We start from the raw sequence: 54,889 nt of genomic DNA, 5'->3' as shown, positions 1-54,889 counted from the left end.
GTGCGTCTGTGCGCGCCCTCTCCATCCTCTCCGCTCTCCAGCTGGAAACAGTCGCGGACCGCGCGTCGCCACCAGCGCACCGGCTCTCTGCCCCCCGCATACGGACTCTCTGCCCCCCTCACACCGGCGCTTTACCCCCCCCCTTACACCGGCTCTCTACCCCCCTTACACCGTCTCTCTACCCCCCTCACACCGTCTCTCTACCTCCCTCACACCGGCTCTTCACCCCCCTCACACCGGCTCTCTGCCCCCCTCACACCGGCGCTTTACCCCCCCCTTACACCGGCTCTCTACCCCCCTTACACCGGCTCTCTACCCCCCTCACACCGTCTCTCTACCTCCCTCACACCGGCTCTTCACCCCCCTCACACAGGCTCTCTGCCCCCCTCACACCGGCTCTCTGCCCCCCCCTCACACCCGCTCACCTCTCCGTTCCCTCCTCTGCGCTCGTTCCCCGCATCGCACGGAGCTTCACACACTGGCGTCGCGACAGAAACAAACTTGAGGGATGCTTACAGCCACTTTGGCGAGTAGCCGGAGCTCACACACACTGATTGACTCCGATGGAGGCGATGCAGCCCAGTGTAGGTAAGTGACTCCTCAGCAGCTCATGAAGTTCAGATCAGGTTCTTCTCCATGCTGCTGTTAGATCACAGAACCTCCCTGATGAGGAACCACCAGCATTTACTGTCCTGCTGATAGGAAACTGATCTGATGTTATTTTACATCTTATGCATGTTCAGTATTGAGTCTTATGTGTGTGCAGCAGCATCACTGTTGTTTCCCTCAGCAGGTCAGATGTTTATGACCTTGTTCACTTTCTTATGACTGAGATTTGACTTTATTCCATTATGCATGTTTACAGAGCAGCTTCATCTTATTTGTGGTGATGCCCTGATTTATTTTGACATCCTGACTTATTAATGACATTTCTATACTTGTTTTTATTGTTTTGTTTTTTGTACCTCAAGACACAAAAACACTCAAGCTTCTGATTCACAAACACACACACATTAAATCCACAACCAAGCTTCTGTTTTGCTGCTGCTTGAGCTGAGACTACTTCATTGCTGACACATTTCCGTCCTCCTCGTCCTCCTCCTCCTCCTCTTCCTCCTCCTGCCACAGAGGAGATGATGAAGCATCACAATAATCAAAGCTCTCCAGCTCCTGGCTTCATACTAAGTTAAAGGTCCGTGCAGCTTTGCCTCCTGACTCCTTCACGGCTCACTTATTGGCACTGCAGCCGCTCACTCATTCAATTACTTAAGACTGGGATTAATTTACACCCATGTCCACCCCCTAATAAATAAATATTACCTGTCAGTAAGAGAGAAAAAAAGAAGCTCCTCCTGACGGATCATTGAGACGCATGGGGAGGGCGATCATTCCCCGGGGGTGAGCCGGGGGCTGTGGGGTGTGTGGAGTGATTTCCCTGAGCAGCGGAGGTAATCTAGTGGACTTGACTGTATCAACTGGCAAAGCAGCTCTCGCCACAGGTAGTGAGCGCTGTGCTTTGAGCTGCCACAGCTGCTCCGAGCGACAAACTGACATAAGGGCCATCGTAAAAAAAGAAAAAAAAGAAAAGCATAATGACACGAATAAATCTACTGCGACTCGTCTGAGCTGTAGGAAATAGACATTTGTGCTGTGTGTGTGTGTGTGTGTGTGTTGTGTGTCATCGAGCGTATACTTTCCTTCATTGCGGTCAACTGAGTCAACACACAAACACACACACACGTGAGCAAACGGTGTGCAGAGTGAGTGGAGATCAGGTCCAGTGTCCATCCAGGCAGAACTGAATCCATATTTCCTCTCCAGCTTTGTAAATAAGCAACAGTATTGACATGCAGTGTTGCTGACAGAGCTCTCACTTGTGTGTGTGTGTGTGTGTGTGTGTGTGTGTGTGTGTGTGTGTGTGTAGGTGGGAGGCCCTGATGCGTGTGTGCGTGTGACGTAGACAGACCGAGGAATCATGGACTCCTGGATCTTCCCGTCGTCGCCCTCCAACCTGTCGGATCACTTCATGTACGACAGCTTCGTGCAGGGCAACGAGACGGAGCTCCGGGGGAACCACACCGACCACAGCTTCACCCGGACCGGCACCGTGGTCATCACATGCATGTACTTTCTGGTTTGCACCGTGGGGCTCTGCGGAAACGCCCTGGTCATCTACGTCATCCTGCGCTACGCCAAGATGAAGACCGTCACAAACATCTACATCCTCAACCTGGCGGTGGCTGACGTGCTCTTCATGCTCGGCCTGCCGTTCATCGCCATCCAGTTGGCGCTGGTCCACTGGCCGTTCGGCCCCGTGCTCTGCCGGGTCGTGATGACCGTCGACTCCTTAAACCAGTTCACCTCCATTTTCTGTCTGATGGTCATGAGCATCGACCGCTACCTGGCTGTGGTTCACCCGATCAAGTCCACAAAGTGGAGAAAGCCGCGCATGGCCAAAACCATCAACCTGACCGTGTGGGGCGTGTCGCTGATGGTCAACCTGCCCATCGTCATCTACAGCGGCGTGATCACCAAGCACGACGGCTGCTTCTGCACCATCGTGTGGCCGGAGCCTCAGGAGGCCTATTACACCGCCTTCATGTTCTACACCTTCATCCTGGGCTTCTTCCTGCCGCTCATGGTCATCTGCCTCTGCTACTTATTCATCATAATCAAGGTGAAGTCCTCGGGGATCCGCGTGGGCTCGTCCAAGAGGAAACGTTCAGAGAGGAAGGTGACTCGAATGGTGTCCATCGTGGTGGCCGTGTTCGTCTTCTGCTGGCTGCCGTTCTACGTCTTCAACGTCACGTCGGTGACTGGCACCATCAGCACCACACCAATCCTGAGGAGCACTTTTGCTTTCGTGGTGGTTCTGGGCTACGCCAACAGCTGCGCCAATCCCATCCTCTACGCCTTCCTGTCAGAGAACTTCAAGAAGAGCTTCCAGAACGTTCTATGCCTCAAGCGTGTGGGCGGGCTGGATGAGATCGACCGCAGCGACAGCCGGCAGGATAAGTCTCGCATGATAAACGACCCCACAGAGACCCAGAGTTCTCTACTGAACGGGGACCTGCAGACCAGCATCTGAGAGGGAGACACACACACACACACACACACACACACACACACACACACACACACACATACAGTAGATACATATAAATTGCAAGCTCCTTATCAAGCTCTATTACGCCACATCAGAGGGACATATGCTTGTTAAATATTTTACAATTTGCTGTGGAGGGATCTTTCATTTTTCGGGAGGACAAAGGCGCCATAGAAATTAAAAATGCAAAACATCTTTCTGCCTTTATTTCCCTCTCAGAGACGATAAACTTCTCCATTATAACACAATCACAACTTGTGTTTGCTCTTTGCTGTGTTTGGTCCTGTTTGCTCTGAGTGTATTGACTCTGGGATCGGGTGGAACAGATACTGACACCCACTGCACATGGTCCCCCGGGAGACACGGACTCTCCCTGGAGACCCTGGATTATGGACACGTGTCACAGCGTGTCACAGCGTCCACTTTCCACTGATGTGAAGCGTGTGGACATTTCACACATTTCCCTGCTTCTGCTCCTGTTTTTTGGGGGGTTTTGTGATGTTGTTATCTGCAAACCAGACGCTTTATCTGTAAAAACTCAGTGTGCATAGTTATGCTGCGGTGGTTTGGTTGCAGAGCTGCTCGCCGTGTTACAACTAAATGTGTTTGTTAGTCGCACAAGTCGATGAATATCAGTCCATTATTGTTTGATGATAGCGCTCTAGTGTGCGGTTGTACTTGTGACAAAAATAAGTGAATATAAATGTGAATATTACTTAATATTACGTTGTATTTAGTCCTGTATCCTAGTGAAATGCATTGTTTATGTTTCCTTAATGTTACTGGCTCGGTTGTTCAGCCGGGTCGGCCTCTAACCAAAGTGCTGCTAGTGTGTCTAGATGTGACTTAAACAGCGTCAGTGATGCTTCACTTCATTTAGTTTGGTCCTGTTGTATGTTAAGTGACTTATCTATAGTTACCATACATCAAACAACACTCGTCATTCTTTGTATGTGTTGCATAAATTGTTAAAGCTGTAATTGATCGCCTGAACGCGTACCCATGCATATTTGAGGAGCGCCTCTGAGGGAAGCAGCTCAGCTCATATTTGATGGGATCGTTCTCATTACCAGCCGACACCTTCCACTGCCAACGGAGGTACACAGATCTGTGAGTCAGGGGTCAAAGGTCGGCAGGTGATTTAACACCATTTCCCTGCAGGTGTTTGGGATTAGAGGAAGGAGAGAGGTGACCTAATCTCCCTGTAAATAATGGAACACAGTTTGGACTGAAGCTGAATGTAACGTATTCTCATTTTTCCATCGTCATGGTTTCAGCGTGTGCGTGACGACGTCGACAAGCGCGGGGTTCTGCTCCCGGCTTTCCGACATACATGAATTTGAGAAGGGCTAGAACACTGAGCTCAAATGGGTTCATGCTGTTCCTTTCTTGTAAACGTGATCACTCTGCAGTTTCACTCCCATCGTCACCCTGTGTGGCTCCTGACCTGGGGGCGCTGTTTGACCTTTAACCCCAAGTAGGTCATTCCAATACAAACCGTAAACCAGTGGGATGAATGGACGGAAGGACGAATGTGCAGTGAATCTTGCTGGAATCCGTGTGTGTGTGTGTGTGTGTGTGTGTGTGTGTGTGTGTGTGTGGAGTGTGGCAACATACACAAAGATATTAAATGATATCAACAAATCACATATCCACACAACCTACTGTATCTGAGGCTCCAGTCATGTTGTTTTGAACATATAACTCATTTCCTGTGTGTATGTTAATTGTTAATATTGCATGAAATGTCACTCAAATGCACAAATATTGATCCCAGAGCTGTAACATGACATCATACCACACAGAGTCCCTGCGTCTGAAGCGTGGCTGTATATATAACCTGGGCCCAAATGCCACATTTTACAAAACTACCAAAAGACGACGCACCTCAGTGTGACCTGCTGTATATTTCCATGGCAACAGTGACCGAGAGTGTTGGTCCCATGGAAACATTCATTAGTGTCACGAATAATATAACAGAGAGGTGCAGGCATTGCTGTAATATAGGAAAACAAAGTCAAGGAAGCATCCAAATCTCTCTGACCTGCTCAGTTTGCACGACGCAGTCACAGATACTACAGAGATCAGGGTGATGTCGTCGTTCAATTCTCTCATATTACAGCTTTCTCTATATCTTCTTATGTATATTCTGTTGTTAATTGCTGGATTTCTTGAGACTATATTGCTTTTTCTTCTTCTCTGTGCTTGTCGCTTTATTTTTTTAAATTCAATTTCCGTGATGTTTTCTTCTTTTTTTGTGCTTCTGCAAATCTCACTATTGTTATTGTTTTCACTCCTTCTTTGACTGTAAATCAGATCTGTGTTGTGTTGAATAACACAAAACAGGTTTAATGGAGCAAACCAATTAAATGTTTATGTAACAATGTGTTGAACCAATAAACTATAAATAATATATATTATATTTTTGGTGCTGAATTGAAATATTTCAGTAAAAGGGCCATTAAATGATTTGTTTCTCTTTATATCCAACTTCTCCAGGGATTTCTAAAGATCACAATGTGTTCTAAGAAAGGTCTTTTATTACAAACTTGTAGAAAGATGGAGCAGTCCAGTTATAAGAACATGTTGTATTGTCCAGCCATCTTTGCAACATACCTGCTAATTCTATTAATGTTTGCAGAATGTTACAAGTATAACATTGTCTTCATTTTTCATCCAAACCGAATATCATCATCTGTGATCAAACCTGCAGCTTCTGTGCAATTTCAGGCACTGATGAGCTCCAGTTTAATATTCAACTCATCCGTGTTTCTGGGTTCTACCACACGGTGGCGCCACAGTCAAACACTTCACTCCAGCCACTGTGTGACACAGTGAGACATGGAGGAGGGATGGAGGTGACGGTGCATGTTTGTCAGGGTGCTGCAGGGTGCTGCTGCACTCAGTCTCTCACACACACACACACACACACACGCCGCCTGTTCCTCTCTCCGTTATCAGAACCCTGCAGAGGGAAACCCAGGCTTCATACCAGAATCAACCAGTCGTGCCAAAGTGAACGGTGAAACAGAAGACAAACATTCCATCTTTTTTTTTTTTTCTGAGTTTAATCACTGAAACAGACAATGAAGCTCTTGTCTTCCTTTACGTTTCAGCTGCGTCCCTGAATGTCCTTGGGTGACCTTTATCTGCTCCCATACGTCAAAGTCTCGTCAAAGGTGCCACGTTCCACAAGTCTGTGATTTGACTGATCCACGCCCGAGCTGAGGGTTCCAGAGCGTCTGCAGCTGACCGAAGCAGAGGCGTGTTTGTTTCATTGACACAGCAGCTTAAACAGCCGGGGGGTGGGGGGGTGGTGTTACTCTCATAAAGGTTCGGGCCTCATCTTATACATGAGTGACTTTTTATTCATCTTCTTTTTTTTTTTTGTTTACATACATGATCGGTGATATTCAAACAAAACAGACCACAACACCCTGATGTGTGTGTGTGTGTGTGTGTGTGTGTGTGTGTGTATGTGCGTTATCTAGAGTCAGACTTGACAGCATACTGATTGAATCGAGCGCTGGGTTTACTGCACTGCAGAGGAAAGACTCGCCACGGACCACGCTGGTCTCCGCCAGCCGCGTGGTTGCCATGGTGAAGATTAACACTGTTGGATTGAGAGCCAGACTGTGTTCTCACAGCGCCCGTATACGTGCAATTTGTTTTGTCCTGTTAATACCTCACATGATGCCCCCCCCCTGACAGGCAGCAGCCCCGAGGCCTTTGTCACATATTAGCAGATCATACGAGCCCCGTGGCATGCAGGGTAGGTTACTATGTTTCTTTTTTGCACGGAGCATTCAAGATGATGGATGAGGCAGAACCGCAGCGTTTCTCACATATACAGGAACCCGACGTGACGCAAGTGTGTGACGCTTCTCTTTCACAAACCCAAAGCTCACATCCAACATACACTTTAAAACAGCAAACGGTGAGCCAATTTAATCACCATCATTATGCCAACACTTCCACAAGAATGAAAGAATAGTACGAGCAAAAACATGTTCAGTACCAGGACAGCGAGGGACAGACGACTGGACTGAGACAAAAATAAAGACACCCAAAAGAACAGTAAACAAAACTCAAAAATTCAATGAGTTACTAAAAAAATAGATATTCCCTGCCCTTAACCAGACTTAAAAATAAAACAATCAACACAGTAAATAATGGAACATGAGCACACTCAGGTCCAAGTCTGTTTAGTTTCCATGGCAGCGCTTCCCCAGCAACTGGCAAAGGCAGCGTCTCCAAGCTCTCCATGATCCGCTCGCTCTTAAAAAATAGAAGTATACTAGATTCATACAGTATTTTTCATAACTAAATTCACAAATGATAAGAATCATACTCATACTTTTTTTTAAAAATGTTCTTGCAGAGTTCATAATATGATGATTTTATTTCATTTTTTTTTTTTGCGTTCAGTTCTATATGCATATGACAACAAACGGTCTTTCCATCATGACTGAGTTAAATGCTTGGTCAGTTGAAACGTGAGCACCATGGGGGGGGTTGAAAATGGAGGGGAGGGGCTTGGTGGGGGGGTGGGGGAGGGGCTTGGTGGGGGGGCCGGGGGTCAGAATACTGTAGTAAAATTCCAGATGTGCCCAATCACTGTGACCCTTCAGTCACGCTCAGACTCTGCCCCTGCGACCAGGAGGGGGAGGGGGGGGAGAGAGCGAGGGGACGAGGCCTCTTCCCTCCGCCCGAGCCTGGAACTGACAGTGCCCGACTCTTCTTCCTCCTCCGCCTCCTCCTCCTCCTCATTCAGTTTTGTCAAGTAGATGCCATGAAGTAGCTCAGTGCTTGTTTTTTTTTTTTTTCTCTTTTGAAAGGTTGCATGATTTCACACGTCTTTGTTTCGCTCCCAAGTCGGAGGAGCAGACAGGTAGAGAGTTTCAGGTAGGTTTGTGTGTGTGTGTGTGTGTGTGTGTGTGTGTGTGTGTCTGCATGTGTGTGTCTGTGTGTGTCTGCATGTGTGTGTGTGTGTGTGTGTGTGTATTCCATCCTGTCCCTAGTCCCTTGACTCTCGTAATGAGTGGTGGTTCATTATGGTCAGTGGTCACAGATTACTCATACTCCAGGAACTGTTTGTGGTAGAATAAGAGATACCTGAGGGGAGAGAAGAAACAACAGCACATTATTAGACTGAGAATGTGTGTGTGTGTGTGTCACATCCTGCTGATGTCTCCATCCTCGCTCCTACCCTTCACTATCCAGCACGTCCTTGATGCTGGCCTTGGTGATGATGGCGTCATCACATTTGAACCACTGGTCTTTGTGCTGGCGGATGAAGCTGGTGTAGTGGCCGCTCTCTAACGTGCCTTGGTGGTTCACCACCGCAAACAAAGAATACCTGCAAACACAAAGCATCGGGCGGGTGAACAGGCTGGAAAAGACGACGAGGAAACTCAACCAGAGCTACTACTGACAAACGTGGAGAACAAGGAGCAGCTGCATTGTGTGTGACACTCAGGAGGCCCGGACTGAGAACCATAAAGACCCTGATCCTCCACATGCTTCTGCCACTCCATTTTTCTAATTATATATTAAAGAACCAACACATCAGTCACTTCAGCACTGCATTCCTAGTAAATGCCCTGGAAAATGAAAAATATGCAGCTGCCATAGATGAGGAGATCAAGCAGCTTTTAATGGCCTTTGAATTGGTTTCATATGGAGACGTGGTGAGGCTGCTGCAGGTCATTAGCATGTGCCGCTGCGCTAAAGTAGAAACAATTATTTAAAAATGAATCATGGAGGACATCTAGACTCTGCAGACGACGGGCCTTTTGCTAAATCAGTGATTTTGGAGGGAGAAACTTACTTATTGTCGTTGTTTAATACGTCCACCGTCTGTTGATACTGTCCGTTCATTCTGCTCTCTTTACTGTGGGAGAAGAAGAAGAGGGAGACAGGTTTAAGTATTTACCTGGTATCAACATGTGACAGCATGGCCAACATCCACTAGGTGGCAGGATTATTTTGTATTTGGCATCCGAGCTTCCCTGCCTGTGTAAGTCTCACCCCCTCTCTCTCTCTCTCTCTCTCTCTCCCTCATCCCCTCTCGCTCTCTCTCAGCCTGGGTGGGGCTACACTGTTGCTGCAGCTCTAATGACACTAAAGGGGTCCGTACTGGAGCTGATGTGTGTTATAAAGCCGTTTCAGAATAAATACATACAAATACGGAGATATACAATTACAATTACTAGATGTAGAATTAAGGGAAAAGTGTGTTCCTAAATTGCTGCAGTAAGTCCAGGCTGGTACTTCCTGTCTGCGTGGAAGGGGGACCGACTCACCTGGAGGCCATGAAAGGCGTCATGTCCAACTCTAACGGGAAGGAAACGTAGGTGGTGATCTTCCTCCGCAGCTTAGCCGAGTGCTCAAACCGCTGGAGACGGGCAGAGTGAGGAAATACGAAGAGGAGAGGAGAGGAGAGCAGAGCAGAGGAGAGGGGGGAAGGGGGCAAAGCAAAGCCAGAGTGAGAGAGGAGGCACAGTGGGGGAGGGGGAGCCAGAGGAAAGACGTTTAGACATTACAGGGCATCATCACCTGATCTCCTCGTCCACAACAAAACACAACATGGTAAGCAAAGGCTGGCGCTGGTGAGTGAACCCTGGCAGGTACATTTACATACATGTAACATGATTACAGGAAAGTGGCCATCCAAGACAATCCTCTTACAGCTCCTTCTTAAGAATGTCATGAATACATAACAAGCTTCCAATATTGTGCGATAAATAAAACATGTGCAGTGGAGGGACGCTGCTCTTTACAGGCACTGAGCAGCTGTGAGGAAGAACGATCCGCTTATTACCGTAATCGGACTGTAATGGAATGCTGCCTACACGACGTAACGCCGTTCAAATAGTCATAAATTGAACTATGACCTAGATAATGTCATTGTAAATGGATGTATTCATGTCAGAGTGAAGCTCCTCCACACGTACATCCTCCTCTTCCTCCTCCATTTAACCCTCAATCGCATTACAGACAAATGATAACAAAATAAAAAATACAAATCACTACAACAACTGCAGTAAGAAATGATTTTTATAAACTCTAGCAGGCAGATTTGGTTGAGGCTCTGCAGGGCTGGCTGGTGTTTGAGCCGCCGGTCCATAATGCAGCAGGAGGCCACGGGCGGAGCGGCGCCGCCAGCTAACTCACTTTGAGATGGAAACACGCTACGATGGGTAGCTTCTTCATTGTCAGCTGTTTGGTGGACTCCTGGTAACTATGGCAACCGCCGCACTTGATTTTGGCACTGCTTCCTAGATGCTCGGGCCGTGTAAACCTGCAGGGCAAGGGATGAGATGGAGAGGGAGAGAGAGAGAGGGGGGGAGAGGGGTGAGCGAGGACATGCGGGGCCACACGCGTGTCGGCTGTCACATCTGTTCGTCCTGTTGAGTCCAGAATCATGTTATTGTTTCAAATGACACGGTTCAGAATGGACTCTTAGCTTCCATTTACTCTGTATTCAATTGATTGAGCAAAGTGTCTCACATCGGTAAACGTTTCTCACCTCTTAAATAACTGAATCTAAGGGATTCTTCGTTGTGTGTTGTGTTTTTTGTAACAAACAAGCCGATGAGACATTATTACATCATCATTTACACTCAGTCAGCTGTTGGCATCAGAAACACAGGAGTTCTTGTGCAGTAGGAGAGAGTCCCAGCCCTTGGAGCGTTGCTTCTGCATCCCCCCCCCCCCCCCCTCCTCAATGTCCAGTCTGAACTCTGGCACCATCTTATCTGAACGTATACGAGCGTCTGTGCATCTGCTTGTTGTGTTTTGGTGCAGTCTGCCCAACCCCAGAGCCCTACTGGTAATGCCATTGCCTCCATCGCCATGGCAACAGCAACAACCAGTTATGCTGTACCTTTAAGAGACTTGCTGCAGCAACTAGGGGTGTGTGAGGAGCTGCGGTAAAAAAAAAAAAGTCAGAAGGAAAGAGAAAGAGGGGGGAGGACGAGATGAATGAGAGGCAGAGTGAGGCCACAGGGGACAAGGAATTAGATGGAGAGGGGAGGGAATGGAATGAGATAAGGAGGAGAGGAAAAGAAATTGCAAACATGTAGCAGCATCAGAGGTCACACCTGCTCTGCCAACCTGGGGACGCTAGCAGATGAGATCCAGGGATAATAGGGCTGCTGTGCGTGAGGAGACGCCGTGTGAGCGCCCGAGTAAGGGCTCGGGAAGGAAGCACGGCTATAACACAACAAGTGGAGGCATTGAACGTCCACAGCGTTACAGAGGAGGAGAGGAAAAGACGAAACTTAAAGGAAATGACAGGCATCATATTCTCCCCAGGTCTCGTGGTTAATTAATGATTCCATCTGACATCGGAGGATCCTCTCTCTCTGTTCATCAGCACATAGCAGCAGGTCTGCCTTTTCACCTGTGTAGGTCCTTTCTCTTCACTTAGCACAGGCCAGATACCCCATGACCTGTTCATGAGGGAGCAGGAGGTGAGAGGTGCTGTACCTGCGTAGGCAGTCTGTGAGCGTGGTGGACCCTGTCAGGTGACTTTCTCCGTTCACTGCGCTGCCGTCCCCGCCGGGGCTGAGGGGCCAGAAAGGCGTAGACGAGCCGGGCAGGTCCAGGCTGATATCCCAGAATGGATCTATCGTCGTGGAAACGCCACTGGAGGAAAAAAGGAGAGCAAGAGAATAGATGTACACAGTGTGAGGATTAGAGTTTGTCCATCACATACATGTCCTGATTAAAGGTGATGACAGAGACTATAAACAGCCTCCATAGATTCTGATCATGTTTATGTTTAAGCCTGCTGAGACGGAGTGTGTGCAAGTGCATAATGCCCTCCCTGATCACCATCCACAATCTGCTATTTAGTTCAGAGAAAATGTGCTTTACACAAGGACTTTGTAGAGCTGCAGTCCAATGATAGCAAGAAAGTGCATAAACTAAAAAAGCTTTGTGTGTAGAATGCACACAGGACATAAAGGGGCGGGGCTCTGACACATTATCACTGTTGATTAGATGAGTCATGGTGCTGTAGTTCCTAATCACACCAGCAGGTGGCCACTACAGCAAGTGGTCAGTAGAAGAAGCACTCCTGCATTATGTATGACACCTACATAAGAAGAATCTTGGGGAATCCATCCGCCGCTCCTTCAGGCCTTAGAGACGTGGTGCAAACTGAGGTCACAAGGTCCCACAACACCAAAGCTAAACTACTAATCCGGCCTGACATGAACACGAGACGCTCTTCACACAGGTACACTCGGGCCTGGTGGAGGGGGGGGGGCTGTACAGGCTGGCAGGCAGGAAGCACTTAGGTTTGTGTGGCTGTCTAGACAAACCCCTCACAGACTCACAGACGCTCCGCAGGGACTGGGCCTTTAAATAAGAGCAGTGGAGAGAAAAGGACACAACCGGTGATTCACCAACTCTGGGAGGAGGAGCAGTGTGTGTGTGTGTGTGTGTGTGTGTGTGTGTGTGTGTGTGTGTGTGTGTGTGTGTGTGTGTGTGTGCGTGTGTGCGTGTGTGTGTGTGTGTGTGTGGGCGTGGGGTCCACTTCGATTACCCGACAGCAGTCCCGTGAGAGGACACTTGGAGTTGAGAGCTGGTGATAATAAGGACGGATGGACGGATGGATAAGTGCGTGGAGGAACAGACGGAAGTGGGCATAGCAAGAGTTGCAATGGTGTTTCAAACTAAATGGACAGTAAATGTCTCCCGTGGGACTTTATCTCAGTAAATTTAGGCTTACGCCTAAAAACACAGAAAGACAAACAGACAAGCACTTACTGGCAAACTTGACAGGTAACATCTGATTGCAGTCCCCCTGTGAAGATTTGGTCAATGATGCAGTTACAGTGGTTTGGATTGTTTGCCTTCTTCCCGTTGTCGTCTCCTGGGCGCCACAGAGACAAAGCAGGTATAAATACACACACACACACACACACACACACACACACACACACACACACACACACACACACAAGGCCAACAACCTCTTTAGCACCTCTGAAGGACTCTGTCACCCTCTTTCTCACTTCCGCATTCCCCTGCAGCAGAGCCACAGTCTGCCACTTCTCAACTCCCGGGAATTCCCTGTAGCCAATGGCTGAGCGCCTCACTGTGGGGTCTGCGAGTGAGTCACAGCCCGTCGTGGCGCAGCAGCCGAGACAATTCACATTCCTAACAGTGCTTGCTCACAGTCCCCCTTGGTAGACCACATTGTCAGTCTCCTTTGGTACTCTTCCAGTGAAGTGATCTAACCCACGATGTACCGCGACTAAGGTACAACATCAAAGGCCTGATGGGAGACATGAGGTGGCACCGTGCCCAAACACATTCCTCTCAATCTGTCAAATGAGGCTCCTCTTTGTTGACTTTCCCTGATTTGGACAGAGTTGAGCAAACAGCAATCTAGAGATCTGCATTACGTCGGGATTTCCCGTGGGACCTGCAGGACCTGCTTCCAATAGAGCGCAGCGTGGGGCAGATTCTTTAGTGCTGAATGTGTGTGTGAGGCAGTGGGAGAAGAGTGACGAAAGGGAGCATCTGATCATCTAACCTGCTGCTTCAAATGCCAGTTATTTTATGTGATTTCCTCTCATCTCTCTGTTTATCATATTTCATAAAGTACATACTATATATTCAACCTTGGACTCCATTATGAACTCGATACCGTGCTTGGCGGTAATCATCATTACATCATCTCCGGAACATTGAATCTTCTCACACAAAGTCCAGGTTATGTGCTGCTCACCGTGAAATGCACAACTCTCATCTCACACACACACACGTTTGCTTGACAAGGAAGATGGCTCCACTGGGAAACTTGTGTGTGATATACAGATAGCTTACGGATTGTGTCGCCTTTGCAGTGCCTGTGTAGTACGTCCAACGCTGCGATGAGGAACTCGTGGGCGTCCTGCTGCTCGTAGCCTGCAAGGTGGCGCGCGTGTGTCCACACCAGGTGCAGCAGCCGGAAGGGAATGTGGGGCGAGCGGTGGCCGGAGTAGAACTGGAGGAGAGGGAGGGAGGAAAGGGAGAGCCGGTGTGGTGATGAGATGAGTCTGTGTAGGTGTGTGTGTGTGTGTGTGTGTGTGTGTGTGTGTGTGTGTGTGTGTGTGTGTGTGTGTGTGTGTGTGTGTGTGTGTGTGTGTGTGTGTGTGTGTGTGTGTGTGTGTGTGTGTGTGTGTGTGTGTGTGTGATATCTAAACATCTCTCGGGCAGACGTGAAGCTAACATGTTCCTCAATGCTGATTCATTATTCATTGCAGATCTTCTCAGACGAAGAGGAAACTATCACTCATGTTTATTATATGATTCTCCTAACTGCTGTTTTTCCAGGCGCCTCATCAGATCTGAATGAAACCCACCACACATCACAGTGACAGCCCCTCCATAGGGGGAAGGGAGGTGCGACACAAAAGGGGAAGGGAGACAAACCGGAGCGTTTTCGACCCATCTGTATGGTCTTTGGGTTTCCATGGAAACTGGAGTGAGTGACAATCCAGGTCAGGGTCAGGAGACGCGTGTACACCGAGAGCCAGCGGCGTACAGCCACTACTGCGAGGTAACCGACCGGAGTCTGTAAATGCCAGAGAGGGCGCTCCCGTCTGCGGCGCGGGCGCGTACGTGTCGGACACGGAGCGCTTTAATCCGCAGCGTTCCCTCTGAAGTGGGATTGAGCTATAAGAGGCTCCAACGTCTGCTTAGACACTCACAGGCTCGGCCCCAGTTGATCAAAGTAGGGCTGCACCTTTCCCCTTCACAACACCTTGTGAGTGTGAGTGTGTGCGTGTGTGTGTGTGTGTGGTAGACAGACGCAGCGTTTGATAACAACATGGAGGGAAAAGGGGAAAGTAAATATGCTGAAGGATGGGAGTCAGGAGGTCATGAGGGTAGGGAGCCGGGGGTGAGTCGGGGACAGGGGCACTGAAATATTGGGGCGTGTTTTTAAAATAGATCCTATCCGGGCTCTATTGTTAGACGACTGTTGCCATTTTGTCTCAGGCCGTTAAATACTCAAACAATGGCGGCGCTCCTGGAAGATGGATGCGAGCGATTACTTCCCTCGCACTTTACGTGGCTGAAGGACTCGGCCGAGCGAGACGAGACAGGGCTGTTCGTCTGTTGTGGGGGTGATCGCCGATGATTCAACACATTATGGCACCGCTTACCATCTGTGGACCCATATATACTGGGAAATGAGAGGGTGGAAGAGCGGGCGAGAGCGAGAGAGAGAGCAGGAGAGCGAGAGAGAGAGAGACAGATAGAGAGGGAGGCAGTGCGGGCGCCAACAGGCACGTAAGCAGCGATTACGCAACATTCAGAGCCACTAAGTTTGTTCCATGTAAAAAGCTGTACTGAGGAACACACACACACACACACACACACACACACACACACACACACACACACACACACACACACACACACACACACACACACACACACACACACACACACACACACACACACACACACACACACACACACACACACACACACACACACACACACACACACACACACACACACACACACACACACACACACACACACACACACACACACACACACACAGAGAGAGAGAGAGGGGGAGAGAGAGCGAGAGAGAGAGAACTATGCTGCATCAAAGAGCAGCCAGGATTAAAAGGCTATAAATGGCTGCAATATAATTTGCTCTGAATGATCACGTTCAATAAAAGGTGTAATTACTGCACGCCACTTCTTCGTTTGAATGGAGCTCCGCCGGCTCCTTTCAGACAGGGTTGTCTCGTCTTCGACTCGGTCTTCTGCGGAGGATTAACACTTTCAAAGGAACATGGGCGTCGCTGTGGCAAGAAAACCTAAAATACACCTGGTTTCCTCCAAACAAAGTCTCGTGTGATTCTTTTGTTTCCCTTCTCGGTGGGATTAGTGGAGACGGGGGCGGGGGGGTTTACGAGCTCACACACGCGAGCGAGCGCACACACGTACCTCCTGAAACAGCTGCGACATCTCACAAACCAGACAGGAGTTTGATTGCATCTCACACTTGTGTCTGTCGGAGAGGAAGAAGTCGCGCAGCAGCGGCGTGTGTGTGAGGGCCTGAACGATGCAGTTCATGAAACACGTGTTGCCCAGGTTTATTAACCCTCGTAAACCTGCGGGAACAAAGGAGAGGAGAACGGTGACGACATGGTAATGATTCATAAACACAACAGGGCCGCTGGATTCACACACTTCCAAGCAGCAGCGAGATAAATCAGAGGGCATCAACTGATTGTTCTTAAACAAAGCGCAGTAATGACTCGGAGGCTAAAAGAGTCGACCCCAAGTCCCCTCTGTGTCCCCTTAGCACACACACGTAGCACACACACACTTCATACAAGTGAGAACAGTGAGTAGGGAACAAAAGCCTTATTTCGATATATCAAACATTAACGGGTCCAGGCTCTTCCAGTGCAGCGGTGCCCAATCCTGTTGGCTTCAGGTACCACCCCAGGTGTACACACACACACACACACGCACTGTCTGAGGATGAAAAGTTGTGCTCATTAAAAAGTCCAGCGTCTCCTCCCCACCTATGGTGCAGTTTGTAGTGATTTTCCGTCGCTTTGGATTGTGCCGTAATAATTCTAGCTCTCTCTTTGTCGGCTCCCATGTTGTGTATTTCTCGCCGATGCCTGTGTGCACAAGGAAAAATAACACAAATTGTGACTCCGCCGAGATATCAAGCAGCCTTGTTAAGACAACTGCGTTAAGTTCTCTGACAGCATACAAAACATTATACCTTGCAACTTCCAGGCTTTCCTTTGTTCCTCTTTGGCAATCTGCTCCATGTCTTTGTCGTATATGTAATCTTGACACACAAAGCAATATATTCCGCCGTATAATAGGTCTATCGCTGAAAGCAGGAGGGGGGGGAAGAGAGGGGGGGGAGAGAGGGAGAATGTGTCACAAACAAAACACCAACACACCTTTGGTTAGTTCTGTTCAGGGTGTTCAGCTCCACATCTGGAGCGTTGCGGCCTCGCGCTGAGCCGCCATGAGAGCTGTGAGGCGAGCGGCGTTCGTGGAATATGTACGTTCCTCTCCTACACTCCACCTGTGTTTTCAACTAACCCATCAACCTTTTTTTTTCTCTCCTCCATTCTCATACTCCACGGCAACAATATCTCGGCTGTTGCCGTGACAACCTATTTTTAGCTTAACTGTACAGTTGTCTCTTTTAGACGCTACCCATTCTCAGAAGGTGAGGTAACGCCATAAGGGAAATCTGAATGAGTTCCTGCGTGTTATGTGTGTATCTGTGTGTGTGTGTGTCTAAGAAACAGCGGCCATCTCATTAACACTGGAGAACCCTGACAGCGCGTGTGTGCTTGTGTACGTCCATATTGTAAAGTATCAGATACGTGAAAGAGCTTGTTTCCACTCCAGGAGAGCGAGTTTTGGAGACTGATGGAACCCTTAACACCCAATAAATACCTTTTCGAAGTGATTCCATGAAAGCCACTCCCACGTTTACCCTGCATCCACCGTCGGTTACTGTCGTCAGGGCGACATAAAGCTCTGGCTCATTAGCACTATTGTCTTACTTTGCATGCCGAGCGTATAACTCTGCTTTCTGTTAGCTGTGGATTAGTACGGTCTACTCCTCCCTCAAGGCTGAGACAAAGGGGAGCGCGCCGTGTTGAATCCATGACATGTGATTGGTTAAGGTGCTCGTGTAAGGCTGAGGTTTGACTCCCTGTGTGCTCGGAGGAGGAGGAGCAGGAGGGGGAGGAAGCTGCCTGGAGGAATCCGGTAATCCCTTACTGGTAATGACTGATACTGCAGTGGGCCACAGGGGCGCATGTCAATGTGAAGAGATAGAATGTCCAACCTGCCTTTAACGTAGAGATGGGCAATATAGAATCACTTCTCCATTGTAATAGTATTTTTGAGGGTGAGGGTTTTATTGTTTACATGAGTGAACATCTAGCCTGGCTGCTGATCATCGTTTCATTTTACACAGCATAAATTAAAGAAGAAACTCTTCAAAACAGACCCGCTTATTCATTTACTTATTTTCTTTTACTACTAGACAATGGTGGTGCTTTTTAGGCTGACATGCCCATGTTGCATGTTTCCAAATGTCTGTGTGTGGTGAGTGAGGAAGTGAGTGACTTACCTAGGTTGTGTCTCTTGTTTTTCGCGTGCTCGTGGATGTGTTTCTTTGTAAAACAGCCAAAAAAGACACAGTAGAGACAAGAGTGGAGCCGGTTCAGGTGGGCGCCACACATGTGACAGATACACGACTTGGCCTGGAGAGATGGAGAGAAAGGGGGTTGGGGAGGGTGAGGAAGGAGAGGACGATCAGACAGATCCCTAAGCAGTAAGAGCTGTAGAGTCACAGAAGAAGACGGAACGGAGCCTCCTGCCTGCTGGACCAGATCTCTCTCAGTCAGTCACGGTCCTGGCAGTCAAGAGGACACGTACCTGATTTGATAGAGACTAGAGATTACTGGGCTTTGGGACAAACGGCACATCAGCCTTATTTGAATCAATCATTTTAACACAACACATGCGAGCCGTCGTGATTTGAAGCATGTCAGCCACATTCTTGGAGGCGGGACGTGTGTCTGAAAACGCATGTGCACAGCGGCTGAGTGTGTGTAATTGGTTTAGCTACAGCACCCAGAAGTGACCAGAGAATGGGTGCATTGTAATGCATCCTGCATCTGGCAAGATGAGCCGCACACAGTCTGAGCAGCAAAGCAAGACATGGTTGGAGATGGAGAATGTGTTTTTGTATTTATGTATTTGTATGTACAAATGATAAGATGGTATGTGTTCTATTTGTTTAGGTAGGGAGAGGAGGGACACTGTTGAGTCTGCCATGAGAGAGAACAAAGAGAGGAACACAACGTACAGGAGGCAGACAAGTGGAGAAATCTGAAGGGGGAACAAGAGTCATGAACACCGGAGCGCTGCTGAGAGAAATATTATACAGCTGCAGTCTGAGTGAATGTGTGTGCGTGTGTGTGTGTGTGTGTGTGTATATAAGTAGCTGCATCTGACAAAAATAACTAATAAAAATAAGAAGAAAGAACTGAGATCTTTCAGAAGCGGCTGCTGAACCTTGAACCTTCATTACCATGGAGACGTAGCACTGTGACGGACACACACACGTCTTTCTGTGAGCATCTGAACTGACCCCAGAGAGCTCAGCGAGGGTGGCACGACACATCTCTGGGCTGAGAGCCGCCGCTATCTGGAGCACAGGCAGAATGCAGGTGGAGGTAATTACAGGAAAGATTGTGGATATAATTATGGAAAGTACAGTATTCCCCGGCTATAAAAAAATATAAATGCCCCATCTCCTCTACAACAATGCAGTTATGTGGCCACTGCTGAGCAGCTCAGCTGGAGTAAGCCTGAAGCAGGTCAGCAGCTTGAAGCCCGTTTGTGAGGCTCCCATTTCTCTGGACCAAGTTCAGGAGACTGAAGCAGAAAAGCCATCAAAGCTCCGGTTAAATGGCATCCAGAGGATCATACGTGACGGAAGAGACGCCAATCGAGTATGTTTGGAACATTTCGGCATGCTGGGAGCTTCTGACAATGTTTCTTCAGGGTTGCTGCAAAGCTTCATCTAGCTGTAATCGTAGCTGTAGATGTATTTAGAAAAGGCCATTTCCATGCCAGCATAGATAGGCATGTTGGTAATGCACAAACTAGTCCTCCTCCTCCGCTCTCAAATGGAGAAATGGAGTAACTGTGGCGATGCAAAAAGAGGAGAGAACAGTCTAATAAAAGACTATTGGAGCACAGGCTTGTTGTGATGAGTCAGCCGTGAACAGGGAGAAGAAAAGAGTGAAGAAAAGGTGAAGAAAGAGAAAAACATTGATTGGCTGGATTGATTCTTTTTAATTGTACTTGGTGAAACTCGCCTAACAACACATAAATGAAGGTATCTGACACGGAGCCAGCGGTGGTGTGCAGTGCTGTGGGCCTGCTGCTGTCTTTTGACTGAGAATACAATAGTACAACCTGACACCTTTTGAACAACATCTTAGCTCATTATCCCAGAGAAAGAAAAGGTTCAGCCAGTTAGTTTCACTTCCGTCTCTTTGGGTGACACATGGTGCAGAGTGGTTAGATGGGAAAGAGGCTCGGGATTCAGTCACACATTTGTGCGGTGCGCCAACGCTGTGTTTTCTAAACTTTCAGTGGGCCACCCAAATAGATTCAAACAGCTTTGCCCACACCAAAGAGATCTATTTCCAGTTCTCTGTTCTGAAAAGGAAGTCTCCTCTGCCCCCGGCGAGGCTGGGCAGCCAAAGAGTAAAATGAAAACCACACAGCTACTAGGGTTGTGTGATTTTGGGTGCAGAATAAAAAGCATCTAATTGTTTTCCTTCCTGTTTCCTGGCAGCAGAGCCAAGTGTTCACAGGAAATTAAAAGGATTCTAAAGGCTCGCACTGCCTGCTTTCCTCACACAGGTGGAGAGGAGGTGTGAGCGTGAAAGACTTGGTCCGTCTCTCTCCGTTACACTGGGAACCTGTCCACCGCGTGTCCTGGCTCTTACCCAGGGAACACCGGGACAGGATCCAGACCCCTGTGACCCCCGTGACCCTTTCAGGACAGGCGCGCGTCCAGGATGATGGATGCATGGTTAACATTAGCTCGCTTACCTTTGTATCGCCTCATGAAATGGATACTTTGGGGGGTTTGGGGCAGCAGATAACACTACTTGCCGTGGCCATTTCTCATCAACATTGAAAGAGAGACTAAACAAATAACAAACAAATGAGGAAGGTCATTAGTTGCGGCCTAAGAACAAATGTATAGTATGATCTTTTTGTCATCCCACTTGTCATCCCACTTTTACTGCTTTTGCTGTAACTAGATCATCAGTTGCTTTATCAGTTCCCCTTGAGAGGGGCATCTATACTTCCTGTAGTGCGTCCCATTTTCAATAAAGTGGACCATTCTGTACCCTCGTCCCTGTGGGTTCTGCCTATTGCATGAAGGAGACATTTTGCATAAGGAATAAAACCAGAAAAGCCTGAACATGAAGCGTGTGATTCTGATTCCTCCAAACAGCTTTGACGAGACTGGCGACCTATCCGGGGTGCCGGCTGCCTCTGGCCCAGTGGCTGCTGGGATAGTCCTCCAAAATGTTGCAACAGTTTAGTTTAGAGCAACCGAACCTCCTATTTTTAAGGACGGGGAGTTGTGTTTTTGGACCAGTGGACAGTGCTGGAAACGATGCAATATTCACTCTTCCATTAGTTTGAGTGGGTATAAGACCAAACACATGCTACACCACACTACACTACAAACTCTACAGACGGGTCTGTGTTTTGGCTGAGCCTAACTGGGCATGGATTGCGATGATGATGCGTTAGTGGGGTTTGTAGTCGCTGAATTGGGTTTTTATTCAAACTATCCATGAGACAGCCAAGCCTGAACGAGTGTGAGAGAATAGGCGGCAGCACAAAGAATGAAGATGGACCATATACAGCAAGAGTCAAGATCATGACTGACATTTACAATTTAACCGAAGGAAAAATAAGGAATTCTGACAGTAGCAGAAGTATGAAGTCCCACATGCGGGACCAACACAGAGCGGCACATTGTACTCCTGTGTTCCGACTGAGCAACAATACAGATCCTTTTTCCATTGTTATGCCTCTCTTAGCCTGTTCTACCTAAGCGGAGATGCTGCTCCTGCATTGCACCAGAGCTCCAAATCAAAAACAATACGCCCTGCCAATACACACCACACCCTGCCTGCCCTCCCCTGCCCCCACAGGCAGAAAATCTATCTGTACTGCTACAGACTCCCACCCCGCCCTCCGCATCCCTAGATTCCCTTTGCTCCGTCTCTCTTACCACGGTCCACATGCTGTCTATTCCTCAGTGTCAGCAGTCCTGTGACTCTCCGCCCAGGGCTTTTAATGTTCTATTAGATCAGCTATTGATCAGCTGCTGGCTCAGATGACTGGAACAAGTGTTAGACAGGTAGCGAGCTCACATTTTCACTGCGTCTCCCATCTGGGCTGCACTTTCAGACAAGTTGGTGTGTGTACCGTGCCTATGGAAATGACCCACTAATGGACACAGCTGTTGATTGAACCAAGAAAAAACCCAAGAAGGCATTAGCTGGATTATAGATCTCCAATATAACTATACACTGAGTCTCAGATAGCATTACATGCTTGGTGGGTCCACTGAGTCTGTGAGTGGTCATTGGATAACAACGACCTTCGCTCCAGTGTTCATGAATGCTGGCTTTAACACAGTCCTAAGTCTCGGTGCAACCCACATCTTGAGCTCAGCTTTTCCGTCTCCTCCTGCATTCTCTCGCTCTGCCTTCATTATTCCACCCTCAGCATTTAGGCTAACACATTCATGTATTCAAATGGAGCCGGTAATATGATGAGCTGTAACTGAGGAGGAGAGGGAATGATGTCGGTGATGTGGACAAAGGTCTGGCTCCACTGAGCTGCAGCAAAGAACATAACGCTGAGGGGAGGGGAGAGAGTCCATACGATGTAGACCAGCGGTGAGTCACCACGCTGCCGTACTCTCAACAAGCCTGCATGTTTCTCTGCACACGCACACACAATCAACAAAGTTAACTGTTGCTGACATGCATATCACACGCTGTAAATGAATGCACAAAATTACACACAATCATGCCGCTGGCACAGATATACACTGACATGTTTAACCTGTGCTAACGCTAGACAGTCTCTCCCCATTCTATATTTAACATGAACAGGCCCAGAAAGGCTGGAGAAGGAGAATGATGGTGATGTTTCTAAACAATGCTGCCGACCGACCGACCCCGTGGGGCTGCAGCCTGTCAGAGCCTTAGCAGGATGATGTTTTAACACCCCCATGCCTCTCTGCCCCAAGACAATGCTTGCCCTACAATATGTAATCATACTAGGCAACCCTGGAGACGCACAGTATGAATTTCACTCTCTCGTTCTTTTCAGTCCCATCCTTGATCAAAACCCGGATTAAGTGTCCACTGAGTAGAACATGCTTTGTGTTTGGATGAGGCTGCTTGTACAGTACGTATGTAAGTATGTGGTGTGGCCCCATACTGTCAGATGGTTCTATAAGGATTACAGCTACACCCTGGTCTCTAGCCTATTGAATGTGGGAACCAATGGGTTCGGGACAGTTTGATTGTTCTTGATTTCCAGATATCACTGAATCTAACCTGAAAAAAAACAGGCTTCCGTTTGAATGACGCACATGAACTGGCTAGCTGTTTATGCATTATACATGAATACACACCAAACACAAGCTTAGCAAACTACAGTGCTGCTTATTTAAAGAGTGAGGAAGGCTCAATCACACAAGAGCACCAAAACAACATGGACTGAATTCACTGGTGGGCAGGCTGAATGCACACACAATGAGACAAAGGCTGCAAAACACACAAAAAACAGACGAACATGCATGGCAAGAGGGTAGAACATGCAGACAGCAGTGTGTTTGTGTTTGCCTGCACAGATGGTTAACAGTCTACCCCGAGCCCAACAACAGCCTGCGTGATCATTCATCAAACCTCGCAGCTACCAGATGCCCCGAACCAAACCGGTCCACCCAAAGAACACACACACACACACACACACACACACACAATGGAGTGGCGGGATCAGATGACCCACAAAAAGGTCCCCTCGGAGTTAAACCTCATCAGACCGCAGGTTGGTCTACACCTTATCCCCATGGCACTAGTCCACAGAGCCTCAAACGGGAACAAATTAAATCCAAGAAAAATCTATAAGCACTTCTTTCAGACTAGCTGCGCAGCAAAGCTATTAGTGACTGTAAAAGTAAGTATATATTGACAAGAAACAGCCCCAGTAATGAATTATCGTGCTACAATCTAATGCCATAACTTCATTCTTTTTTGTTTTGTTTTAAAGACCGAGTACCATTTCCAGATAAAATGCTTTGTCCCCAGCAAGGCTGACACACCAGTCCAAGGGTTTAACAATGGGGAGTAATTGAGTGTCCACACCAGAGGAGATTGATTGCCTCTTGGTTTTGGGCTTGGCTGGCCCCTGGAGAGTGACTGACAGCTCATTAGCCAGATGGTGGTACTAAGGGAGGGCTGGAACGCCGCCTCATTGGCTGGCTCTGGCACTGATCACCACGCTTTGGAGAAGTGATGTCTGTCGAGTATTGGGCGGTCAAATGAGTGGTCCAATTGCACAGTGAATGGGGGGCGAGGATCAGTATGAACCCGAGATGGATGAGGGATCAATCGAAGGTGAACGTGTCTGGTCAGGAAAGGCTGAGAGCTGGATAGTTACTGGCACAGAGAGGAATTTAATCCAAACTTTAATATATTTTCCCCTGCAGTCACACAAACACCCTGATGTATGCCTAAGCCTAGAATAGCCCATATCACACCTACAAACAAAACATCAAATAAGATAACAAATGATGTTATGGGAGCTCAAACAAAGCCACTTTTTCTCCTCCTTGTTAATGACATTTCCATGACACGACACCCCCTTGTTGCTCTTAGGAGGACAGTATGTAACCTTTTGTAGAATCTGCCCTGGAAAAAGCTTTTGGCCGACAGGGAATCTTCACTACGCTCAAAGCTGGCTGGAGCCGATCCGAGTCCCCAGTCTCCTGAGGGGAGATGGAATGGAGGGCGGACTGGGTTGCAGCAGGTACACAGGGGAACACGGGGGTCATGTTCTTCATGATTACTCCCACTCCACAATCTTACAGACTCTGCCGCTTTATGGCTAAACGTAACGCGGCACAATTAATACGCCTAATGCACCATGGCGCTCAGCCCCTTTAACACCAACTTCACTTCCCTGCTTATGTCAGTACCGTATCTGTACCAGGATTGCTCCCTAGTGGAAGATTTCTTAAGCACAGTTATAGTCCAATCTCACAGGCCAAGCATTTCCTCTCCTTACTGCCTCAGACTCATAACCACAAGGAGGGGGAACTCGTATCGCCACATATTCTCCTATCGCAAAATGTCAATCTTATTACAGTGTGGTGCAATTAACTTAATTGCTGTTGCATACAAATCAGGTGTGGAGCAATTAAGTTCAGCCCCACACTAGTGAGCACACACAGTACATGTGACCCATATGGGAATCAGTGATGTGAAAGGAGCCCACAATGTGACACACCAGGCCCAAGAATACTCTGCAAGGAGGCTTGTGTAGTCTGAGTCACTGAGCCAAAGGCAGCCATTCTGACTGACACAAAGCCACATTAGATATGGGTGTGGAAGATAGAAACCAAAAAAAGAACCCAATTGTTGTTATTGATGAGGCAGTTTAGCACAGCAAAATGCAGATGCAGGCCATTGTGGGGACATTTTATAATGCATTTAATCGGGTCTTGATATCTGCACCAAATGTGTGCAATTTCCAGCAATCTTAATCAAGAGATTGTGGAGAAAAGGAGGGTTTGGTCTGGGCTCGGTTTGCAGAGAGAAAGCTGTGAAAAGGGGTAAGAAAAGAAGCGGTAGAGCGCAGAGGAGGAGAAAGCCAAGACAGTGAAGAGGCTGGAGAGATGGATCCTGATGCTACAAACGTATGCTGATGAGTCAGGGAGGCCTGTGATGTGATGGAGACTGATCTGACAAAGATTTGCTCACAGTACAGGAATCAGCTGCTCTCTGGGATGGGCTGTGCCCCAGTGTGGTGAGTAACTGGGGGAGGGGGGAAGGGAGGCAGGGAGAGAGTGAACTGGAGCAAGTAGGGAGGGAGAGAGGGAAGTAAATGTGCCTTCCTGAAATATAAATATAGCGCATCAAGTCTTTCCTAGCACTGAATTTCCCTGCAACTCCTTTCTCCCATTTTCCCTCCGATAGGCAGAAAGAGTGTTTGTGGTGGTGAAGGGGGAAGACGTTCCTCTGATCCTCTGATCATACTAAACTATTCATTAAAATGAGGAGAAACATCTGAGCTCTCTTTCCTTTCGAATCATGACCCCAACTGCTTTAATCAAAGTGACTTCACAGCAGCTATGGCTGTAAAATTCTCTCCTCCACCCCCCATCTCCCACTTTCATCTCATCCCATTTCCACTCCACTTAAGATAGAGGCTGTGGGTTAACTACCTGGCAGATTCCTCCATGGTGGCAGCATTTTGGTAGAAGTACCACCTCCTCTTAGAGAGAGAGTAAATAGCACAGAACACTGGGCAGAGGGGGGTGGGGTCCATTTTGCTTGATGGGTGAGCACACAAAATAAATAACAATGCCTGTTATTAATATTCACGCCATCTCTCCACTACCTTAGCCATTCAGAAACTATAAATTATGAATACTACTGGAGCTGCGGGGACAGGACGTATAAACCCGACTATTTAAAGCAAGGACATGCCTTTAGCCGTGTGTTGTGTTATCATAGTTCTGTACAAATTGCCCAAACTGTTTGGAACATGAACAAACATTTAGAGACAAACAAAACATCAGAAACCTGTTCAGACAAAGCTTAGTTTGTTACATATATACATAGTCATTAACACACACAATCGGCATAGCATGAGGGACAGTCAGAGTAAGGAAGCCGGGAGATGGAAGGGGAAATGGTTCAGAACAATAGTTCCTCCCCTGCAGTTGAACTGAATGGATTGCTGTTAGATGAGACAAACTGACACAGACTCTATAGGGTGTAGCTCCACTCAAATGCTTCAATATGAAGCATACCTCAGCCAAAACTAACCCAAGCAAACACACAGGTCAAGACTGTAAGCTCAAACCAAGCGGGCTATTTCAATGAGGACCAACGTAACACACAATAACCATCCTAACAGGATAATAGAGACCAATCCGCACTTGGCCCTGACTACAATCTCCTAACTGGCATTTATTCTGCCATTTGTTCCCAGAGTGGGATTTTAGATGCATGCAGGGCAGGTGACAGATTTTCCACCAATGTTCTTGCACATCGTCTGGGAATTTATTCTAGCTCGAGGCAATGAGGATGACAGCTTGCAGGGTTTTGTTGAGGGCAAACTACTGAAAAGAACCAAATGAAAAAAAAGAGGAGGTGGAAGACAATGTTAAAGTGTATACTCAACAATTCAATTGAAATAATGCATGTTATCTACTTGCCAGTCACTGAATAACCGCCTTCTATTCTCCACTATTGAAGCCCCGTAATGGCATTAAGATGGCAACATGGGGTAAGCTGCAGTGATGAGCTTGTTTTATCTACCATGCCAACATTCACCAGTCACGCCTCAGTGCCACTGACGTCTATTGAAAACATTGCTACATAGCAAGGACAGGCGCAAAAATGGGAGTCTCTATTCCAAGGTGATTGTTCAGACCTCAATGCAATGTCAGAGGCGCATTAGCCAGTTACTGTAGCTCATAATTCATTGGTGAACAAAAACCAGAGCCTATCTCAGCTGAGGGAAATACTCTGCCTTTGTACCCCTGGAGCAGTATTACACCTGCTCTGCATGTCAGATTAGCTGGGTGGTAAATAGGCTCAGTGCAGGGGGTTGCGAGGCACAGGACTCCCATCCCCACACCCACCCGGCCTTCAGCAAGACAGAAGCTTCAGTCAACAGCCAACTCCTTTCTCTCTCCATCAATCCACAGTACCTTTAGAATGTATATCCAGATGGGCACAGGAGAACCAGGGACACCATAACAGATGTTACACAGCTGTTAAGCGACAGTCTTTCCTAAACTAAACACAAGGCACTGCACAGAACAATAGACTTTGAAATATTTTTATAGCTACCAAGCAAAAAATTTCGTTTGTCACCAACAGTATTCAGAGATATGACACGGCCTCTTTCAAAGGAGAATCTTTCAGAGCACAAATGAAAAAAAAACAACAGTTAACAGATGCCTTAGGCTTTGGTTCATGGCTTCACTTCTCACATAAATGAAATAAATTGTCCTTCTCTTCTGACTTGGGTAACAGCCAGGACCTGTAAAGGTAATTAAAGTATACCTATGAGGTCAACATTAAATAGAGTGCTGGAATAATTACACAGCGCTCATACAATTATGTCGCTTGACCTAGCAGCAAAAACGAAGAACTATAATACTTCAAAATTCCAAAGCCAAGAGTTTACTGTTATTAATTGACATGTTTGAGGTGAACTTGTGAGCATCATTGATTCACACTAGGGCTATGCAGTGAGACATGAGATAGATCTAGCAAGGTTGAGCCGATAAGTGATTCAAATTGTGGTGAACCTTGAGGACTAAGTGAGCTCGTCGAGTCTCCAAACCTGGCAGATGGGCGTTCATGCAGTATGACACACATGCAGAGATGACTGTGTACCCTACATCCAGTGTTTGTCTCAATATGGCAGACGCATAAAGAGTGACACATCAAACAAAGTGAGGTTGTGCCTGTGAATGTAACAGCTCCAGTCAGAGACGGTTGAGATGGAAATCATAGCCATCACACCAGCCCGTTTTTGACCACAGTCATATCAATTTGAGCAGTGCTCGATTAAGCTTGTGCTATTCTTTAAAAAGTCTGGTGTCAACAGGAATGTCTTTTCAGAAATGGATTGTTGAAAAAACTAAAGAGTGAGACTGTGTGGCTTCTGCTTTGACTACATTCAATTCAATACTTAAGTGGTGACAACCAAAAATTATTTACTTAAGGAAATACAAGATTTGACCCTGAGCATAGACACCGATAATACTTATTCATGTTTGTCTTAAGGAGGGCCTTCAAACCTTCATATCACACTGAAAGGACGGCAACATCTGCTGCAGACTTGTTTACATAACTCACAGCTATGTAATTCAAAGAATCATCACAACAAGACAGGTGGTGTACGGTTGGCAGGAGCAGCGCTGCTGCATTGAGGGTTTGAAAAGCGATGAAGATATAAAGGCGGCTCAGGACTGTGAATCTTAATCCCCCTTTCTCGCCACAGACCAACACAATGACAGAGGGCGGCTGTGTGATCATCGGGGTAAAGTTGTGTGGTGAGTGCCAAAGGCTATTAAGCACACATCAAGCGAGTGCTGACATTAGCCATAAACTAAGCAGTCTGACAATTCACTATGCACATAAATACATACGGTGTAATATCCTTAATGCACCGACTTCTGAACTGACCACAGCCCGAGACTCCATTACAATCAGCATCCATGCAGGATTGTCAACTTTCCCAGAATAAGTTGAGGGTTAGGATCATACTTAGGGGATCCAAGCCCAAATGTAGCCAAATGTTCTGAGTCAACAAAAATCATAAATTGGCAGGACCCTCAGGACAACGCGCAGCACCATTAAACTCAACCTGTCTGGGCTGAGCGTCTGTGGAGTCGGGGTACTGATGCCAGTTCAGAAACCAATTTCATGCCACGATGCTGCACATTATAAATCCTTATTTTCTTTGTGGCCTAGAGTGGACAAAAATGACTTACTTACTGACTCACCTATCAAAAGAAGGTAAATTGTCAACAATATAACAAATGTACTTTCCCAAGACAAATAAGTCCACGTACATTTCTCAGTCAAAATGTGGAGGCTTAGTCAGTCTTGACATTTAACGACTGACCTAGACATTGACGATGTTACCTTCAATGTCCCACACTTGTTTATCGAATGCAAACCCAGCTGGGCAGTTTCTGTTGTGCACATAGAAAGCAATGAATAAAAGACTTGTGCTGTTGATCAAACTCATTATAACTTGTGTTGAAGCGTGTAATTGCGTCACTATATAAACAATGATCAACGACCAGCCTGCTTCAGCCATTTATCCGACGTGGTCACAAAGCAAACAGCACCCATGGGCCACTCTGCCTTCAAACAGCCTTGCAGTTACAGTACAACACAACGGATCAGTTCCTTCCAATACACGGGTACCATCCAACATTTAGACCTTTAACTTAAACTGCACAGAGGCACACAGGAAGGAGAGCAAGCGTGAGAACAAGTCTGCTCTGGATGGTGACTAATGAAGTCCACTCATCAGCAGAAGAATATATGAACATAAAAATGTATGGCACATGAGAAGTGCACAGATCTCCACAAACAGCAATAAAACAACCTCATTGTGGTAAACTGTTCAACCAACTGTGGGATCTACAGACTTGTCAAAGTTAACGTCGTGCCTGAAACACACAGGGAACGGAAGGAAACGCTGTTCAAAGTAAGTGATGTGAGTGAGAAGTGCACTCTGCAGCCCGGTGAGGAGGATGACATCACAGTGTGGGGAGCTGCTCGGAGCCGCGGAGGCCGAGCAGGGTGTGGGATGAGCCCGGGAACAATTTGGCAATAAAGGGTCACCAGTTGACATCCCGGCATCTTAACGCGCCACTGAATGACCGGTGCGGTTAAAACACACGTTAACCCTGGAGAACGCGGTAGTTACGCGTTAAAGGACAGGCATGGCGTGTGTGTGGGACACAATAGGCGAATCTGGTCCAGTAACGTTTGCCCGTGGCCACTACACCCCCTCACACCTAACTTTAGCCAGCCAGCTAACTGCTTTGCTACCGAGCATCAAGTGAATAGTGCCGCTCAGCTAACTTCGCCCCCGGGCTCCTGGTTAAGACACGGTTCGACACGGTTCTGCGGTGCTGTATATCACAGAGGGTGACTGTGGTACTTGGGTTTCCAAACTACCAACATGCCGCCGCAGCTCCACCAGCAGGAGTCTAGCTAGCTAACTTACCGGTAACAAGCTGGCTAGAACTCGAAACATTGCTGCTGGACCTCCGCCGGTTCTGTGTTTGTGCTTCATGTAGGCTCGTTTACACTTCAGCTGTGTGTGTGTATGTGTGTGCGTGTTGTAACGTTATTTCATGTTAGCTTTGGAAACATTACAGTTCCTGCGGGGTTGTTTTCTTTACCTTGCGTCTCCTGGTCTCAGCAGTACCACTCCAGACAAAGCATTGGTATATGACCCGAAGATTTTGTTTCCAATTGTCCACCTTATAACCGTTCACATGGGAGCACCCGGCCGGACTCATGACAGATAAAACATTCAGTTTGGGTTTTTAGGTGACAATGAAAAGTCTCCTGAAGAATTCACTTAGCTAGCTAGCACGAACTATCTGTCCAGAAATGGTTTCCGTTTGGAAATGGGACAATCGATGTAGTATCCAAAATGCTCCTCGGGCATCTGACAAACACGGTCTCAGATGCGCCGGCTACACCTCTGCTCATATAGTTCCCTAACAGCCCTGTGACTTCATGAAGCTCTGTTCCCGTAGCTGTTTTGACAGTTGCCTTTTCCTTTCACGTTAGCCCCACTTCCACTCTCACGGTTAGTTAGCTTTCTTTCTCTAGTTAGCCTGCTAACACAAACTACGGCTTCACAAAGCCCGCCCAGCGCGCGCCGTGATTTGCCAACACAAAGAGGCTACGTCACCACGTCGCCTTTGGAGCATTTTGTGTGTGCCTGGTTTTAACCCAATGAGTACCGGATGGTAGGAGTTGTGGTTTTCTCCACGAGACGTATCACACGACGGCGTAGCACTTAGTGTCAAACACCGCCCGCCCAGTATAGCCCGGTACATAAAACCAACCCAAATATTTCGAACAATGTTATTCTGAATGGTCCAAGGCATTTTTTCTGAAGTAGGCGTCATTACCGACAGGAACTCCGTGTCATTGCGCTGACTGTACGTCAATCACAATACATACTTTCATGTCCCGCCCTGTTCCCCGACAGAAGAGATGAAACAGAGAGTTGTACATGGAGAGTTCACTCTCGAATAAGTTTGTTTCTATATGAAAAAAAAAGTTTAATTTGCACATCGGCTAAGCAAAGTATCTTCTCTGCAATTCTCTGCAAGTAGTAGTAGTCAAGTGCAACCCCTTTAGTATAGTCAATTAAAGACCACCACCTAGTGGTTCTACATTGGAATATGTAGAGGCTCTAGTGGGTTACACTGAAATGAACCATGTACATTAATGTGGCTTTAAGGCAGCTTGGGTTCAGGTCTTTGGTAGATGGTAGTAGCACAGATAGCTTATCAGTCTGGGCAGTATAAGTGGCCCCCATGCTGGTACCACTAACCATGGGGCCCTCCAGGCTTAGGCCCCTTGTAGTCATGGACAGAGATGTAAATGTCAGAAGAACAAGCTCAAGTTGCTTTATGTCATGTGCTTAAAATGATACAGACACAAACCTCTGATTAAGATACCACACAGACATTGATGTTAGATCTTTAACAAACTGTTCATATGGCACTGAGTGTTCCATAAGTTATCCATACATAATTAAAATAAATTTGCCTTTGATATACTTTAAATTTTTGACTCTACTTTGGCTCCAAATAACCATGTGGTGTACTTTGAGTAAAATTACTATCAATGAACTCAATGGCTACAGGCTACATTTACATTTACATTGATGTTTATATTCAGTATTTCAGTATGAGCAAGATTTCACTTGGGGGCAGTGTAGGTCTAGTTATCTGAGCAGCTCTACTTGGGTGAGCTTTTACAAACGCCTGCTCACATACTAATACCACACATAGAAGCATTCTAGTAGGGATAAAGTATAGTTTAATTTTATGTAACATTATTCATTACTTTTATATATTTTAAAGTCTAGGGCCCCACAGATCCACAGGTCAGCTCTGACAGACACCACTTTGTTACATTATGTGTGAAAACATTCTTTTCTGTTTGTTATCATTACCCTCTATTTTTATAAAGCTACATTGTTCGCTTAAAATCTGAAAAACAAATGCAGAAATCTAGCTGGATTGCAAAGTGTAACTAAAGTCTAATTTGTTATGCTTGAATTGAACGATAAATCTGCCATCCATATAAACAAACAATATATGAGCAGTATAAAAAGCTTCAAACATAAACAGCTGACAGCAATATGAATAATTAAGACAATTCAAATGAGATGCATTCCAGCCTTAGTAATTGTTTTTCTTTGATGTTTGCCCAGCATATGCAATTTTTGTTGAAGAGTTAATGTGTTTATGGCATCGGGAATGTTTGTTCAATTAATAATGGCAAAAATCGGATGATGAGTTATACTCTGAAGGTAGATTGAAATGAATCTTAATTATTTCCTTCTCAGAGTAATGTTAACTCAAAAGTAAGACTTAATGACCACTTGATCATGCATGGCAGAGATTTGTTCAATGGTTAAAAAAGGTATTTTGTTTCTGAGGACGAGAACAGTTTGTCCCAGTGTGCAGTGACACAGCATTCTGGAAACAGAAACAATGAGCATCATCCCTCTAAACAGAAGAATTAAATGTGATTCCAGTCGCGTCTGCTCATCACGAACTGAACACAGACAAACAATTTTCTTGTGTTAGACAGTCGAAAAGGTTTTTGCGGACAGGCCGTCAACATATTGGTGATTATCTCCTAAACAGGATCTTTCCAGCCAGAGAACAGCATGATCAGTTTGCTTCCACTATTTCCATGGCAGCACTGCACAGTTGGGTATTAGCAGTAGCTGTGGAGCTCAGGAAAATCTACTCCAAATGACAAATTGAACCTATTTCAAAATTGTGCAGACAGAGGATTAGATAACCACAATCTTCCAAACTTCACAATGTTGCTGATCAAACAGCTGAACCTGATATTAAATAACAACATGGGACCAGTATAGTCTTACAAGGGCATGGAGTTTATCGTTATTCCAAAACGACAGACGAGAAAATCCAATTACAATGGGATTTAAGCCAGATGTTCAGGATAGTTCTGTCAGTGTTTTCACCACAGAGTTCAATTTGGTGTAGAAATAAGACAAAGAAACGCACACATGAATACAACAGTATCATCATTTCCATTTTTGAAAATTGTTGAGCACAGCAGTGTAAAGATGTAAGATGTAATCTGACTTAGACTTACTTTTTCCTTATGGGCACACACACACAGAGAGCGAGAGATAAACAAATGAAGCAGTTATCCAGCACACAGCCCTTTCTTAATTCCTACAGCACCTAGTTGATTTATTTGAAGGGTCACTGACTGCATTGTTTCTTCAAAGCTTGCATGAGTCCTGTGACTGTAACGCAGAGAGGCCGGTAAAAAGCTATGCAATTTATCCAAGCTGCAGAGAAATCAGTCCCAGTTTTCCAGGAATTGTGACTGTCCAATAGATGAGTGCCCCAGTTAAGACTGGTAATTGCATAACTGAACGCATATTTGTTTATTTGTCTGCACAATAACAGATGACATACTATGTGTTTAAGCATTTACTCCAAACCTTGTGTGGCAAAAATAGACAGAGTATACATAACGCACATAAATCAAAGACTACAATGAAAAGACAGATGATGAGCAAATGGGTTTCCTTGGAACACAGTGTTTCTTTGGAAAGTTTGTTTGGCTTGTTCAGAGTTCTTGGGCAACTCTTTCCTTCGATTTGCTTCCACAGCTGTAGGACAATATCGTATTGTATCATTCTCTCTCTCTCTTTCTGTCTCTGTCTCTCTCTCTCTCTCCTTCTCTCTGTCTTACATGTCATTTCCTACTGCACTGCTGCACTGTTTGTGTTTACTGTTCTATATGTTTTATTGTACTTTTGTATAATCCCACATAGATTTCCTCCTGCACACACCCGGCCGTTCTCTCTTAGAATTGCCTCACCTAAGGTTTCTCAGTTTTTTCCTTATAAATGAATGTTTTTTCATGATTTTTTTCACGTCTTCCTAGAGAGCTTTGGGCAAGGTGGGTAATTTCCTGATGTTGTGGGCCTGAGAATGCCTTTGAGCCATTGCATGTGATATTGGGCTGTAGAAGTAAAGTTGCCTTGACTTGACTGTCCTCAATGTGAGTGTGTAACATCCGCCTTGTGTAATATCAAGTCGAGGAAAGAATCCCTCTGTGTTGTTACAGTCCACCTCTGACTTCAAACAGCGAGACAAGCTAAGATTTGACCACAGTTCAGCAGGCAGGGCATCTTGCATCCTGCCAGCAATTGTTCCAGACGCTGAGATGATACAAGTGACGCATGCTGACAGCAGTCACTTTTTATGTCGTCGCGGCGGCTGAGCGGAGGAAGGAAAACCACTTAGCAAAGGATTCAAATGGAATGGAACCAACATAGAGTGTGATCTTGAGCTTCATCACGGAACGCATGTGATTCTTGCCTATATTTGCAATAAGGTGCTTGTATTTCACTGGAATTGACTCTGTCACCCTTGTTTTCTATGTGTCTTGATATTTCTCTATTTAGATTTATTAAATTGAATTAAATTTGATTTTCGTTTGGTAGAAGCTGGTTCATCAAGAGTGTTTTATTTTCAGGACATCAAAGCTTCCACACACAGACCCACAGACCTTGCTGACAGTGATTGAGGAAAAATACCTATTGGCTTAATATAAATTTTATATGACTTTGTCCATTTATGCTTTAAATATAAACAAAGCAAAATCACAATTGCACATATCACCAACAAATAATGCTGAAGAAGAAGCATCAGTTTATTGTGTTGGCAAATACTTTTCAATACCCGGCAGCAAGCTTTGACTTTACACTTTTTACATCATATCTGATGCTGACAGAACTGATGCTGCCTGTAATTGGCTGAAATTACAGCAAAGCCTTTCTGTCCCTTTCCCCATCATAATGTCAATCTCTCCTCTACTTTCCTGTTTCATTCTTTTTTTCTTTCCTAAAGCAAAATCACTTCCTGCACACAGTTTATTATCGGTTCATTGTCAGATATTTCACAGACCTTGCACTAGAAACTGAATTGGAAGCACTGAGTAGTTCTATCACAACTGTTAGGTCCTTATGTCCGCTGAACCTTGCTCCTGCAATTACATGAACTCTTAAATGTTATGTTGTCCTACTACATATACTCTATATATACACTGTTTTGTAAGAGTGCATGTGGGTTACAATTCGATATGACCTACTTTTCAGACCTATGAGGATCACTTTCCACCTGACCCTCACTGTAAAAGGAAACTCCTGGGCGACATAATGTTGTGAAAAACTCAAATCTGGGTCACACAGACTAATCCTGTTTCAACCACAAGTGTTTAGTAGTGTGTGAAGTGGAAAATAAGGATGAGCACTGATGCTGATCACCAAGGCTACCACTCAGCAAGCGGTGTGACGAAAGAAACATAGCCTCAATTAGCCTCACTTACAGGGACTCAGGTTCAACTAAAGCAACACTTATTAGGTCATCTCTGTCGGGTCTCTGCGGAATGGTGACAAATTAGTCGGTTCTTTCACTGCTTTTCCAGGGGTGTGTGTGTTATACAGGAGATTAACTGATCAATCTATGCCGTGATGACAATACACTGCTCAGAACATGTAGGCCAGCAAAGGTGAACGGACTAAATCATATTTAGACTCTGTAATGTGCAAAGACAAAGACCTCTGAAACAGATAAATAAACTAAATAATCAATAAATGGGTTTACTGTTCATGGGGAATGTTTACATAATCTCCACCTAGGAGATAAGAGTTTTAATAAATCACCACCAACAATAACTTACCCACTGACCTATCAGACCTAAAACAACTACTATCACTGCAACATGAAAGACTGGACTGACTGGGCTGAGGATGGAGGCTGCTGTGTCATTGTAGGGTGATATCTCGGAAATGTGGGTCAATTATAATGGGGGAAAGGCTAAGTAATTATTTGCGAGCTCACATTATTTCTGCGTATACGTCACGGCCATTTCTAATGTGTTTTTACCGCCTGCACAGATTCATAGCCTGCGACACAAAGCATTCAGTGACGTTCACAATCAGGCCGACTCTTCGATTACTTTTCCGCTCTCCATATTGTCTTGTGTGTTCCCATTTTATCCCGGTGTTAAGCTCAGTTTGACTTAAAGCAGTCAAGTATGAGGACAGCGGGTACGGACAGGAAGCTTTGACCTGAATACAACCCTACAACTGAGTAGACATATTGTATATGACTCATTGCATTGCATTAGCCTATATTCAGGCCAACCGTGCACACTTTAACTGTGCAGTGTTTGTGCAGGTTTCCATCTATCGCTCTGCGTGCATGCCAAGTGCTGTATCATGGTTGTAGACATAGGAGATTGAATTTAAGGTATAGATACTCCGGGTTGCTATGCAGTGGGATGAGAAGGTCGTATTCTCAGCCACCACAGAGCAGGATTGTTTGCTCTTTGTTCTGATAAATAGACGACCTGTGGCCTATTTAGAGGGAAACATAGGGTATGTGAGGAGAAATGGGATTCTTTTTATATGTATGATAATACATTTACATGTAAATTAATTTACATGACTAAGACTATTTAAACTGGCATTGTCTCCATCCACACTTGATGGAGAAGCTTGATGGAGAAACCCCCAATATTCAACTTTTTGGGGGCTCACAAATCTATCTATCTATCTATCTATCTATCTATCTATCTATCTATCTATCTATCTATCTATCTGTCTGTCTATCTATCGATCATGCAAATGTTTTAGAAGCCGTTTTATACCTGCAACATTCGCTAACTAAAATGATGTAACTTTATATCTGTCTCCAGTTTAACTTTGAGTTTTAGTAACAATTAATAACATGGCATGATCTGATCGGTACAGTGGTTAGTTTGTGATTCCAACAAAACCTGTAGCAGTCAAACATTCCCACAATAAACGACAAATTTAACTAACTTTGCTGAAGCCTGCCACCAAGTAAACGTCTCAATTTATTTTGTCTGTACTTAATGTATGTGTTTGTTATTTGCCACAGCAACATGAACAGTTGGAGAACAAACAGAAACGAAGAGACGAACCAGATGAAGAAGAAGACGCTTCGGGTTGATGACGTCAGTAACATGCGCCGCAGAGCGCAGGCAACATGGCGGGGTCTCAACCCAAACAGGAGAAGGAGAGCGAAGATTGCTCTTTACTGCCTTTAGTTCATGATATTATAAAATGGTAAGAAGTCTAACGCATTGATACACGCACGTTTCGTGATTATTCGCTGCCTGTTACAGTCTGTTTCTATAGGCTATCGCTTTTCGTCCCACGGAATGAGCTCAAGCTACCGTTAGCTGTTAGCCTGGTAGCTGTGGCACTGATTGTTTGTCCCTGTGTGTTTTGTTTTGTCCAGTATGGACAAAGACAGCCAGGATGTCCACCAGGAGTTGGCCAAGCTGAAGACGAAGATCCAGGAGGCCCGGGAGCAGATCTCCAACATGCCCGGGATCGAGTGCAGCCCGGCGGAGCAGCAGCAGCAGCTGGAGACGCTGCGGGAGCAGGTCCGCACCAAGAACCAGCTGCTGCAAAAGTACAAGAGTCTGTGCATGTTTGACGTCCCCAAGGCGTCCTGAGGACAAGAGGGGGACATCTAAACTGAGTCTGCGCAGAAGACAAGAGGGGACAACTGAACCGAGTTAATGCAGAAGAAAAGAGGGGACAACTGAACCGAGTTAATGCAGAAGACAAGAGGGGACATCTAAACTGAGTCCATGCACGTTTGACGTCCCCAAGGCGTCTTGAGGACAAGAGGGGACAACTGAACTGAGTCTGACCAGGAGACGTGTGTGTGTCTGTGTGTGTGTGTGTGTCTTTTGAGTTGAACAACTGTTAAACGTTTGCGTTCTGCCTTCTGCACATTTAAAGATGTTAAATATTTATATATACATTGCTTAGTATAATTACTGTCTTGGGTTTCTCATTTTTATAATAAAATAAAGACTGAAAGAACATCTGATGTTTATTGAGCCTAATCATTTTATCATTTTAAAGCCAAAACTACTGTTTATAGTGAAATGTATAAATGCGCGTTGTGTTAAATTGAAAATGGTTAATTCAGTGTGCGTGCGTGTGTGTCCAGTGACTGAGTCTGAAATGTCATTCTTTAAATTGTAAACGAACTGCTTGGTCTTTTCCAGGCTGACGTCACTGCCAAACGAGCCGCAGTGCAGTTTAGATGAGTTGTGTTGTAATTAGTGTAACACATTACAGGAAAGAAGCATGAGAGACTTATTTCAGTCATAGTTTTTTATTTTTCATACAAAAGTGAACAATAATAAATACATTCAGGGTCAATTTTGTTCATAACATTCAAGTTCCACCAAGTTTGAGGAAAAATAGCAAAATGTAAACATGTTTCCGCTCGGGGCATGAAGCTACAGAGAGGCAGTGGTTCGTCTATACACCGCTACACAGGCTCAGAGGCACTTCGGCCTGCGTGTCCCAGACCCACAACTTGGATCACAACTTCACTGCGTCTCATTAGTCCACATCCCAGCCTCCAGGGCCCCTCAGCCCCAAGAGGAGGATGCCTGGCCCCGCATCGAGTCTCAGTCCCAGTCTTGTCTCCTGCCCACCCGTCAGCAGATCACACAGCCCTTCTCTTTGGCCTGGCTGCCCCCCACCGCCTTCTCCTTGATGTACATCAGGTCGCTATGCACGCTCGGCCTGCGCGCACACGGCGCCACGATCCCGTACGCGCTCCCGTCTTTGCACTTCTTGCTTCTGAAGGACTTTCTGTGCAGGAGGTTGCAGTACTGCAAGGAAACTTTGCAGTGGCGGTCGGGGCTCATTTCGTTGGGCAGCTTGGCCATAGTAAAGAGAGTCTGAAACATCTGGTCCACGTTCGTGTTCTTCTTCGCTGAGATCTCAAAGTAAGCGCACTGCTTGTCCCCGCCGACCAGCTGCTCGATCTCTTCCTCCTGCACCTCCCGGTAAAAGTCCCGGTCGCACTTGTTGCCGCATATGACCAGCGGGACGTCCACGTTCTCCTTGGTTTTGTTTCGCAGGCAGGACTTGGTCTCGTAAATCTGCCGCTTCAGCCGCTGCACCTCCTGGAAGGAGTCTCTGTTATCCAGGCTGAAGACCAGGATGAAGACATCACCTGAGAGGACACAAGAGAGGACACAGTCAGAACCATGGTGCACTGAGGCAAACTGCTCCAAACTACAGTGTTAGACAGTGTTAGAAGGTCCATTGCTCTTTAGTTTCAACTCACCAGTAAGAATTGAAAGTCTCCTCATAGCGGGGAAGGGGTGATTCCCAGATGTGTCCAAAATGTCCAGCTGGTAAACGTCTCCCCTGATACTATAGAATTTTCGGTGAAAGTCCTCTATGGTGGGCGTGTAGTGCTCATCAAATCTCTCATTCAGAAACCGAGAGATGATGGCAGTTTTGCCAACTTTAGTGGAGCCCAGGATCACCATCCTGTGGCAGTTCTTTGCCGGGATGTCGAAGTCATTCTCGGTTGAGGACATTTTCTTGATCATGCTTGAGGCAGTTGCACCGCAGGATGATGCTCGTGTGTGCGCGCGTGTGTGTGTGGTGCCTTCCTCGGCCACTGTGTCTGACTCTCCGTCTGCAGCCTGAGGGAGCTCGCTGGGTATTTATGGGAGAAGGTTGCCGCGCCTCCGCAGCGTCATGCGTCATCATCAGCTCAGCGAGCAGCAGACTGAAGTGAGAATGTTACTATGGAAGGATTTATTTATCTTTTTTTCCCCTCAGTCCATTCACGCGTCGCGTGCAGAGAAAGAGAATGCAGATCTGGTATCAGAACAAAACAATCAAGCTTTCGTGCGCCATTATTGCATATATGGATCTTTTAATGAGATCATATCATTTGCATCAGCATGCACACTTTTCAGCTTTAAAGTAAAGATGTCTGTCCACAAGAAGAAACCATACGGTGTCTTTATGTGGCTCACCTGCTGAACGTCCAGTAATTACGATCATCCACCTCATGCTTTCACTTTAGTGGCTGTAATTAGTAAGCAGATTTCCCACAATTTTTAAAACGATCAGTTAGATTTGGGGCAGGGGGCAGGTAGAGAGCAGAGGGGGGCAGATAGAGAGCGGAGGGGGGCAGGTAGAGAGCGGGGGGGGGGCAGGTAGAGAGCGGAGGGGGGCATGTAGAGAGTAGAAGGGGCGCAGTGTGCAGGGTTACCACCAGGTTAAAAGGACAAAGTACGCGTCTGCTGATGGACTCGTTTCCCCCCCCCCCCAAACTCGTCATCAGAGTCAGGGAGGACACACACAGTGACCGTGCCGGACATCACAGTGTCCAGAGGCCAGCGTATGTGGAGCAGCTGGACACTTGGTGCCTGCAGCATCGAGTCACTTTGTATCGACCTTCTGCTGATCGAAGCACCCAGAGACACAAGGCGTCTAAAGATAGAAGCTGCTGCTGTTTGTGACTCAAACTCCGCTCACCCACTTTATCACCTAACACAATTATCACATTTCGATTGCTTTATATTATAACATGTATGACTCACTTCATAGGGCTGCTAAGCGAAAGGCGTCACCAGGCACTTACTTAGCAAGTCTATTAAATAAGCAAATGTCTTCATTCATTCCATATGTAGCTTTTGCCACTTTTAAATCTTTAATTAGAACGCTTACGTGCATTGTGAGCTCCATTCATTTATTCATGTATTCGCTGCTGTCTTTTATCATTCTTATACTGTTTTTAATATTTGTTCAAATAAACATTAAAACTGTAAAACAAAGAAAAAAGAAAAAGATGGACTAAATCAATGTGAGCAAATTGTCAAACAGAGTGAGTCAGAGGGTTTGAGTTGATTCTTATTCATTGAAACTGCACCAGTAGTTTCCCCGGTTAGACAGAATAAACAGACTCAAAGGGGATTTTTAAAATAAATCCTATTAAAGGATTAATGCAAGAAAAGTAAGAAACAATGAATTTAAATCCAGTCTGGGCAGAAAGTCGTCATATTGTAATGGGGCAGTGTGTTTAGTGTTATGAGCTGCAGTCTGCTGCTGTTGACTGTTGATTAAAATTCAAACAATCATTCACAAGAAAATGACAACAGATATTATTAAAAGAGGCAAAATTAGCTGCATAATGAAGTTGACCATGTTAATCCTATCTCTCTCTGTGTCTCTCCCTTGCTCTAGGTCTCTCTCTCTCTCATTCTTTCTCTCTGTTTCTCTCGCTGTCTCTCGGTATCCCCCCTCTCTCTCTCTCTGTTTCTTTCTCACTCTCACTCTCACTCTCAATCCCCCTCTCTTTCTCTCTCTCTCTGTCTTGCTGCCTGCCCCCCCCCCCCCCCCCTCTCTCTCTCTCTCTCTCTCTCTCTGTCTCTTAATGTCCCCAGCTAGTGAAAAGAGACAGTTGGTCCCATATTTGTGATATTTACCTTGACTTTGTGTGAAACCAAATACCTGTCAACACTGCTGACCTTTGTGAGCTCTCTGTGGGGCATCTGGGATGAAATCAGATAGGTGTACTTAAGCCTGGATGTTCAAGGCATGAGTGGTGGGTTTGTATAACAAGCCAAGGACCAGCTATGCCTTTTACTATTGGTCAGTAATTAAGCCAGTGTGTTCCCAGGGCGTCATATATAATCACACGTGCAGAAAGGTTCTTTCAGCACAGCATTGCTATAACACAATCTGTACGAAACAAAGAGGCGGAGACAATGTCCACCATTTGCAAATGCACCGTCCCTTGGTTATGCATTTCATATCTCTCCCATGTCAAGATTCTGTCTTTAGGTGCATAAACATGTTTTCGTTAGGTAACTGCTGTTCTCTGCATCGGCTCAGCACAGAACAGGCTTAACTTCACTCACAGTGTATGAGCAACACCAGATGTAATGCAAATGGATTATGCATATCAAAAAACTATTTATACTGTGTCCATATACAAAAAAATAAATTACATTAATAATATACTTCTCCCTTCTCCCCCATGTTGCCGTGCCCTTCAGTGGGAGAATACTGGAACCATGTTTTATTGTGAAGAAACCAATTGCTTTCCAACAAACGAAGGAAGAGATAGAAATATCAATTGCCTCCTTATTTTTTGTGAGTGAAAGTATCATAAAGTGCGATGACTCAGCTGTGGCAGTGACCCGTTTCCTTTATCGTGGGGAGCTGCAAACACTTTAGAAGGTTTTGTTGTTTTACCTCATCTGCAGTTCACAGAATATTACATAAGTGTGAAAAACAACAGGAGAAATGTACTGACATCAATTGGATTGAGGTATTTGGTTGGTTGATAAATTGGTCCAGACGTACCGTGGAACAGCGGGAAGAGTCTGAGGTAACGGCACCTTCGCCTGTGAGAGCAGCTGACACGTCAACCAACCCATGTGCGCAACATGTTCAACACTCTTACAGTGTGAAATCTGTTTAACAACATGGAGGGAATGCATATGTCAAGAAACGCTCATGTACCTCTGCAGTGGTTTGCACTTCAATAACCCCATGAAATGCCATTATTGGAGCCTGGATCCAGATGGACGTGCAATTTAATCATCAGGAGAGGGAATCTGATTACTGACCACCTACATTGGCCAGCACACATTTTGCTCCCATGTTTACAAACTTGGTTAGACAATAAGAGTATTTGGAACATAAATATAATTAATTTAATTCACTGTTACTGGATCTGTAACCATGAGAAAGTGATTTTTCTTCTGGGAAGATGAAGATGGCAGCAGAAGAAGTCGTGTGACTGTGGGATTGTCACATTCTAGGAATATATTTTCTTGATTCCTTATGGAAATGAGGTCATGCTAACAACATGAATCACACACTGGCATGCAGATCAAATTACTTTTTAAAGCTAGATTACAGTTTAATAGTGACTGACTAACAGCATGAAGAAACAATAAACATATGAGCACAAACAAGATGAGAGACTGAACCCAGAGTACAGGAAGATACAAGAATCGGATCAGGATGAGATGAAAATGTTGATGACCATTTTATAGTCAGCAAAGACAACAGTGTGTATATGTTCCGTTGTTGTGTTGACAACTGAGAGCCACAGTCACTGTTCCATACTGAACAATGCTGATCAAGGGCAGAAGACAAACCGAGGCAAACACCATGTCCATCATTTGTAGTTAAAAGTATGCATGCTAAATGCCTTAACCTCAATAAAAGTCTGGGTTCATAGAAATTCAGAACGCAAGTACACAATGCTGCAATTCTTGAGAAGCGACTAGTTCATAGAAACTCTACAAATACTGGACAGGCGGTCCCTCTAATCTTGCGTGTGAAGCGGCAGGGGGCCCGTGCTGTGTTTACATGGCGTGAGATGTTGGGCTGTTGCATGTGAGGCTCAAGCATCGAGCAGGCCAACTGTTGAGTGAAGCCAAAGCATGCAGTTTCCGATACAAAGGCTTCATGTTTCATAGCCAATCAGAGGCCTGTCCCCAGTCCAGCCTTAGTTTGTCCACCAGCTGTATGTTTTGATAAAGCACCAATCTGTCATCTGCATTATCGCCTGTGACACGCAACCTGACGCCGGACCGGAGGATGTGAGGTGAGATGGAAAAGTAAAAAGTAAGCAGACACCTGGTTTGTTGTCTTTCATGTTTTGGTGTGTTTTGGGCCAATAATTTGTATCACTCTGAGAGAAACAAAGTGTCCACATACACAGAAAAGTGGTCAGGTTCGATGTTTAAATCTCAAATTTGGACAGATAATGACGGTGTTACGCTTTTAGAGCCATTTGTTGATCTGTTACCAGGAATATTCTGATATTTGTGCCACAGTTGTCCGGTTGATATTCATGCGCTGAGCAGGCGGTGGTGCAGCGGGTTCTCCTCACCTCACCTGTCTGGGATTCTTCTGGCCAGGTGGTTATTTCTCTAATGGATCCATGAGGAGGAGAGGCCGTACAGACCAAAACATCTGATTGTTGGGAACTTGAGACCTGAGCTCACCCCACGCTGATGGAAGATCCTGATGACTCCATGTGTAGGATGTAAACAGACACTTACTAACTGCATCCAAAGGAAAGAGGAATACTGTGGGAGGCAGTGGCTCAGTGGGTAGTGCTTCTGCTTGGAAACCGGAGGGTCGCCAGTTTGAGCCCCTGCCGAGGTGCCCCTGAGCAAGGCACCGAACCCTCAATTGCTCCCCCCTCTGCGAAGGGTGGTAATGTAATGTAAGTCGCTTTGGATAAAAGCCAAATGATCGTAATGTACTAATGAGACGGAGAACTTCAAACACATTGTGATTTGGTCATATGGGTATAAAAGCAACTCAAAGCGCCTCAGTAATAATTATACTTTACAGCAAAACATCTTAATTTAATAACAATAACATTTTTTTTTCAAAAACTAAGTTTGTGGGAAAGCACCATTATCAGTTCCAGTAACTCGTAAACAATATATTTTCTTTAGGTGGATATTCACACTAATAATTTACCTACACCTTGGTATTTTAAATGAAACACTTCACTACATGACTTGCTATTTATTTTGCACGTCTCCAATAGAATTGATTAGTGCAAAGCATTTTTGGGAAAATTGTCTGTTGACACTGAGTCTTTTTCCATGAGCTCTGGATTTTCCCCTGGATGCATTTTGCTCTGTTCACTGGTCACTGTGCGTTACGACAAATGCAACCCGCACCGACTGATCTTATAAACGCTCTGCAGGTCTGTTTATGCAACACCAGTAACATCATCATAGGGTCACAGAGGCAGTAAAAAAGGGAGCAAATGGCAAGAAAGGAACGGCAGAAAGGGAGCAGGAGCGACGACGGCAAGGGTTGACTTTTTGATTTGTTTTTAACTAATAATTTAAATGCAGGGACTTATATCAAGATTAAACTCCTCCACCTCCACCAACAACAACCCTCCACCCTCCAAATGTTACATAAACTCCCCTGCAGGGACATGTGTGACATATTACATCGCTATGGTTACATGTATTGTTACAAGGCAAGCAGGGACCTTCATTCAGGTACACTGTGTCAAGTTCACACATCAGAAAGCTCATCATCACACAGATCCAGTCTTCACTTTCAATGAATACCCTTTACTTTACTCTGCCATGAAGTGATTACATGTCAGAATCGTTTTGTTTTTCATCACTGAACAAGGAGTGAAGTGGGCATGTTGTTGTGTGAGGTAGCCTGAGGTGACAGAGGAGAACAAGAGACACCATTAAAGGAATTGCATTGCTTACATACAGGGATCCTAAAAGAAACAATAGGTTGAAGACAAAATGTTGATGTCACCTCCTACCAATTAGACAATTGATTACAACATATATTCACAGCACACATCTAAAACAAAAAAAAATACAAGAAAAAAGATAATAAGTTATATTTATAATAAATTCCATTGAAATGATCAATAACTGTCTTATCTGACCACACTGATGCTTGATCAGCATGTTACAGTTTGAATGTCACTTCTAATGATGGGTCCATATTCACTCATGTGGCTGTGGAAGGTGGAGCTTGAGATGAGTTCTTGTAATGCAACTTTATTACATTCATGACTGTCAATATTGTGTCGCTCGGCGGCCTTCTGATCCTTTCTAAAGAGATGTTAATGTCTTACGCAATGCATTTCTGATGACTCAGCAGTCAAAGAGGAGCCGGGACATAAGGAATATATAAATATGAGACCGCCATATACGTACCATACAAGACACACTACGGGATGCCACACACGGTAACTGCTGAGCCAACCGGAGATCAACAAAACATGATTTCATAACATGTGATGAGCCACAGCAAATCATATGCACACACATGGCCCAGGGTGTGTGCTGGTCCATTTAATCTGTGTTTTTGTTTACATTGGCTCTGTGTAAGTGGCTCCTGTTCTGGCTCTGTGCGAGACCAATCTGACCCACTGCTGGGCTGGTTCGCGCTCAGTGTCCAGCGGAAACATTCATACTGTTCAGCTAATGAGCCATATAAGCACGTTCTTTTCACCTAATTACCCAGGCAGCATGTACCAGCATGCTCGCTACTCCACTGGTGGGCTTCAATTTAGACATACAGTATAACACATCCATCATAATGAGCTCTGCTGTGCGTGTGTATGTGTGTGTCTGTCATTGTGTGTCTGTATTTGTTTTGATCTGATAATTCGAGCCTTTTTGTCCTCTTTTGGAGTTTGACCAGACATGTAAGGAGGAAATTATTACCTGGATCACATGGAACACGCAAATATGAAAAGGAAACTCACTCGCACTCACACACATAAATGCCAATAAGAACAAAGACGGAAGATGGAAAATGGAAAACGTTGTGTTAAATGGACAGGATACTTGGCAATGAATAACTGATAATGTTTAATCATTTCTGTGAAGGAAAGGTCACATCTATTCTGCCACAGTTTTCATTGAATGAGCTTACAATTTCCAGTAAAAGAATATTCACAGAAAAGAGTCTGATTGAAGGATAAGCTAAATTGTTCTTACATATTTCTGTGATGGAAGTGAGGGAATACAGGGTCATCTGAGTTCAAGGCCCATTTTCATAGATGGTCTCCTGCAAACTCACACATCCAGTACACAAAGAAGAAAATCCACAAGGGCCACGGTTTCCATGGAGTAATCTGATGTCTGGGTGAAACCAGGTAAAATTCCAAACCTTTTTCGTTTGACCAACTCAATTCACTGCAAGCTTGAAAGAAAACGTTTCATCATTCTTACTGGCTACCCAGATCTGATTTGATGAGCCCTTTGTGAGTCCTCAGCGCGCATGTGAAGGATGCTCACCGTGATGCAGGGCGGTCATACTGCACTTCAGCGTCCTGGATGAGGACAGCAGTGGTCATGTTAAGGACATTTTGTGTTATTAATTTTTCTGAACCACCTGAGGCCTGCTGACCTCCTGTGCAACTCATGTCAATGTCACCAACAATCTAATAATGTTGGATGCTTTAACCTTAAAACCGGGATACATATTCTGACAATCTGGCCATAATGGTTAATGAGATACATGAGATGTTGTGGAAAGTGTCATTTATGCATTTCAGCATAAAGGCATTATGCCACAATACGGAAACACATAACTTGTAGCTTCCGTCGCCTGAAAGCACTTGTGGTTATGAGTAGGCGTTGAGTGTACAGGATGCTGATGGCAGGAGAGGACAACTGCGAGCCAGTAAACAGGAAACTGTGAAAATGAAAAGAGGACAAGGCCATTGATGTCTGCCTGTCCTCCATCCACTCCTTCGGTAATAAACCGAAGGACATTTTGACGCAAAGTAAACACCAATAAAAGCATCCAAAAAACAAATCAACTTTTTGTAGTTGCGGATGAAGGAAGCGGACACAAAGTTTCCTCTTCAATGATCAAATATTCCATTTAATACTGAGGTAAATAGAATTCCTCCGATGCTACTGTCGCTGTAATGGATGTGTGTGGGGACCAGCAGACACAAGGCTGCTTCCCGCAATCTGTGAGTAAGTGTTTAGCTGGTGCTACTGGACCCCAAGCGGCCATTTCCAACTGTGGGAGCACACAATGTTCTGACTAAATGACAGACTGGGTCAATATCAGCTGCCCGTGAGACACCGTAGAACACTAATAATGCAAAACTTGTCCTCACATGTCCGGGTACATTAACAGAGGAAATAATGCTCTGTAATACGAGGAGATCTGATCTGATGTCACAGGTGGACAAGGACACAAGGTGCACAATCCACTCACATACACATACATGTATTCGTGCACACATGGACACGCTCAACCTCAATGCACCCGTTCACCTAAACCCACACCTGAAACCAAACGCCATCTCGGCTAATCAGATCAGCTATTTGCTGGTGAATAATTGAAGGTTTTCATGTTCAGCGCCAGGCCTTCATATCCTAATTTGACCAACTGTGTTTATGGAGCACGATAGCGATCATCATCCTTCCTCTGCCCAATAAACAACTCCGTGCCCCCGGTGCTTTCTCTGACCTCAGAGAACCCATGGCTCCCTAAGCCCACTCAGTACAAAGTGTGCTTGAGTGTATCTGGATATAAAGATTTATTCTGGGAGAGGTGTGCATTTATTGCCAAAGGTCGATTGGAGGATGATTGCTTGGAGTTGTTTTTGTTAAAGTTTAGTGAAAAACACGTTCCAATGTCACGACGTGTCACAACATTTTTGAATTAGTTTCTTGAATTTTGTGGCAAGTTTTGCTATTTTTTTTCGCATTAGTCACAACTTTTACACTGACCAGTATGAGCAGATATAGAGGATGGATAGATGATCTATCTCTCTCTCTCTATCTCTCTCTCTCTCTCTCTCTCTCTCTCTTTCTCTCTCTCTCTCTCACTCTCTCTCCCTCTCTCTCTCTCTCTCTCTCTCTCTCTCTCTCTCTCTATCTATCTATCTATCTATTTATCTATCTATCTATCTATCTATCTATCTATCTATCTATCTATCTATCTATCTATCCATCCATGCATCTATCTATCTATCTATCTATCTATCTATCTATCACTGCCTTTCAGATTGCAAGCCTCTTCACAAACCATGCAGCTTAGCCCCCCTGCTGTGATGTGATGGATGTGGTAAATTCGCCCCTATACTCTTCCTCCTATCCAAGACTATACGAGCTCTCTTAAGTGTTCAACCATTCCCCTGTGATCTTCCATTCTCGTGCCTGGAAGTCTGTTTGAACCTTTCCTGAGTTCACCTTTCCTGATGTTGTGCATGTCCAAGTACAGAAGAGGTGAAAGCACACACAAACACACACACCCTTGTGTCATGGCTCAGACAGCATGTTGTTTACTCTCACCACCATTGCCGGTCATTATCTTCTGGAGTGCTCATATTTCTCATCTTCCCTCTCTTTTAGTTCTTGTATCTAACCGACATGAAGTACATATAACAGATTCTATACTGTGCAGAATGAAGGAGTGTGTGTCATTTCTCACACCATGACTTAAACAATCTGATGTATCTTTGCATTAACACTGCACCAATGATCTCCAATAAAGCTCTTCAAAATAACACGTCCTTGTCCACAAAAACAGGAAGCATATTCAGGTAAACTTAGCGAGACATTGTGGGAAATCTGATCGTGACCTTAAGAAATAGACTCGTGAGGCTTCACAAACTGCAAGAGAGCCAAAAGCGCACACATGTTAGAAATCCATTAGACCTTCTGATTGCTCAATCATAAAGCAATCACAACCTAAGCTTCACCTCTCTGCTCTCTCTCTCTCTCTGCATATCAAACCACGGCTGATTAGGCTGAGACGCGCCCTGACTCCGTTGGTGATGCCTAAATCGGGGTTAAGAATTGGGCCTAAGTGGTTCTACTTCACTCTGGATCTATTGACAGACTGAATAAGAGCGTTACTGCGGCGCCACATAGTTCACACATTGTTCTGTATGTATGCGTGATCAAGCTGCTTGTTTGACGTAAGCACGCTGTGTGTGTGTGTGTGTGTGTGTGTGTGTGTGTGTGTGTGTGTGTGTGTGTATGTGTGTGTGTGTGTGTGTGTGTGTGTGTGTGTGTGCCATAAAGCGTGGGAATCTGAAAGTAAATGACACAGAATTGACGCCCACAGGCACTTTGGTTCCTGTTCACAAATCAACAACTTAATAAGCGTCAGTTCTTCTTACAGTACGTGCTTGATTTCACGAAAGCTGTTTATAGACGAGAGATGACAGGAAGTACATTAGAAATATTTGAGTCACAATGGCAACAACTGGTTTGTGTTGCTTAGTAACACTGAGATGAGCGTTCTACCTTGTGCCAGGTTCTGCCGGCGACTATTTGATGTTGATGCCCTTAAATGTGATTGATGTGTCTTTGGTGTGATGCTGAATCAAACCTGTCATGCTACTTTCCACATATCTTGGTTTTCTTTGAAGCCTTTGAAGATGAAAGAACATCACAGTCTTATTTTATTGTCATTTTGCCAGGCTTAGTGTTGGTGACACGATAAGAAGATTGACCATTTAATAATCGTAGCAATAACAGCCCATTTCCCCACTTTTATGTTATACTGTGGAATGAAATCCCACTCTTCTCTCCTGCCAGCAGTGTGTGTAGGTGTGTGTCAGGCTTGCCTCAATGGAAATGAGTTGTGCGTAAGCATGTGAACATACTGTCCCCCATACACACATTGCCATCCTTTCAATCACATCGTATGATCACAGGCTGTCCTGTATACGGCTCTCTGTGCTCAGGGCAGCTTAACACAGATACAGTTCAACTCTCTGACCTCAGGAGAATCGTCCTGGAACTGTTTGTGCACAGATGACCCTGGAGTCACAGCAGCCTTTACTGTACAACTCTGCAGCCCGTCCCCTCTCCGACGCCACATAACGCCCCAGGAGACATCAATGGTGTGTTTTGTCTACCAGATAAACACTCTCAGCCTCGGTACACTTAATAATGATGATTTTGCATTTTGTATTTGTCCTTCCCTCCTTTGACTTTCACTGTTTTCTTTTGATTTCGCTGGCTCTTATCTACGTGTGTATCACATACCATAGTTCCTAATCAACATCTCTTTCTTTTCTCTGTCTCTCCCTCTCTCTCCCCCCCCCCCCTTTCTGTATCTGTAACTGGTTTCACTGGTTCTCCTTTATGTAGTTTCATATTCATTGGTATTACCTCATTGCCTTTGTAGATTAAAATCAAATTCATGCTGAAAGGTAAAAAAACAAAAAGGTTGAATTTTCATTTTGTTACTATCTGAGGAGATATTGTGATATTGTGATATTCTAGCGATGTTTCTCATCACTGGTGTGTGTCTGCTTTCTGAAATTACACACAAAAGCGATTTCTTTGACAGGAAATTGAATTTCTTTGGTCTCATTGTGCTGCAGGTTGTTGGGTGAGATTATCTGCCACTAGAAAGACACTTTCTCGCTGCCACAGGCGTCACTGAAGAAGCGCAGATAGAACATACATGCACAGTACATACATGCAAGGACCCACAAGTGCTCCTTCATCGTGTGCGAACATCATTTTTTCTTTAGCTGTGACGCTCAGGTGGCAGTTTGAGACGAGGAAGTTATATGTCTTATTCATTCATTTCATTTCGATGCCGATAATGATTCATTTCATGCAGACAGTTGATCTGACAGTTTGTAATGTGAACCAAAGTTGTTGAAATTTGATTGAAAAATATAAAATAAATGGGCTATTTATTATTTAGTCAGTGTCAAAATACATCCATGTACATAGGCAGACAGGAACACACACACACACACACACACCCATGGGGTTGTCTTTCCTACAAGCATACGACAAAATCAGCATGTGTCCCTTCATGTAGGTACATCATGTACCAAGGCAATTAGCAGAGATCCTAATGAGCAGCAGTTATGCAGCTTTCCATGCGACGGGATCTTGTTTTAATTCCCTCTCTGTGATGCATTAACACTCCTCAACCACAACTCATGTGAGCATTTAAATCAAACCATAAGAGGCTGTAATGAATGAATGACCATGGAGACGTACGAAAATGTTCTCAAATTAAGTTGGAATTGATAGAAATAATGAAAATACAGAGAAACGCACCTGGTCAAATAAATGTTGTTTGATTCAGAGTCATCACATTAACGTTCGTCGGGAAAATGTACAGCGAGCAATGTGACAGCAGAGCAAATAGTATTCATTGAGATAAATAGACAAAACAAAAATACACCACCTGCACCTGATCAGGTAATTGGCAAGTGACACACACACACACACACACACACTGCTCGTCCTTGTGCAAGGCGCCTCCTTTTTTTTTTTAAAACTACTAGCACAGCAGCTTCAACAAGGATTAAGTAGAACAGTACAGTGTCTGGAACATAGGCAGAAAGCAGACGGAGCTGAACACAGAGGAAAGAGGGAGGACGGGCCGTTATCCAAGACGTGTCCTCCCTCAGCACAGCAGATAGGAGCGGGAGACGGGACACACACACCTGCACTCACACACAAGTGGATTCTGGGTGTTGCTGAGCTCAAAACAACTGCATGTAGAAAAGTTTGTGAGTGCGAGAGGATCCCTGCAAAAGGCCGATGGCTGCTCAAGAGAGGAGGAGGAATGGGGATTCAACCACACAATGTAAAATAATCCCTCCAGCCTGATGAGAATAGATCACTTGTTGTTGATGCTTGCTCAGGTTATTAGTCATATTTCTGCGGCAGGAGCTGGACAGAGCAACACACACATGTTTAAGTTCTCTCTGCTGCCGTGTCGCCTGTGCATGAAGAAGCGCTGAGCCTTAGTAAAGCTGAAGCTGAAGATGAATTTCAGGAATTAATCATTAACATTATTGTGCCACCGTGTTACAAGGTTAAACTGAGAGCTGAATGAAACATCGTGCCCTGGACTCTGAAAAGCCTTTTAATCAAATCACTCTGGGACAAATTGTTCTAACACTCTGTCTCATAATTGAACAGGTTATTTATGTAAGGCTCCCCGGGAATGAAGCAGGCACACACACTTAAGAGAGCCTTTCACTGTGATACAGCAGGAAAGGACGTCGGCTGTTGGCATCTGTTGCCTTGGGCGTCACACTCTGTTCCTTCCAGAGGACAGAGGCGTCGGGAGATGTGGGAGAATGAGCGGAGAGCTCGCTATCACAAGACCTTCAGGCTGAGACCATCGCAGCTACAGCGTAATTAAAAGAGCGGCACCTTATCCAGGCGCTTAGTGAACCTGCTGTGGAAAAGGTTTGGCGCATATCAGGAGAGGACGCTTAGATCTGACTGGCTCACACACAAACACACACACACGCACGGACGCACACACACAAACACAGACACTAGAGGCTGGACAGGCTGTTCTCTATCCTGACTTAGCAGGGAAAGCACATTTTGACCTGTGTGTGTGTGTGTGTGTGTGTGTGTGTGTGTGTGTGTGTGTGTGCAAGGGTTACTTGTGCACGTATTTACACCTTACTGATTCCACTTTCCAATTGTAATCTTCTCCGACAGACACACACACTATTCTTGCTTTCAGTGGCGGCAGGATCCCTTTTTTCCATTATCTGGACAGATAGGAAAACCGTAATCTCCTTCCCACTTTGCTGCTTAGTGCCGCCTACGCCCCAAAACTGCACATCTCCTTTAATCCCCTTCGCTCTTACGGACGGAGCTGAACGAACACCTACGTTGTGTGTGTGTGGTTCTTATTAAGGAGAAGAAACAATTATACGACGTCACATCTATCTTGGTATGAGAACATGTGATTCCACTGTGTCACTCTCAGCCATGACTTAATCCAATTGAAGTGCAAATGACTTAGTGGTGGGAGGCATGAAGGAGAAGAATACACACACAAGGCTCCATTCACTGCTTATTCCACGTAATAAGAAGGTGGTGCGCAATTGTACTTACATAAAAGTGTAAGAATCGTATTTTAACCTTGTGTCATGCAGAGTGTGTTAAAGATACGCTGCATTCTGTTCATGATTCTGCCGCTATGATTGCTTCTTTACAGGCAGAAATAGAGAAATCCTCCAAAACAGCCTGCAAGGTTTTCTATTCTACTTTCTATTTCCACAGCTGAGCACTATGGTCACACTCTGCACAGCAATAATCAATTTCCAATCGATACACGTCGCATTTACACAGTTGATATTGATACTTTTAACTCCTTGTGGGTGTCTTAAGTTTGGGGCCCGGAGCTGCTTGAACATGAAGCAGTAACTCTCCACTCCCTGCTTTAACCTTGTGCTCTTTCTCCATGTGCTTGCTTAATAAAGACGACAGTAAACATAAAATCAATAGACGGGAACAAAAGGCAACTTGTTTCTCCAGCTGTGTGTTTCACTGTGTACACATTTATAACAAGCGTGAATGGAGCTTTTGTAGTAACGTCTATATGTACACACACTGAAGTAATACTTTCAACTGGCCGAGGTGGTTGTCTGGTGGGAGATTGTTCAAAGCCGCATGTTGCCGACTCGGACAATTACGCCAATTATATGAAGTAAACACCGTATATAGCTGCATCTTTCCTTTCCCATGATGCTGTACAGGCTGTGCAGACCTGTGCAACACGTGGTACAGGTCAGTCAGCCTGCTGCTCCTCCTCCGGCAGCCTGGCTGTCATGATGTCAAGGTCCCTTTAGATGTCACAGACCACATCACCCTCGCAGTCAGTACTTTTATGATCTCAGTACTTTGGCGTCGTCCATTCAAGAGGCTTTTCCGGTCGTGTTTCCTCCCGCTGTCCTACAGTTATGAC

The 54,889-nt window shown here is 45.4% G+C and overlaps 4 protein-coding genes across 4 annotated transcripts; 2 read left to right on the top strand and 2 right to left on the bottom strand.

The window, feature by feature from the left end:
* The first annotated feature begins 1,975 nt into the window (after positions 1-1,975).
* On the top strand, positions 1,976-3,088 carry LOC142992535 (somatostatin receptor type 2-like). Its single transcript, XM_076143003.1, has one exon. The coding sequence runs from the start codon at positions 1,976-1,978 to the stop codon at positions 3,086-3,088; it is 1,113 nt and encodes a 370-aa protein (XP_075999118.1).
* Positions 3,089-6,453: 3,365 nt separating this feature from the next.
* Positions 6,454-31,390, bottom strand: LOC142992626 (ubiquitin carboxyl-terminal hydrolase 22-like). Its single transcript, XM_076143114.1, has 13 exons — positions 30,918-31,390; positions 18,252-18,384; positions 16,872-16,985; positions 16,663-16,764; positions 16,076-16,242; positions 13,952-14,111; positions 12,887-12,992; positions 11,600-11,758; positions 10,283-10,409; positions 9,412-9,503; positions 8,937-8,999; positions 8,316-8,465; positions 6,454-8,221 (listed from the first exon to the last, which is right to left on the bottom strand). The coding sequence occupies exons 1-13, from the start codon at positions 31,035-31,037 to the stop codon at positions 8,179-8,181; spliced, it is 1,536 nt and encodes a 511-aa protein (XP_075999229.1). The 5' UTR covers positions 31,038-31,390; the 3' UTR covers positions 6,454-8,178.
* Positions 31,391-37,814: 6,424 nt separating this feature from the next.
* Positions 37,815-38,691, top strand: med9 (mediator complex subunit 9). The gene is made up of 2 exons (XM_076143019.1): positions 37,815-37,918; positions 38,094-38,691. The coding sequence occupies exons 1-2, from the start codon at positions 37,839-37,841 to the stop codon at positions 38,311-38,313; spliced, it is 300 nt and encodes a 99-aa protein (XP_075999134.1). The 5' UTR covers positions 37,815-37,838; the 3' UTR covers positions 38,314-38,691.
* Positions 38,692-39,033: 342 nt separating this feature from the next.
* Positions 39,034-40,303, bottom strand: LOC142992628 (dexamethasone-induced Ras-related protein 1-like). Its single transcript, XM_076143116.1, has 2 exons — positions 39,957-40,303; positions 39,034-39,842 (listed from the first exon to the last, which is right to left on the bottom strand). Exons 1-2 carry the CDS (start codon positions 40,225-40,227, stop codon positions 39,319-39,321), a joined length of 795 nt encoding a protein of 264 aa, XP_075999231.1. The 5' UTR covers positions 40,228-40,303; the 3' UTR covers positions 39,034-39,318.
* Positions 40,304-54,889: the final 14,586 nt, after the last annotated feature.

The sequence above is a fragment of the Genypterus blacodes genome, unplaced genomic scaffold, assembly GCF_046128005.1.
Source record: "Genypterus blacodes isolate CSIRO-AG114 ecotype Tasmania unplaced genomic scaffold, CSIRO-AGI_Gbla_v1 ptg000022l_1, whole genome shotgun sequence".
Classification (NCBI taxonomy): Eukaryota; Metazoa; Chordata; class Actinopteri; order Ophidiiformes; family Ophidiidae; genus Genypterus; species Genypterus blacodes.
Note: the sequence above shows the minus strand (reverse complement) of the source record. Positions and strands in the feature narration are given on the sequence as shown.

Excerpts from the sequence above, each read along its gene's own strand:
- med9 (XM_076143019.1), top strand. The coding sequence starts at position 37,839 with ATGGCGGGGTCTCAACCCAAACAGGAGAAGGAGAGCGAAGATTGCTCT. Across the intron at positions 37,919-38,093 it reads GTTCATGATATTATAAAATG|TATGGACAAAGACAGCCAGG; the intron begins GTAAGAAGTCTA and ends TGTTTTGTCCAG.
- LOC142992535 (XM_076143003.1), top strand. The coding sequence starts at position 1,976 with ATGGACTCCTGGATCTTCCCGTCGTCGCCCTCCAACCTGTCGGATCAC.
- LOC142992626 (XM_076143114.1), bottom strand. The coding sequence starts at position 31,037 with ATGAGTCCGGCCGGGTGCTCCCATGTGAACGGTTATAAGGTGGACAAT. Across the intron at positions 16,243-16,662 it reads CACTACAAACTGCACCATAG|GTTTACGAGGGTTAATAAAC; the intron begins GTGGGGAGGAGA and ends TTGTTCCCGCAG. Across the intron at positions 12,993-13,951 it reads CTGCAAAGGCGACACAATCC|GAGACGACAACGGGAAGAAG; the intron begins GTAAGCTATCTG and ends TGTGGCGCCCAG.
- LOC142992628 (XM_076143116.1), bottom strand. The coding sequence starts at position 40,227 with ATGATCAAGAAAATGTCCTCAACCGAGAATGACTTCGACATCCCGGCA. Across the intron at positions 39,843-39,956 it reads GAGACTTTCAATTCTTACTG|GTGATGTCTTCATCCTGGTC; the intron begins GTGAGTTGAAAC and ends GTGTCCTCTCAG.